Source organism: Astatotilapia calliptera, chromosome 4 (assembly GCF_964374335.1).
Source record: "Astatotilapia calliptera chromosome 4, fAstCal68.1, whole genome shotgun sequence".
Lineage (NCBI taxonomy): Eukaryota > Metazoa > Chordata > Actinopteri > Cichliformes > Cichlidae > Astatotilapia > Astatotilapia calliptera.
This window is the reverse complement of record NC_137425.1, coordinates 37046049-37107368: the sequence shown is the minus strand read 5'-3', so window position 1 is coordinate 37107368 and position 61320 is coordinate 37046049. Positions and strand designations below refer to the sequence as shown.

General features: G+C 44.7%; 1 protein-coding gene and 1 long non-coding RNA gene across 2 annotated transcripts; one reads left to right on the top strand and one right to left on the bottom strand.

Moving 5' to 3' along the window:
- Nucleotides 1–28907: 28907 nt before the first annotated feature.
- LOC145428482 (uncharacterized) lies at nucleotides 28908–29280 on the top strand. The gene is made up of 2 exons (XR_013908775.1): nucleotides 28908–29021; nucleotides 29100–29280. It is a non-coding gene; the product is annotated as an uncharacterized LOC145428482 (long non-coding RNA).
- Nucleotides 29281–32044: 2764 nt separating this feature from the next.
- On the bottom strand, nucleotides 32045–59423 carry LOC113019957 (NLR family CARD domain-containing protein 3-like). Its single transcript, XM_080300709.1, has 10 exons — nucleotides 59374–59423; nucleotides 59068–59184; nucleotides 43721–43773; nucleotides 41335–43135; nucleotides 40641–40814; nucleotides 40238–40411; nucleotides 39871–40044; nucleotides 36229–36402; nucleotides 33063–33109; nucleotides 32045–32908 (listed from the first exon to the last, which is right to left on the bottom strand). The coding sequence occupies exons 1-10, from the start codon at nucleotides 59421–59423 to the stop codon at nucleotides 32376–32378; spliced, it is 3297 nt and encodes a 1098-aa protein (XP_080156835.1). The 3' UTR covers nucleotides 32045–32375.
- Nucleotides 59424–61320: the final 1897 nt, after the last annotated feature.

Genomic DNA, 61320 nt, shown 5'->3' with positions numbered 1-61320 from the left:
TTCGGATTTCCGGAATGTTCGGAATTCCGGAATGTACCAAGGTTCCGGAATGTTCGGAATTTCGGAATGTACCAAGGTTCCGGAAGGTTCAGAGTTCCGGAATGCACCAAGGTTCCGGAATGTTCGGAATTCCGGAATGTTCAGAGTTCCGGAATGCACCAAGGTTCCGGAATGCACAAAGGTTCCGGAATGTTCAGAGTTCCGGAATGTTCAGAGTTCCGGAATGTTCAGAGTTCCGGAATGTTCAGAGTTCCGGAATGCACCAAGGTTCCGGAATGTTCGAATTCGGAATTTTCAGAGTTCCGGAATGTTCAGAGTTCCGGAATGCACAAAGGTTCCGGAATGTTCGGAATTCCGGAATGTTCAGAGTTCCGGAATGCACCAAGGTTCCGGAATGCACAAAGGTTCCGGAATGTTCGGAATTCCGGAATGTTCAGAGTTCCGGAATGCACCAAGGTTCCGGAATGTTCGGAATTCCGGAATGCACCAAGGTTCCGGAATGCACCAAGGTTCCGGAATGTTCGGAATTCCGGAATGCACCAAGGTTCCGGAATGTTCGGAATTCCGGAATGTTCAGAGTTCCGGAATGCACCAAAGTCCGGAATGCACAAAGGTTCCGGAATGTTCGGAATTCCGGAATGTTCAGAGTTCCGGAATGCACCAAGGTTCCGGAATGTTCGGAATTCCGGATTGTTCGGAATTCCGGAATGCACCAAGGTTCCGGAATGTTCGGAATTCCGGAATGTTCAGAGTTCCGGAATGTTCAGTTCCGGAATGCACCAAGGTTCCGGAATGTTCGGAATTCCGGAATGTTCAGAGTTCCGGAATGCACCAGGCTTCCGGAATGTTCGGAATTCCGGATTGTTCGGATTCCGGAATGTTCGGAATTCCGGAATGTACCAAGGTTCCGAAATGTTCGGAATTCCGGAATGTACCAAGGTTCCAGAATGTTCAGAGTTCCGGAATGCACCAAGGTTCCGGAATGTTCGGAATTCCGGAATGTTCAGAGTTCCGGAATGCACCAAGGTTCCGGAATGCACAAAGGTTCCGGAATGTTCACAGTTCCGGAATGTTCGGAATTCCGGAATGTTCAGAGTTCCGGAATGTTCAGAGTTCCGGAATGCACCAAGGTTCCGGAATGTTCGGAATTCCGGAATGTTCAGAGTTCCAGAATGCACCAAGGTTCCGGAATGCACAAAGGTTCCGGAATGTTTGGAATTCCGGAATGTTCAGAGTTCCGGAATGTTCAGAGTTCCGGAATGCACCAAGGTTCCGGAATGTTCGGAATTCCGGAATGTTCAGAGTTCCGGAATGTTCAGAGTTCCGGAATGCACCAAGGTTCCGGAATGTTCGGAATTCCGGAATGTCAAGGTTCCGGATTGCACAAAGGTTCCGGAATGTTTGGAATTCCGGAATGTTCAGAGTTCCGGAATGTTCAGAGTTCCGGAATGCACCAAGGTTCCGGAATGTTCGGAATTCCGGAATTTTCAGAGTTCCGGAATGTTCAGAGTTCCGGAATGTTCAGAGTTCCGGAATGCACGAAGGTTCCGGAATGTTCGGAATTCCGGAATGTTCAGAGTTCCGGAATGCACCAAGGTTCCGGAATGTTCGGAATTCCGGAATGTTCAGAGTTCCGGAATGCACCAAGGTTCCGGAATGTTCGGATTTCCGGAATGTTCGGAATTCCGGAATGTACCAAGGTTCCGGAATGTTCGGAATTCCGGAATGTACCAAGGTTCCGGAATGTTCAGAGTTCCGGATGCACCAAAGGTTCCGGAATGTTCGGAATTCCGGAATGTTCAGAGTTCCGGAATGCACCAAGGTTCCGGAATGCACAAAGGTTCCGGAATGTTCGGATTTTCGTAATGTTCAGAGTTCCGGAATGTTCAGAGTTCCGGAATGCACCAAGGTTCCGGAATGTTCGGATTCCGGAATTTTCAGAGTTCCGGAATGTTCAGAGTTCCAATGCACAAAGGTTCCGGAATGTTCAGAGTTCCGGAATGTTTCAGTTCCGGAATGTTCAGAGTTCCGGAATGCACCAAGGTTCCGGAATGTTCGGAATTCCGGAATGTTCAGAGTTCCGGAATGCACCAAGGTTCCGGAATGTTCGGAATTCCGGAAATGCACCAAGGTTCCGGAATGTTCGGAATTCCGGAATGTTCAGAGTTCCGGAATGCACCAAGGTTCCGGAATGTTCGGAATTCCGGAATGTTCAGAGTTCCGGAATGCACCAAGGTTCCGGAATGCACAAAGGTTCCGGAATGTTCGGAATTCCGGAATGTTCAGAGTTCCGGAATGCACCAAGGTTCCGGAATGTTCGGAATTCCGGAATGTTCAGAGTTCCGGAATGCACCAAGGTTCCGGAATGCACAAAGGTTCCGGAATGTTCGGAATTCCGGATTGTTCGGATTTCCGGATGTTTCGGAATTCCGGAATGTACCAAGGTTCCGGAATGTTCGGAATTCCGGAATGTACCAAGGTTCCGGAAGGTTCAGAGTTCCGGAATGCACCAAGGTTCCGGAATGTTCGGAATTCCGGAATGTTCAGAGTTCCGGAATGCACCAAGGTTCCGGAATGCACAAAGGTTCCGGAATGTTCAGAGTTCCGGAATGTTCAGAGTTCCGGAATGTTCAACTTCGGACCAATCAGAGTTCCGGAATGCACCAAGGTTCCGGAATGTTCGGAATTCCGGAATTTTCAGAGTTCCGGAATGTTCAGAGTTCCGGAATGCACAAAGGTTCCGGAATGTTCGGAATTCCGGAATGTTCCAGAGTTCCGGAATGCACCAAGGTTCCGGAATGCACAAAGGTTCCGGAATGTTCGGAATTCCGGAATGTTCAGAGTTCCGGAATGCACCAAGGTTCCGGAATGTTCGGAATTCCGGAATGCACCAAGGTTCCGGAATGCACCAAGGTTCCGGAATGTTCGGAATTCCGGAATGCACCAAGGTTCCGGAATGTTCGGAATTCCGGAATGTTCAGAGTTCCGGAATGCACCAAGGTTCCGGAATGCACAAAGGTTCCGGAATGTTCGGAATTCCGGAATGTTCAGAGTTCCGGAATGCACCAAGGTTCCGGAATGTTCGGATTCTGGATTGTTTGGAATTTCTTGGAATGCACCAAGGTTCCGGAATGTTCGGAATTCCGGAATGTTCAGAGTTCCGGAATGTTCAGTTCCGGAATGCACCAAGGTTCCGGAATGTTCGGAATTCCGGAATGTTCAGAGTTCCGGAATGCACCAAGGTTCCGGAATGTTCGGAATTCCGGATTGTTCGGAATTCCGGAATGTTCGGAATTCCGGAATGTACCAAGGTTCCGAAATGTTCGGAATTCCGGAATGTACCAAGGTTCCAGAATGTTCAGAGTTCCGGAATGCACCAAGGTTCCGGAATGTTCGGAATTCCGGAATGTTCAGAGTTCCGGAATGCACCAAGGTTCCGGAATGCACAAAGGTTCCGGAATGTTCAGAGTTCCGGAATGTTCGGAATTCCGGAATGTTCAGAGTTCCGGAATGTTCAGAGTTCCGGAATGCACCAAGGTTCCGGAATGTTCGGAATTCCGGAATGTTCAGAGTTCCAGAATGCACCAAGGTTCCGGAATGCACAAAGGTTCCGGAATGTTTGGAATTCCGGAATGTTCAGAGTTCCGGAATGTTCAGAGTTCCGGAATGCACCAAGGTTCCGGAATGTTCGGAATTCCGGAATGCACCAAGGTTCCGGAATGTTCGGATTTTGGACGCTGCAAGGTTCCGGATTGCACAAAGGTTCCGGAATGTTTGGAATTCCGGAATGTTCAGAGTTCCGGAATGTTCAGAGTTCCGGAATGCACCAAGGTTCCGGAATGTTCGGAATTCCGGAATTTTCAGAGTTCCGGAATGTTCAGAGTTCCGGAATGTTCAGAGTTCCGGAATGCACCAAGGTTCCGGAATGTTCGGAATTCCGGAATGTTCAGAGTTCCGGAATGCACCAAGGTTCCGGAATGTTCGGAATTCCGGAATGTTCAGAGTTCCGGAATGCACCAAGGTTCCGGAATGTTCGGATTTCCGGAATGTTCGGAATTCCGGAATGTACCAAGGTTCCGGAATGTTCGGAATTCCGGAATGTACCAAGGTTCCGGAATGTTCAGAGTTCCGGAATGCACCAAGGTTCCGGAATGCACAAAGGTTCCGGAATGTTCAGAGTTCCGGAATGCACCAAGGTTCCGGAATGTTCGGAATTCCGGAATTTTCAGAGTTCCGGAATGTTCAGAGTTCCGGAATGCACAAAGGTTCCGGAATGTTCGGAATTCCGGAATGTTCAGAGTTCCGGAATGCACCAAGGTTCCGGAATGCACAAAGGTTCCGGAATGTTCGGAATTCCGGAATGTTCAGAGTTCCGGAATGTTCAGAGTTCCGGAATGCACCAAGGTTCCGGAATGTTCGGATTTTCTCGGAATGTTCAGAGTTCCGGAATGCACCAAGGTTCCGGAATGCACAAAGGTTCCGGAATGTTTGGAATCGGAATGTTCAGAGTTCCGGAATGTTCAGAGTTCCGGAATGCACCAAGGTTCCGGAATGTTCGGAATTCCGGAATGTTCAGAGTTCCGGAATGCACCAAGGTTCCGGAATGCACAAAGGTTCCGGAATGTTTGGAATTCCGGAATGTTCAGAGTTCCGGAATGCACAAAGGTTCCGGAATGTTCAGAGTTCCGGAATGTTCAGAGTTCCGGAAATGTTCAGAGTTCCGGAATGCACCAAGGTTCCGGAATGTTCGGAATTCCGGAATGTTCAGAGTTCCGGAATGCACCAAGGTTCCGGAATGTTCGGAATTCCGGAATGTTCAGAGTTCCGGAATGCACCAAGGTTCCGGAATGCACCAAGGTTCCGGAATGTTCGGAATTCCGGAATGTTCAGAGTTCCGGAATGCACCAAGGTTCCGGAATGTTCGGAATTCCGGAATGTTCAGAGTTCCGGAATGCACCAAGGTTCCGGAATGTTCGGAATTCCGGAATGTTCAGAGTTCCGGAATGCACCAAGGTTCCGGAATGTTCGGAATTCCGGAAATGTTCAGAGTTCCGGAATGCACCAAGGTTCCGGAATGCACAAAGGTTCCGGAATGTTCGGAATTCCGGATTGTTCGGATTTCCGGAATGTTCGGAATTCCGGAATGTACCAAGGTTCCGGAATGTTCAGAGTTCCGGAATGCACCAAGGTTCCGGAATGTTCGGAATTCCGGAATGTTCAGAGTTCCGGAATGCACCAAGGTTCCGGAATGCACAAAGGTTCCGGAATGTTCAGAGTTCCGGAATGTTCAGAGTTCCGGAATGTTCAGAGTTCCGGAATGCACCAAGGTTCCGGAATGTTCGGAATTCCGGAATTTTCAGAGTTCCGGAATGTTCAGAGTTCCGGAATGCACAAAGGTTCCGGAATGTTCGGAATTCCGGAATGTTCAGAGTTCCGGAATGCACCAAGGTTCCGGAATGCACAAAGGTTCCGGAATGTTCGGAATTCCGGAATGTTCAGAGTTCCGGAATGTTCAGAGTTCCGGAATGCACCAAGGTTCCGGAATGTTCGGAATTCCGGAATGTTCAGAGTTCCGGAATGCACCAAGGTTCCGGAATGTTCGGAATTCCGGAATGTTCAGAGTTCCGGAATGCACCAAGGTTCCGGAATGCACAAAGGTTCCGGAATGTTCGGAATTCCGGAATGTTCAGAGTTCCGGAATGTTCGGAATTCCGGAATGTTCAGAGTTCCGGAATGTTCAGAGTTCCGGAATGCACCAAGGTTACGGAATGTTCGGAATTCCGGAATGTTCAGAGTTCCAGAATGCACCAAGGTTCCGGAATGCACAAAGGTTCCGGAATGTTTGGAATTCCGGAATGTTCAGAGTTCCGGAATGTTCAGAGTTCCGGAATGCACCAAGGTTCCGGAATGTTCGGAATTCCGGAATGTTCAGAGTTCCGGAATGTTCAGAGTTCCGGAATGCACCAAGGTTCCGGAATGTTCGGAATTCCGGAATGCCCCAAGGTTCCGGATTGCACAAAGGTTCCGGAATGTTCGGATTCCGGAATTTTCAGAGTTCCGGAATGCACCAAGGTTCCGGAATGCACAAAGGTTCCGGAATGTTTGGAATTCCGGAATGTTCAGAGTTCCGGAATGTTCAGAGTTCCGGAATGCACCAAGGTTCCGGAATGTTCGGAATTCCGGAATTTTCAGAGTTCCGGAATGTTCAGAGTTCCGGAATGCACAAAGGTTCCGGAATGTTCAGAGTTCCGGAATGTTCAGAGTTCCGGAATGTTCAGAGTTCCGGAATGCACCAAGGTTCCGGAATGTTCGGAATTCCGGAATGTTCAGAGTTCCGGAATGCACCAAGGTTCCGGAATGTTCGGAATTCCGGAATGCACCAAGGTTCCGGAATGTTCGGAATTCCGGAATGTTCAGAGTTCCGGAATGCACCAAGGTTCCGGAATGCACAAAGGTTCCGGAATGTTCAGAGTTCCGGAATGTTCAGTTCCGGAATGCACCAAGGTTCCGGAATGTTCGGAATTCCGGAATGTTCAGAGTTCCGGAATGCACCAAGGTTCCGGAATGTTCGGAATTCCGGAATGTTCAGAGTTCCGGAATGCACCAAGGTTCCGGAATGCACAAAGGTTCCGGAATGTTCAGAGTTCCGGAATGTTCAGAGTTCCGGAATGCACCAAGGTTCCGGAATGTTCGGAATTCCGGAATGTTCAGAGTTCCGGAATGCACCAAGGTTCCGGAATGTTCGGAATTCCGGAATGTTCAGAGTTCCGGAATGTTCAGAGTTCCGGAATGCACCAAGGTTCCGGAATGTTCGGAATTCCGGAATTTTCAGAGTTCCGGAATGTTCAGAGTTCCGGAATGCACAAAGGTTCCGGAATGTTCAGAGTTCCGGAATGTTCAGAGTTCCGGAATGTTCAGAGTTCCGGAATGCACCAAGGTTCCGGAATGTTCGGAATTCCGGAATGTTCAGAGTTCCGGAATGCACCAAGGTTCCGGAATGTTCGGAATTCCGGAATGCACCAAGGTTCCGGAATGTTCGGAATTCCGGAATGTTCAGAGTTCCGGAATGCACCAAGGTTCCGGAATGTTCGGAATTCCGGAATGTTCAGAGTTCCGGAATGCACCAAGGTTCCGGAATGCACAAAGGTTCCGGAATGTTCGGAATTCCGGAATGTTCAGAGTTCCGGAATGCACCAAGGTTCCGGAATGTTCGGAATTCCGGAATGTTCAGAGTTCCGGAATGCACCAAGGTTCCGGAATGCACAAAGGTTCCGGAATGTTCGGAATTCCGGATTGTTCGGATTTCCGGAATGTTCGGAATTCCGGAATGTACCAAGGTTCCGGAATGTTCGGAATTCCGGAATGTACCAAGGTTCCGGAAGGTTCAGAGTTCCGGAATGCACCAAGGTTCCGGAATGTTCGGAATTCCGGAATGTTCAGAGTTCCGGAATGCACCAAGGTTCCGGAATGCACAAAGGTTCCGGAATGTTCAGAGTTCCGGAATGTTCAGAGTTCCGGAATGCACCAAGGTTCCGGAATGTTCGGAATTCCGGAATTTTCAGAGTTCCGGAATGTTCAGAGTTCCGGAATGCACAAAGGTTCCGGAATGTTCGGAATTCCGGAATGTTCAGAGTTCCGGAATGCACCAAGGTTCCGGAATGCACAAAGGTTCCGGAATGTTCGGAATTCCGGAATGTTCAGAGTTCCGGAATGCACCAAGGTTCCGGAATGTTCGGAATTCCGGAATGCACCAAGGTTCCGGAATGCACCAAGGTTCCGGAATGTTCGGAATTCCGGAATGCACCAAGGTTCCGGAATGTTCGGAATTCCGGAATGTTCAGAGTTCCGGAATGCACCAAGGTTCCGGAATGTTCGGAATTCCGGAATGTTCAGAGTTCCGGAATGCACCAAGGTTCCGGAATGCACAAAGGTTCCGGAATGTTCGGAATTCCGGAATGTTCAGAGTTCCGGAATGCACCAAGGTTCCGGAATGTTCGGAATTCCGGAATGTTCAGAGTTCCGGAATGCACCAAGGTTCCGGAATGCACAAAGGTTCCGGAATGTTCGGAATTCCGGATTGTTCGGATTTCCGGAATGTTCGGAATTCCGGAATGTACCAAGGTTCCGGAATGTTCGGAATTCCGGAATGTACCAAGGTTCCGGAAGGTTCAGAGTTCCGGAATGCACCAAGGTTCCGGAATGTTCGGAATTCCGGAATGTTCAGAGTTCCGGAATGCACCAAGGTTCCGGAATGCACAAAGGTTCCGGAATGTTCAGAGTTCCGGAATGTTCAGAGTTCCGGAATGTTCAGAGTTCCGGAATGCACCAAGGTTCCGGAATGTTCGGAATTCCGGAATTTTCAGAGTTCCGGAATGTTCAGAGTTCCGGAATGCACAAAGGTTCCGGAATGTTCGGAATTCCGGAATGTTCAGAGTTCCGGAATGCACCAAGGTTCCGGAATGCACAAAGGTTCCGGAATGTTCGGAATTCCGGAATGTTCAGAGTTCCGGAATGCACCAAGGTTCCGGAATGTTCGGAATTCCGGAATGCACCAAGGTTCCGGAATGCACCAAGGTTCCGGAATGTTCGGAATTCCGGAATGCACCAAGGTTCCGGAATGTTCGGAATTCCGGAATGTTCAGAGTTCCGGAATGCACCAAGGTTCCGGAATGCACAAAGGTTCCGGAATGTTCGGAATTCCGGAATGTTCAGAGTTCCGGAATGCACCAAGGTTCCGGAATGTTCGGAATTCCGGATTGTTCGGAATTCCGGAATGCACCAAGGTTCCGGAATGTTCGGAATTCCGGAATGTTCAGAGTTCCGGAATGTTCAGTTCCGGAATGCACCAAGGTTCCGGAATGTTCGGAATTCCGGAATGTTCAGAGTTCCGGAATGCACCAAGGTTCCGGAATGTTCGGAATTCCGGATTGTTCGGAATTCCGGAATGTTCGGAATTCCGGAATGTACCAAGGTTCCGAAATGTTCGGAATTCCGGAATGTACCAAGGTTCCAGAATGTTCAGAGTTCCGGAATGCACCAAGGTTCCGGAATGTTCGGAATTCCGGAATGTTCAGAGTTCCGGAATGCACCAAGGTTCCGGAATGCACAAAGGTTCCGGAATGTTCAGAGTTCCGGAATGTTCGGAATTCCGGAATGTTCAGAGTTCCGGAATGTTCAGAGTTCCGGAATGCACCAAGGTTCCGGAATGTTCGGAATTCCGGAATGTTCAGAGTTCCAGAATGCACCAAGGTTCCGGAATGCACAAAGGTTCCGGAATGTTTGGAATTCCGGAATGTTCAGAGTTCCGGAATGTTCAGAGTTCCGGAATGCACCAAGGTTCCGGAATGTTCGGAATTCCGGAATGTTCAGAGTTCCGGAATGTTCAGAGTTCCGGAATGCACCAAGGTTCCGGAATGTTCGGAATTCCGGAATGCCCCAAGGTTCCGGATTGCACAAAGGTTCCGGAATGTTTGGAATTCCGGAATGTTCAGAGTTCCGGAATGTTCAGAGTTCCGGAATGCACCAAGGTTCCGGAATGTTCGGAATTCCGGAATTTTCAGAGTTCCGGAATGTTCAGAGTTCCGGAATGTTCAGAGTTCCGGAATGCACCAAGGTTCCGGAATGTTCGGAATTCCGGAATGTTCAGAGTTCCGGAATGCACCAAGGTTCCGGAATGTTCGGAATTCCGGAATGTTCAGAGTTCCGGAATGCACCAAGGTTCCGGAATGTTCGGATTTCCGGAATGTTCGGAATTCCGGAATGTACCAAGGTTCCGGAATGTTCGGAATTCCGGAATGTACCAAGGTTCCGGAATGTTCAGAGTTCCGGAATGCACCAAGGTTCCGGAATGTTCGGAATTCCGGAATGTTCAGAGTTCCGGAATGCACCAAGGTTCCGGAATGCACAAAGGTTCCGGAATGTTCGGAATTCCGGAATGTTCAGAGTTCCGGAATGTTCAGAGTTCCGGAATGCACCAAGGTTCCGGAATGTTCGGAATTCCGGAATTTTCAGAGTTCCGGAATGTTCAGAGTTCCGGAATGCACAAAGGTTCCGGAATGTTCAGAGTTCCGGAATGTTCAGAGTTCCGGAATGTTCAGAGTTCCGGAATGCACCAAGGTTCCGGAATGTTCGGAATTCCGGAATGTTCAGAGTTCCGGAATGCACCAAGGTTCCGGAATGTTCGGAATTCCGGAATGCACCAAGGTTCCGGAATGTTCGGAATTCCGGAATGTTCAGAGTTCCGGAATGCACCAAGGTTCCGGAATGTTCGGAATTCCGGAATGTTCAGAGTTCCGGAATGCACCAAGGTTCCGGAATGCACAAAGGTTCCGGAATGTTCGGAATTCCGGAATGTTCAGAGTTCCGGAATGCACCAAGGTTCCGGAATGTTCGGAATTCCGGAATGTTCAGAGTTCCGGAATGCACCAAGGTTCCGGAATGCACAAAGGTTCCGGAATGTTCGGAATTCCGGATTGTTCGGATTTCCGGAATGTTCGGAATTCCGGAATGTACCAAGGTTCCGGAATGTTCGGAATTCCGGAATGTACCAAGGTTCCGGAAGGTTCAGAGTTCCGGAATGCACCAAGGTTCCGGAATGTTCGGAATTCCGGAATGTTCAGAGTTCCGGAATGCACCAAGGTTCCGGAATGCACAAAGGTTCCGGAATGTTCAGAGTTCCGGAATGTTCAGAGTTCCGGAATGTTCAGAGTTCCGGAATGTTCAGAGTTCCGGAATGCACCAAGGTTCCGGAATGTTCGGAATTCCGGAATTTTCAGAGTTCCGGAATGTTCAGAGTTCCGGAATGCACAAAGGTTCCGGAATGTTCGGAATTCCGGAATGTTCAGAGTTCCGGAATGCACCAAGGTTCCGGAATGCACAAAGGTTCCGGAATGTTCGGAATTCCGGAATGTTCAGAGTTCCGGAATGCACCAAGGTTCCGGAATGTTCGGAATTCCGGAATGCACCAAGGTTCCGGAATGCACCAAGGTTCCGGAATGTTCGGAATTCCGGAATGCACCAAGGTTCCGGAATGTTCGGAATTCCGGAATGTTCAGAGTTCCGGAATGCACCAAGGTTCCGGAATGCACAAAGGTTCCGGAATGTTCGGAATTCCGGAATGTTCAGAGTTCCGGAATGCACCAAGGTTCCGGAATGTTCGGAATTCCGGATTGTTCGGAATTCCGGAATGCACCAAGGTTCCGGAATGTTCGGAATTCCGGAATGTTCAGAGTTCCGGAATGCACCAAGGTTCCGGAATGTTCGGAATTCCGGATTGTTCGGAATTCCGGAATGTTCGGAATTCCGGAATGTACCAAGGTTCCGAAATGTTCGGAATTCCGGAATGTACCAAGGTTCCAGAATGTTCAGAGTTCCGGAATGCACCAAGGTTCCGGAATGTTCGGAATTCCGGAATGTTCAGAGTTCCGGAATGCACCAAGGTTCCGGAATGCACAAAGGTTCCGGAATGTTCAGAGTTCCGGAATGTTCGGAATTCCGGAATGTTCAGAGTTCCGGAATGTTCAGAGTTCCGGAATGCACCAAGGTTCCGGAATGTTCGGAATTCCGGAATGTTCAGAGTTCCAGAATGCACCAAGGTTCCGGAATGCACAAAGGTTCCGGAATGTTTGGAATTCCGGAATGTTCAGAGTTCCGGAATGTTCAGAGTTCCGGAATGCACCAAGGTTCCGGAATGTTCGGAATTCCGGAATGTTCAGAGTTCCGGATTGTTCAGAGTTCCGGAATGCACCAAGGTTCCGGAATGTTCGGAATTCCGGAATGCCCCAAGGTTCCGGATTGCACAAAGGTTCCGGAATGTTTGGAATTCCGGAATGTTCAGAGTTCCGGAATGTTCAGAGTTCCGGAATGCACCAAGGTTCCGGAATGTTCGGAATTCCGGAATTTTCAGAGTTCCGGAATGTTCAGAGTTCCGGAATGTTCAGAGTTCCGGAATGCACCAAGGTTCCGGAATGTTCGGAATTCCGGAATGTTCAGAGTTCCGGAATGCACCAAGGTTCCGGAATGTTCGGAATTCCGGAATGTTCAGAGTTCCGGAATGCACCAAGGTTCCGGAATGTTCGGATTTCCGGAATGTTCGGAATTCCGGAATGTACCAAGGTTCCGGAATGTTCGGAATTCCGGAATGTACCAAGGTTCCGGAATGTTCAGAGTTCCGGAATGCACCAAGGTTCCGGAATGCACAAAGGTTCCGGAATGTTCAGAGTTCCGGAATGCACCAAGGTTCCGGAATGTTCGGAATTCCGGAATTTTCAGAGTTCCGGAATGTTCAGAGTTCCGGAATGCACAAAGGTTCCGGAATGTTCGGAATTCCGGAATGTTCAGAGTTCCGGAATGCACCAAGGTTCCGGAATGCACAAAGGTTCCGGAATGTTCGGAATTCCGGAATGTTCAGAGTTCCGGAATGTTCAGAGTTCCGGAATGCACCAAGGTTCCGGAATGTTCGGAATTCCGGAATGTTCAGAGTTCCGGAATGCACCAAGGTTCCGGAATGCACAAAGGTTCCGGAATGTTTGGAATTCCGGAATGTTCAGAGTTCCGGAATGTTCAGAGTTCCGGAATGCACCAAGGTTCCGGAATGTTCGGAATTCCGGAATGTTCAGAGTTCCGGAATGCACCAAGGTTCCGGAATGCACAAAGGTTCCGGAATGTTTGGAATTCCGGAATGTTCAGAGTTCCGGAATGCACAAAGGTTCCGGAATGTTCAGAGTTCCGGAATGTTCAGAGTTCCGGAATGTTCAGAGTTCCGGAATGCACCAAGGTTCCGGAATGTTCGGAATTCCGGAATGTTCAGAGTTCCGGAATGCACCAAGGTTCCGGAATGTTCGGAATTCCGGAATGTTCAGAGTTCCGGAATGCACCAAGGTTCCGGAATGCACCAAGGTTCCGGAATGTTCGGAATTCCGGAATGTTCAGAGTTCCGGAATGCACCAAGGTTCCGGAATGTTCGGAATTCCGGAATGTTCAGAGTTCCGGAATGCACCAAGGTTCCGGAATGTTCGGAATTCCGGAATGTTCAGAGTTCCGGAATGCACCAAGGTTCCGGAATGTTCGGAATTCCGGAATGTTCAGAGTTCCGGAATGCACCAAGGTTCCGGAATGCACAAAGGTTCCGGAATGTTCGGAATTCCGGATTGTTCGGATTTCCGGAATGTTCGGAATTCCGGAATGTACCAAGGTTCCGGAATGTTCAGAGTTCCGGAATGCACCAAGGTTCCGGAATGTTCGGAATTCCGGAATGTTCAGAGTTCCGGAATGCACCAAGGTTCCGGAATGCACAAAGGTTCCGGAATGTTCAGAGTTCCGGAATGTTCAGAGTTCCGGAATGTTCAGAGTTCCGGAATGCACCAAGGTTCCGGAATGTTCGGAATTCCGGAATTTTCAGAGTTCCGGAATGTTCAGAGTTCCGGAATGCACAAAGGTTCCGGAATGTTCGGAATTCCGGAATGTTCAGAGTTCCGGAATGCACCAAGGTTCCGGAATGCACAAAGGTTCCGGAATGTTCGGAATTCCGGAATGTTCAGAGTTCCGGAATGTTCAGAGTTCCGGAATGCACCAAGGTTCCGGAATGTTCGGAATTCCGGAATGTTCAGAGTTCCGGAATGCACCAAGGTTCCGGAATGCACAAAGGTTCCGGAATGTTTGGAATTCCGGAATGCACCAAGGTTCCGGAATGTTCGGAATTCCGGAATTTTCAGAGTTCCGGAATGTTCAGAGTTCCGGAATGCACCAAGGTTCCGGAATGTTCGGAATTCCGGAATGTTCAGAGTTCCGGAATGCACCAAGGTTCCGGAATGCACAAAGGTTCCGGAATGTTCGGAATTCCGGATTGTTCGGATTTCCGGAATGTTCGGAATTCCGGAATGTACCAAGGTTCCGGAATGTTCGGAATTCCGGAATGTACCAAGGTTCCGGAATGTTCAGAGTTCCGGAATGCACCAAGGTTCCGGAATGTTCGGAATTCCGGAATGTTCAGAGTTCCGGAATGCACCAAGGTTCCGGAATGCACAAAGGTTCCGGAATGTTCAGAGTTCCGGAATGTTCAGAGTTCCGGAATGTTCAGAGTTCCGGAATGCACCAAGGTTCCGGAATGTTCGGAATTCCGGAATTTTCAGAGTTCCGGAATGTTCAGAGTTCCGGAATGCACAAAGGTTCCGGAATGTTCGGAATTCCGGAATGTTCAGAGTTCCGGAATGCACCAAGGTTCCGGAATGCACAAAGGTTCCGGAATGTTCGGAATTCCGGAATGTTCAGAGTTCCGGAATGTTCAGAGTTCCGGAATGCACCAAGGTTCCGGAATGTTCGGAATTCCGGAATGTTCAGAGTTCCGGAATGCACCAAGGTTCCGGAATGCACAAAGGTTCCGGAATGTTTGGAATTCCGGAATGTTCAGAGTTCCGGAATGTTCAGAGTTCCGGAATGCACCAAGGTTCCGGAATGTTCGGAATTCCGGAATTTTCAGAGTTCCGGAATGTTCAGAGTTCCGGAATGCACAAAGGTTCCGGAATGTTCAGAGTTCCGGAATGTTCAGAGTTCCGGAATGTTCAGAGTTCCGGAATGCACCAAGGTTCCGGAATGTTCGGAATTCCGGAATGTTCAGAGTTCCGGAATGCACCAAGGTTCCGGAATGTTCGGAATTCCGGAATGCACCAAGGTTCCGGAATGTTCGGAATTCCGGAATGTTCAGAGTTCCGGAATGCACCAAGGTTCCGGAATGCACAAAGGTTCCGGAATGTTCAGAGTTCCGGAATGTTCAGTTCCGGAATGCACCAAGGTTCCGGAATGTTCGGAATTCCGGAATGTTCAGAGTTCCGGAATGCACCAAGGTTCCGGAATGTTCGGAATTCCGGAATGTTCAGAGTTCCGGAATGCACCAAGGTTCCGGAATGCACAAAGGTTCCGGAATGTTCGGAATTCCGGAATGTTCAGAGTTCCGGAATGCACCAAGGTTCCGGAATGTTCGGAATTCCGGAATGTTCAGAGTTCCGGAATGCACCAAGGTTCCGGAATGCACAAAGGTTCCGGAATGTTCGGAATTCCGGATTGTTCGGATTTCCGGAATGTTCGGAATTCCGGAATGTACCAAGGTTCCGGAATGTTCGGAATTCCGGAATGTACCAAGGTTCCGGAAGGTTCAGAGTTCCGGAATGCACCAAGGTTCCGGAATGTTCGGAATTCCGGAATGTTCAGAGTTCCGGAATGCACCAAGGTTCCGGAATGCACAAAGGTTCCGGAATGTTCAGAGTTCCGGAATGTTCAGAGTTCCGGAATGTTCAGAGTTCCGGAATGTTCAGAGTTCCGGAATGCACCAAGGTTCCGGAATGTTCGGAATTCCGGAATTTTCAGAGTTCCGGAATGTTCAGAGTTCCGGAATGCACAAAGGTTCCGGAATGTTCGGAATTCCGGAATGTTCAGAGTTCCGGAATGCACCAAGGTTCCGGAATGCACAAAGGTTCCGGAATGTTCGGAATTCCGGAATGTTCAGAGTTCCGGAATGCACCAAGGTTCCGGAATGTTCGGAATTCCGGAATGTTCAGAGTTCCGGAATGCACCAAGGTTCCGGAATGTTCGGAATTCCGGAATGCACCAAGGTTCCGGAATGTTCGGAATTCCGGAATGTTCAGAGTTCCGGAATGCACCAAGGTTCCCGAATGCACAAAGGTTCCGGAATGTTCAGAGTTCCGGAATGTTCAGTTCCGGAATGCACCAAGGTTCCGGAATGTTCGGAATTCCGGAATGTTCAGAGTTCCGGAATGCACCAAGGTTCCGGAATGTTCGGAATTCCGGATTGTTCGGAATTCCGGAATGTTCGGAATTCCGGAATGTACCAAGGTTCCGAAATGTTCGGAATTCCGGAATGTACCAAGGTTCCAGAATGTTCAGAGTTCCGGAATGCACCAAGGTTCCGGAATGTTCGGAATTCCGGAATGTTCAGAGTTCCGGAATGCACCAAGGTTCCGGAATGCACAAAGGTTCCGGAATGTTCAGAGTTCCGGAATGTTCAGAGTTCCGGAATGTTCGGAATTCCGGAATGTTCAGAGTTCCGGAATGTTCAGAGTTCCGGAATGCACCAAGGTTCCGGAATGTTCGGAATTCCGGAATGTTCAGAGTTCCAGAATGCACCAAGGTTCCGGAATGCACAAAGGTTCCGGAATGTTTGGAATTCCGGAATGTTCAGAGTTCCGGAATGTTCAGAGTTCCGGAATGCACCAAGGTTCCGGAATGTTCGGAATTCCGGAATGTTCAGAGTTCCGGAATGTTCAGAGTTCCGGAATGCACCAAGGTTCCGGAATGTTCGGAATTCCGGAATGCCCCAAGGTTCCGGATTGCACAAAGGTTCCGGAATGTTTGGAATTCCGGAATGTTCAGAGTTCCGGAATGTTCAGAGTTCCGGAATGCACCAAGGTTCCGGAATGTTCGGAATTCCGGAATTTTCAGAGTTCCGGAATGTTCAGAGTTCCGGAATGTTCAGAGTTCCGGAATGTTCAGAGTTCCGGAATGCACCAAGGTTCCGGAATGTTCGGAATTCCGGAATGTTCAGAGTTCCGGAATGCACCAAGGTTCCGGAATGTTCGGAATTCCGGAATGTTCAGAGTTCCGGAATGCACCAAGGTTCCGGAAAGTTCGGAATTCCGGAATGTTCAGAGTTCCGGAATGCACCAAGGTTCCGGAATGCACAAAGGTTCCGGAATGTTCGGAATTCCGGATTGTTCGGATTTCCGGAATGTTCGGAATTCCGGAATGTACCAAGGTTCCGGAATGTTCGGAATTCCGGAATGTACCAAGGTTCCGGAATGTTCAGAGTTCCGGAATGCACCAAGGTTCCGGAATGTTCGGAATTCCGGAATGTTCAGAGTTCCGGAATGCACCAAGGTTCCGGAATGCACAAAGGTTCCGGAATGTTCAGAGTTCCGGAATGTTCAGAGTTCCGGAATGTTCAGAGTTCCGGAATGCACCAAGGTTCCGGAATGTTCGGAATTCCGGAATTTTCAGAGTTCCGGAATGTTCAGAGTTCCGGAATGCACAAAGGTTCCGGAATGTTCGGAATTCCAGAATGTTCAGAGTTCCGGAATGCACCAAGGTTCCGGAATGCACAAAGGTTCCGGAATGTTCGGAATTCCGGAATGTTCAGAGTTCCGGAATGTTCAGAGTTCCGGAATGCACCAAGGTTCCGGAATGTTCGGAATTCCGGAATGTTCAGAGTTCCGGAATGCACCAAGGTTCCGGAATGCACAAAGGTTCCGGAATGTTTGGAATTCCGGAATGTTCAGAGTTCCGGAATGTTCAGAGTTCCGGAATGCACCAAGGTTCCGGAATGTTCGGAATTCCGGAATTTTCAGAGTTCCGGAATGTTCAGAGTTCCGGAATGTTCAGAGTTCCGGAATGCACCAAGGTTCCGGAATGTTCGGAATTCCGGAATGTTCAGAGTTCCGGAATGTTCAGAGTTCCGGAATGCACCAAGGTTCCGGAATGTTCGGAATTCCGGAATTTTCAGAGTTCCGGAATGTTCAGAGTTCCGGAATGTTCAGAGTTCCGGAATGCACCAAGGTTCCGGAATGTTCGGAATTCCGGAATGTTCAGAGTTCCGGAATGCACCAAGGTTCCGGAATGCACAAAGGTTCCGGAATGTTTGGAATTCCGGAATGTTCAGAGTTCCGGAATGCACCAAGGTTCCGGAATGCACAAAGGTTCCGGAATGTTCAGAGTTCCGGAATGTTCAGTTCTGGAATGCACCAAGGTTCCGGAATGTTCGGAATTCCGGAATGTTCAGAGTTCCGGAATGCACCAAGGTTCCGGAATGTTCGGAATTCCGGAATGTTCAGAGTTCCGGAATGCACCAAGGTTCCGGAATGTTTGGAATTCCGGAATGTTCAGAGTTCCGGAATGCACCAAGGTTCCGGAATGTTCGGAATTCCGGAATGTTCAGAGTTCCGGAATGCACCAAGGTTCCGGAATGTTCGGAATTCCGGAATGCACCAAGGTTCCGGAATGTTCAGAGTTCCGGAATGTTCAGAGTTCCGGAATGTTCAGAGTTCCGGAATGCACCAAGGTTCCGGAATGTTCGGAATTCCGGAATGTTCAGAGTTCCGGAATGCACCAAGGTTCCGGAATGTTCGGAATTCCGGAATGCACCAAGGTTCCGGAATGTTCGGAATTCCGGAATGTTCAGAGTTCTGGAATGCACCAAGGTTCCGGAATGCACAAAGGTTCCGGAATGTTCAGAGTTCCGGAATGTTCAGTTCCGGAATGCACCAAGGTTCCGGAATGTTCGGAATTCCGGAATGTTCAGAGTTCCGGAATGCACCAAGGTTCCGGAATGTTCGGAATTCCGGAATGTTCAGAGTTCCGGAATGCACCAAGGTTCCGGAATGCACAAAGGTTCCGGAATGTTCGGAATTCCGGATTGTTCGGAATTCCGGAATGTTCGGAATTCCGGAATGTACCAAGGTTCCGGAATGTTCGGAATTCCGGAATGTACCAAGGTTCCGGAATGTTCAGAGTTCCGGAATGCACCAAGGTTCCGGAATGCACAAAGGTTCCGGAATGTTTGGAATTCCGGAATGTTCAGAGTTCCGGAATGTTCAGAGTTCCGGAATGCACCAAGGTTCCGGAATGTTCGGAATTCCGGAATTTTCAGAGTTCCGGAATGTTCAGAGTTCCGGAATGTTCAGAGTTCCGGAATGCACCAAGGTTCCGGAATGTTCGGAATTCCGGAATGTTCAGAGTTCCGGAATGCAGCAAGGTTCCGGAATGTTCGGAATTCCGGTATGCACCAAGGTTCCGGAATGCACAAAGGTTCCGGAATGTTCGGAATTCCGGATTGTTCGGAATTCCGGAATGTTCGGAATTCCGGAATGTACCAAGGTTCCGGAATGTTCGGAATTCCGGAATGTACCAAGGTTCCGGAATGTTCAGAGTTCCGGAATGCACCAAGGTTCCGGAATGTTCGGAATTCCGGAATGTTCAGAGTTCTGGAATGTTCAGATTTGACAGAGAAACACTCATTTTTAACACTCGATTTTAACTACTATCATTTTACACCTCAGAGTTACATTAAAAGAATGTGACTCTGCTTAGAGTAAAATTAACTCTACTTTTGCAAGGAGACTATTAACACCAAAAGATTTAACACTTTTGAATTTGCTGTGTAGGATAAGATAAGATGACCTTTATTAGTCCCACAACTGGGAAATTTGTTTTGTCACAGCAGGAAGTGGACAGTGCAAAAGTTCTGATGCAAAAATTAGAATACAATAAGAATAAATATAGTACACAACTGTACAGAATAGAATAACATAAAATACTATATACAGTAGAATAAAATGGAATAAAATATACAATAGGATAAAAATAGAATACAAATGCTGTATACAACTGAGTTAAAATACAACTATGCCAGAAAGGACTATTGTTGTTATTGCACATGTGTGGGTGTGTGTTTTTGATCAGTTAAAGTCTTTGTTGTGGAGTCTGACAGCAGTGGGGAGGAAAGACCTGCGAAATCTCTCCGTCCCACACCGTGGGTGCTGCAGCCACTGAAGGAGCTGCTCAGTGCTGTAACAGTCTCCTGCATGGGGTGGGAGATGTTGTCCATCAGTGATGACAGCTTAGCCACCCTTCTCCTGTCACTCACCACCTCCACTGGGTCCAGAGGGCATCCTAGAACAGAGCTGGCCTTGCGGATCAGCCTGTTCAGTCTCTTCCTGTCCCCGGCAGAGATGTTGCCGCCCAGCAGACCACACCATAAAAGATGGCTGAGGCCACCACAGAGTCATAGAAGGTCTTCAGGAGTGGGCCCTCCACTCCAAACGACCTGAGTCTCCGCAGCAGGCACAGCCTGCTCTGCCCTTTCCTGTAGAGGGCGTCTGAGTTATGAGTCCAGTCCAGTTTATTGTTCAGATGAACACCAAGGTACCTGTAGCTGCCCACAGCCTCAATGTCCATGAATTGGATGTTCAGTGGTTGCAGTGGAGGATGTTTGTGCCTGCGGAAGTCTACCACCAGCTCCTTGGTTTTACTGGTGTTGATCTGGAGGTAATTCAGTGTCACGATCTGAGGAGACAGACCGTGTGGTGGTGTGTGTGGTGGACCCAGGTGTGAACACAAGAGAGTAGACCGGAGTAAACTTAACTGAAAGCGAGCCTTTATTATGGCTGATGACAGGTCTCAAACAAAGCAGAAACACCGTGACTAAACTGAACTTAAACTAAACTGGGAAACAGATACTGATAAACTAAGAAGACTCAGAGGACAATGACGATGACTGTAAAGACTGGCCGTGAGGACATGGAGCGTGGGAACACAGACGACGCGACACAGACTGGATGAAACACAGAGACTAAATACACATAAGGGATGATCAAGGGAAGTGGAAACACATGAGGGGGAACAGCTGATACACATGAACCTAATGACAGGACAGGGAGAGTGAAACTACATATACTGACATTAGACACAGACTTTCAAAGTAAAACAGGAAACATGGAGACTAGACATGACATGAACTAAACATAACCACACAGACATGACGCATGACAGGTAGACGCACGAACCAGGGAGACTGCGTACAGGAGGAGATAACATAAACACTAAGAAACAAAGGACTAAACAGTGATCTCAAAATAAAATAGATGAACTAAATTAGGGCACAAATGAATACAAAAGAGACATAAAACTCCCACACTGGGTCACTCGACGCAGGACCATGACAACCAGTCCACAAAGTCTTGGGTCAGTCCTCTGTACTCCCTGTCATCCCCATCAGTGATGAGGCCGACTATTGCAGAGTCATTAGAGAACTTCTTCTTTTTTCTTTTTTTTCTTCTTCTTTTGCCTGTCCCGTTTGGTTCTTTTGCCATCAGAATTATTGTCTAAAGGCGAAGAAAGATGCCCAACGGATTTACTTTACCAAACGGACCATCCCAGCCTTGCCGTTATGGTCTATTTGATTCACCTTTTATTGTTTATTTTATTTTAATTTTTTAAATTTTCACTTGCTAGATACGGGACAGACTTGAATGAGGAGAAGAAAGGGGAGAAAGAAGGGGGCGGGGGGGACAGCCGAGAAGAGGGACGGGGATAAAGGGCAAAAAACAAAAACCAACAAAATAAGCAGAAAAAAAATACATATATCAATCACCTGGATCACCTGTTGAGAAAGAAAAAAGAAAACAAGCAGAAGAAAAAGAGAGCAATAGAATAAACAACATCACGATGATCTATGTGAATATAACAGTAAATACTAAATATTAAACATTATTGTGCAGCACGTAAGATCGACAGCGCACAGTGAGCTTTGAGGTAGGAGCCAAAAAGGGTGTAGTTTGTGTGTGTGAGCACCCGTGTGTACATCTGTGAGCATGGACGCGCTTGTTTTTTTAAAAGGTTCCTTCATGTAATGATCTGCTAGAGGGTGTGGGGGGGCCACAGCCCCGTCCTCCAGGGGATGAAGCTGGTATGGAGGAGATCAAAACTTCAGACATCCAGAGGCCCCCAGAACACAAGAGACCAAGGAAGACCAATAGAGGGGCAGAGAACTTCTGCAGGAAGCACTGGGTGGAGTTGTGGGAGAAGTCTGCAGTGTAGATGGTGAAGAGGAACGGAGCCAGAACGTTCCCTTTGGGGCCCCCGTACTGCAGATGACCCTGTCCGACACACAGCCCTGAGTTCTCACATACTGTGGTTGGTCGGTGAGGTAGTCCAGAATCCAGGTAGTGAGGTAATGGTCCACTCCTGAGTTCTCCAGCTTGTCCTTCAGGGCCGTGGGAAGAATGGTGTTGAAGGCACTGGAGAAATCAAAGAACATGATTCTCACAGTGCTTCCAGTGGTCTCCAGGTGAGCGAGGGAACGATGTAGGAGGTGAATGACGGCATCATCCGCTCCAATGCCAGGCTGGTAGCCAAACCGAAGTGGGTCCAATGATGAGCTCACCAGCTGCCGAAGCTGAGTCAGGACCAGCCGCTCCAGGGTCTTCATCAGGTGGGATGTCAGAGCCACCGGCCTGTAGCTGTTGAGGTCCTTGGGGCGTGAAGTCTTTGGCACTGGTACGACACAGGAGGTTTTCCAGAGCTGTGGGACTCTCCCCAGCCTCAGGCTCAGGTTGAAGAGGTGCTACATCACCCCACACAGTTGGTCTGCGCAGGACCTGAAGACCCTCGAGCTGATGCCATCTGGGCCCGCTGCCTTCTTGCCATTAATCCTCCTCCGTTCCCTCCTAACCTGGGTGGTTGAGAGAGACAGGCTGGAGCCTTGCCAGACTTCACCAACGTTGTTTTGCTGAAGCTGGTTCTCCATCTTCTGCCTGTAGCTCTCCTTCCCATTCCTTATCAGTCCCCTCAGCTCTCTCTGCACCCTTTTCTTTTCACCTCTTTGTCTTTGGATTTGAAGGCCCTCCTCTTCTTCTTGAGAACAGCTTTAATTTCTAGGGTAATCCAAGGTTTGTTGTTGGAGAAACACCGTACAGTTCTGGTAGGTACGGTGTTATCCACACAGAAATTAATATAGTCAGTAATGCATGTAGTAAGGCTGTCGATGTCCTCACCGTGGTCATCACAAATCACCTCCCACACAGTCGACTCAAAACAATCCTTAAGAGCCTCCTCGCTCTCCTCTGACCATCTCTGTACTGTGCGGGTGGCTGGTGGCTCCCTGCGCACTAAGGGCTCATACACAGGGACAAGGTGCACCAGGTTGTGGTCAGATCTGCCCAGGGGAGGGAGAGGTGATGAACTGTATGCCTCTTCTGCATTGGCATACAGTAAGTCCAGTGTTTTATTGTCTCTGGTTGGGCAGGTCACATACTGGGTGAAGCTGGGCAGTGTGGAGTCCAATGAGGCATGATTAAAGTCCCCTGATATTACGAGAAGGGCTCTCGGAGATTGTGTTTGCAGTCTGCTGACCACAGAGTGGAGAGTGTCACAGGCTGCATCTGCGTTGGCTGAGGGGGGGGGGGACATACGCTGTTATCGCGATAACATGCAAGGATTCCCAGGGCAGGTAGTACGGACGCATGCTAACGGCTAACAGCTCAATGTCTCTGCAGAGTTGTTCTTTCACAGTGATGTGCCCGGGGTTACACCATCTGTCATTCACAAACACTGCCAGTCCCCCTCCTTTCGTCTTACCGCTGTCTCTCGTCCTGTCCGCTCGCAACATCTGGAATCCCGGTAGTGTCACGCTTGTGTCCGGAGTTAGGGGTGTTAGCCACGACTCCATTAGCATTAGCAACATGATGCTACATTGCCAGTACTCCCTCTGTGACCAGGTTAGCGACGTGAGCTCATCCATCTTATTGGGCAAAGATCTTACGTTTCCAATAATTACAGAAGGAAGAGATGGTCGATAACGTCTCCTTCTCGGGCGACAGCGCTCCTTCCCAGCACGACACCCCCGTCTTTTCTTCCTCAGCTCGCTGGGAATGTCGAGTCTGTCTGCCGGCAGCACCGCTGCGGGACGCAGCGCTGGCAGCTGATCCCTACTGTAAACAAAGGATCCCTGCTCTGGTTCACCAGACACGGGTGAATAAAGTAGAAAAAAACTAAGAAAAATGACCAGAACTAGCACAAAACGGTAGAACATGGTTGCAGAGTCTAATTACTAATACGTTAGTTATGAAAATTACGGGAAGGAAAAAGATGAGAAAGAAAGAAACTCAGAATGAGCAGAGCTGCTGTAACAGGCTGCTGCACACGGGGGCGCCGGAAGTAGTTCAATCAGCCTCCGCTCAGCGTAGTTTAAATCTCATCTGTCGTTTTTCCCTTCCAGACGTCTTCATGCAATCCACAGAGTCTAAACTCGGAGGAGGTCCTGCCCTAACTCTAACTTAGACACTGCTGTGTGCAGGTGGAGCTAAAAGCTAACTAAGCTAACCTAGCTCAGGCTCACCGCTGTATTTCCCTCTATAGAAGGTCACTGGGAATCCAGAAGCAAAGTCGGTCATCATCACGTCCGTATTTTATGGTAGGTGCCTCCGTTTGGTCTGGTGCAGTCCACAGTGTTGAGGATCATGTGATCTGCAATCAAAACAACATTTTATATTATAATCAGACTTATTTTCACAGCATCAGTAATGATATGATTCAAAATGACATCTTTGTAATCAACAATGATGCAGTGAGACAGTAAGACTTTGACTTCATTATGGTAATCATATGTTTTTAATATGTTTGAATATGTTTGTTGTAATTCCTCTTAAACAAATGACAGAGGCGCTGACTTACATTTTGCCAAACACCAAAGGGAAGGACTTTAATGTTTGCTTTCCTTCAGATACCCGTCACAGCAGAGATAACCAGATGTGAATGACATTGGATCTCATTTATTTCCTCTGTAATTTAAGGGGAACATTCAGCTCCACTTCATTACTAACCAAAACACTGGTGTCAGCCACATATATGGAGACTTTGAGTGTGGGATAGCTATAAAGGAAACAGAACAAGGCAGTGCCCTGCACCAGGGACGTGCAGAGAGGTTTAAAGGGGCGGGTGCTCAAAGTTAAAAAGGGGCACATTGAACCATGCTGAATAACAACAACACACATTCATCAAGAATCTAATATGGGAAGGGCAGGGCTGTGTTGATCTGAGACTGTAGACATTAAAAAGTCCACAGGAGAGATGGTAGCTGATTAAACAAGTGTCATGAGATAATAACAAAATGCAAAGATTGGTGACAGCGCTTGGAACCATAAGGCAACGAAAAACTGTGAGAAATAATTTAGGCTCTGCCTGTGAATCACTCTTTGCTTCTCTTCTTCCTTCCTTCCCATCATTTCATATAGCACTCTCCACTTGCTGTCTATCTGAGAACAAGGCACAACTTGCTATTGCAATAAACTATATAATTATCCACACCTAACAACTCTTGCACTTAATCTATAATAAAATGATGACAGCAAAATGTTATAGCACTGCCTTTAGTAGCCTCATACAGCTCCTACTGTTTCCTCCTCATGTCCTTACCAGCCATGTCTGCACAATGTTATATCATGAGTAATATTTTTTTAAATCCAGCTAAATAAAACACACACATGCACACACAGTGACATTTTAGACCTTCTTCAGAATACTGTATATACTATGGGCATCCTTACATTATTATTTATTACTAGAGCTACAATAATAAAGCAATGAGGAGGGGGAAGTAATAAATATGAAATAATGTATTTATGATGATTCCATTTGTTTCACTATCCACTCTGTGCAGGGGCAAAGCTTATTACATTTTTAAACTGTAGAGATACAATCATTTTACTGCTGTAAAATCCAAATTTTGTCTTATTTAAAATATAAATCTAATATAATCTGCTTCTTAATGTATGTTCTTTAAAATACAGCGTGTTTTTTAATATATTATAATTATAATTATTATTATGTGGACATGCATATTAGATCGTTTTTTAGTGAAATATAATCCCTCCAGAAAGGCAGGAAATGCCCAGAAACTTACTTTAAAACTAAATATGTTCCCTAAAACGGTGACAGAGCTACAGACCCATGACAGCCTTACACAGGTAGCCAGCAGCTATGACCAGCACTACTTGTGCAGTTAATAAAAGGACAGGTAATGTGTGTCACGCTGTTGCACACACAGCACGCTCGTTTGTTTCAGTTCGTCAGTTGCAACAAGACAGCTTACCAACGTGTACGTAATAAGCTAATACTCCTGTGTGCTACACACTACAGTGTGCGCTGTACACCTACTTACTGGGTTTGTCGCATCAGTCTGTGTCTCTGAGTTAATGTGTGTTTCTCCTACAGCTCCGGACTGCAAAAAATGTGCGTGCTCTTTGTGAGCTCGTTCCCGGCTTGTAACCAGCACGTTCTGCCGTCAAGGGCGATCATTGGTTAAATGTGATCATGTGACTGATGCAAGCCAGATCCTTTTATTTAGCAAAACTATGATTAATAGTTAAATATTATTGTTGAGGGGCACAGACAGGACTCCGCACGCACACACACATAAAAAATAAATAAATAAATAAATAAATAAAAAAAATTTAAAAGTTGCCTCAACAAAAGGGCACTTTGGGCACTCATCAGGAAAGGGGCGGGTGCTCAAGCCCCTCTAGCCCCCCCCCCCCCCCCTCTGCACGTCCCTGCCCTGCACTGTAAATAGAAACAGCCTTCATTACTGGAAACTGTTCTTTTCGTAGATTTTGGATTTGTAGTTTCAAACCAGTGAGAATAAAACGATTTAAAGTTCCAAAACATGTTTTTGTTTCTCCCAAGAGCCAATTAGCTAATAATATTCTTTGACATGTACAGTCATCAAGCCAAAGTATACACTATGAATTCTAAGATTTTACATATGAGGACATCATATAGAAAGTAACCTGGACTTATGACATCTTGAACTCAAACATATGGCACTGTGTTATTATTTATTTAACAACAAAGAAACAAAAATACAGTGTAGAAAAAAACTAAATACACACCATTAGTCAATAGCTTCTAGAAACACTTTATAATATGGTTTGTGGTTAAATTTGGCTCCAATAGAATAAGGGAATACCAAGTTAAATATTTATATGAAACTAAAAATAATTATTCTTTAAGTCAATTTCACTCGTGTGTAAATAGTTTGAAGTACAGTGTCAGTAATTTTTGGTGGAAAAACTTTTTGTCCATCTTATATGGTAAGTAGACTGTAAGTATTGACTGGGGCACAAATGCAGAGTGCTCTACATGACTTTGTAGTGATTTATAATTAATTACAATCGATTCATAATGAAAGGATGTAAAAGTTGTTTTCCAGCCTTTAATTTAAGAATGTTATAGCTTGTCTTTACTGTGACTGTGTGCAGCATGGGCTATTTTCCTTTGTTGATGTTGATTGCAGCTGGTCATGGTTTAAATATTGGAATGTATGTGAGCCATAAGAAATCAATCAAATGCTGTGTGATCCAGATGAACAGCTGAAGCAAGAACAGTCTGTAGATACTGTGCTGTGTTTGCTCTCAGTCACTGAGCTGCTTCAAATAAAATCAGCAGTAATATGTAATGTATATTTTTATGTATACAGTGGTCCCTCACTTTAACGCACTTACCTTTCGTGGATTTCTTTTCTCCTGTCCAGTACAGAATGTGTTCAGCTTGTCAAATGTACATAAATCTTCGATCCCCAGCAGGGTGACTCTGAGGTTGGTTTTATTCTATAATATTGGACTTATTTTTCTACCAAGGTTTGAACTTTGTGTTTAAACAAGAGAGAAAAGTGTGAAAACGTTCATGTCTGTCTGAGAAAAGTGTATAAAGTGTGTAGTGAGGGATTTTACAGCCTTCAAACATCTATAATAATTGTAAAAAATAAAGCTGGCTACTTCGCAGATTTCACCTATCGCGGGTTATTTTTAGAACGTAACTCCTGCGATTAACGAGGAACTGCTGTATTTAACAACATCAGCAGAGCTTGCCTGAGGTGGTTTGAGTGCATATGGCTGATGTAGATGAGATCTGCAGCACAAAGTGTGTCTGCTGGAGGCTCATGGAGAAGCCACCAGCCCCTGGCAAACGCGGGACCCTTCAACCAGGGGTCGAACATGAACCTTCTCTCACCAAGTTGTAGCTCCATGCAGGCGTGGCTGAAGCATGTCACCTGACAGGAAGCTCAAAGAACATTTACATTTGGGGGACCACTGATGGACTCTTAGTTCATTCAGTATGGAGAAAATGTGAGATTATTATTATTATTAGTTAGATAATTGAAGTTTGAGATCATTGTGATAAACAGTTCTTTAAGAGTAACACAATCCACAGTATTGTCTGAAAACTGTGCTTAAATATTTGTTATTTAAAGTGTAAAATCAAAACAGGTCCTTTCACTTCTCCTTCCTGGAGCTCCAGAGGCTCTCGAGGATCAGCCATCCAGGGGTCAACAGGGCTCAGCTCCACCAACTGAAGCCCCCATCATCCAACATTTCTACCTCTGCAAGTGCCATAAGAAGCTTGGGTGTAGGATTTAAGTGGCATTAATATTATTCTCATGATCGTATCCTCCACACATTAAATATGCTCATTCACACTGCTTGACATAGTTTTATACTGTAGTGGGTTTTTGGCACAGGGAGAACACACAACATAGACTGGACTACAGCACCTTGTCATGTTCCATGTTTCTTATAACCTTGTTATATCCATCCATCCAGTCACTTCTGCTTATCCTTATCAGGGTCGTGGGGGGTGGAGCCTATCCAGGCTGTGTTAGGGCGAGAGGCGGGGTCCACCCTGGACAGGTGGCCAGTCTGTGGCAGGGCTGACACGTAGACACAGACAACCATTCACACTCACTCCCACATTCACAGCTGTGTGCAAGTTTCCAATGAAGCTAACAACACTAAAGTATTATATTATTGATCTAAATCACTGTTTAATATGACTTATTCAATCAAACAACACATTTAAAGGGATTCAAATAATGACTGCTGCTGATGTGCTTGTGACCCATACAAATGTAGGATTTTTAGATTGAACAGTTCCAGTCATGGAAATTGTCTGTTGGAAGGATCTGTTTGACATTGCTTTCTTGTTTTGGTTTGCTCTCTTGGTTAGAGTTCTTCACACATGTCCAAATTATTCTTCTAATTGTGTGGACATAAACGGATGTGACATCACTTTCTCTTTGTTTTTGATGCAGTGTTTTATCAAATTAGAGCTGCATGAAAAACAATGAATCTGTCACGGACCTGGTTCCGGGGACTCGGGGTCCGTGAACAGTGTGGACCATTATTATTATTGTTATTGTTATTATTATTGTTATTATTGTATTGGATGTATGTTTGCTGCACTGTGCTCTTGTGTTCCATGCTGGTGTGTGTGTAGGTGTGGGTGTCTGCGGGTGTGGCTGAAGGACGAAGGACAGCCACCTGCAGGCCTGATGGGCGTGGCCCTGCCGGCTGCCGGTCACACCTAGGTTCTCACACACCTGCTTCTGATCAGGCTCGTCGAGGGAGCTACTTAACAGAGCGATGGAGCTTCCTCCGGCGCAGGATCGTTGAGTTAGACTCCATGTCAGTGTTTAAAGTGTGGTTCAGTGTATGCCTGCTGGAGTTGGTGCCATAACGGCTGTGTCTGTTGTTTTTCCTCAGGAGGACAGCGGAACACAGGACTGCAAGACACACGGGGTGTGCGAAGGCACAGGGGCAGAGAGCACGAAATACCAGCACTTAGGAGAAGACACGTCACGGGAGTCGAGGGAGCACTTTGGAGATTTATTGTGTGGTGTACATTTACCTCACTGTAAATAAACCCACTGCTCATTCCACTAAGTCCAGCGTTTGGGTCCTTTTCTCCAACATCCCCCACGGTCTGCCACCCAGACCGTGACAGAATCAGCTTGGTCTAAGGAGCTTGTGTAGCGCTGGAACCCAGTCACGGTGTGTTTCATCCATTCCATAGGCTGGTTTGCTGCAATAATGCCAAATAATTAGCAACTCTATAAATAGAAGGTAGTTCTGCAAAATCACTCATTAGGATGTTTGTTCTAATTTGCTATGACCTCAGAGCGCATCGAAAATAAAACTATAGGCTATAAAGAGTGATATGAACATATTTAGAACTTACCGGAATGAAAATGTCTGGAGCACCAACAGATATCTGGAGATGGAAGAGAACTGGATATCAGCTCATTTCACAGCTGATATCCAGGCTAGACGCCTTCGTTTGGTAACATTGATACACGAGCTGCCTCATGTTGCTTCCAGGTTAGGAAAGAATGAAAAGATAAACCATTTTCAACCTTGTCTAAGGAGCTTGGAAAGAAAAGCGTCTGGACCTCTCTAAGTTGCTTGAAGACGTTTCACCTCTTCTTCAGTTCTAAGGTCAAATGGTGGAGTATACCCCCAAAGAGGGACAAAACGACCCCCTGATGACCCCCTACCTAATCATGTTACACCCTGAAAAGGGGATAAGTCAATGATGACACTCAGACATGATACTTCTCTTTCAGCAGCTTCATTGCGAATGACTCAGAAATATAAACATACATACAAAAGTATTAAAATCTTAACAACGATGTACAGTCTCTGTTAGTTGTAAGACAATATATCTCAAGACCGTCTTCTTTCCTTTCCTTTAAGTTACAGAATAAATTGAATGTAAGAATTTACAAAAACAGCTTATGAATCAATAAGCAAACTTAGATCATTAAACTTAAATGTATAGAAAATAAACCAAGTATTCATATAAAAATACTAATATGCATTTTATACTACCCCTGTGTATTAGTGGCAATGACCTCTGAGTATATTTGATACTTTGCTGAGGCCTTATAATACTCATATTACTTTTCTGTCTTTTATGTTAAGCACTTTGGTATACCGCTGGTTTTTAAATGTGCTCTATAAATAAAGTTTGATGTTGTGTTGAGTTTGATGTTGATTTGTCCCTTCACACAAAATAAACATGTTCTTTGTCCAGATCAAATGCAAAATGCACACAATGCTGTATGTTTCATACACAGTCTGGCACAATAGTGCTCCATACTAGCCACCAACAGAGGGCTTAGCTTAGCTTGCTGCTTATAGCTTATCCTGACAACACAGTTAACACAAATCATCTAAATATTCCTAGTACCCTCTTGGTACATTTGGAAACACGGTCAGTACAGCTCAACATACATATTTGTAAAGTTCAAAAGCAGAATTGCTCAATTCTGACCTGAAAAGGGGATAAGTCAATGATGACGCTCAGACATGATGCTTCTCTTTCAGCAGCTTCATTGCAAATGAGGCATCGTGGCCAGAGCTCCCCCTCCCGCAACGTCAGGCATAACGAATCAATCATGATCACTGAATCACAAGGATTATTCCCCAGGCTCGACAAGTAGATCACAGATTGAATTTTACACAGGTTGTAGTCACATTAAGGATTGTTATCCGGTTGAATATAGTCATGAACTCTTTTAACTGTTTTAGCCTGTGTTACATTACATCTCTTAATGCAGGGGTGTCAAACTCAAATACACAGTGGGCCAAAATTCACAACTGGAACAAAGTCGCGGTCTAACATTAATATTTATTGGAAAAAAAATCTTCCTCCAAATATAAGAATGAATCTTTTCTTATGGACTCAAACAAGTTTTGCTAAAAAACTGAATATGGAACAAGCAAAGCTTAATACTAAACGATATATATATTTGCTGTATAATACCAGTAGGCCAGCTCTAATAGTAATTTGGTATGGCTTCGCGGGCCAAATGTAATTAAGCTGCGGGCCAAATTTGGCCCGTGGGCCAGAGTTTGACACCTGTGTCTTAATGGGACTTCTTTTACCCTTGTTTATACATTTACATATTTGAAAGAAATTAAATAATACATTGAGTAACTTTTAACTGCAACTTTTTACTCCATTATGAACTTCAACTAATAATCAATCAATCACAATCACACGAGCCAAGGCGTGAAAATGGGTGTGGGTCACAATCAGCCAAGGTTTCGGGTGAGCTCATTGTGAAACCTGGCCCCACCCTATCATGTGATTTGCTGAGGTCAGATCGCCCAGGGTGTGAGTGGGCGTTAAGGCATCTAGGAAGGGATCACAGAACTGGATTATAGATGGCAGACAGTTGTTGTCGTAACCCACCACCTCTGTTCAAAGATGGTGGCTCACAGTGGACATATCCACTGTGAGCAACCTGTTTTCACACCTTGGCTCATGTGATTAGTGTGATTAATGTCTATTGTCCCTCTTGGGGGGGACACTCCCACAGGGTTTAAATCTGGGACTCTCCACCATTTAACCTCGAACTGAAGAAGCTTCTCGGATGAGAGGTGAAACGCCTTCAAGCAACTTAAATAGTCCAGACTCTTTTCTTTCCACGCATCCTAGACTACGATGACCTGGATGACTGAGAACCTTCACAGAGACAATGAATCAGCTTCTAATAGTTTCATACAAACTAAAGTGATACCCAACATATGCAGTGCTATACACACATATTTACATGTTTCTAAGAGATTGAGAACCAAGCTCTTACCAACATCCTGCACCATGTTCTTGATCAACATGGGAAAAACACAAGACTACTTTCAAATGAGGATTGAAGCCTTTGCTGTTTATTAGATAAGCTACATGCATTCCCTCAATACAATCAGATTCTGCTTAGAACTGCATTCAAAACTATTGAGCCAATATTTTCAGAAAAACAACATGTGGATCCTGGAATAATGGGAGCTTCCATCTTTAAAGGACTGAAGAGGAAGAAGTTTACAAGGAATCATTTAGAACAGTTTCAAACATCAACTGATTGAATCCATGAATCTGAAAACGTGTTTGTGAGTGAAAGAGACAGACATGTACAGACTGAACTATCTGTTCAACAGTCAGAGTGTTTCTCTAACAGGAGGACACTCTTTACACTCCACTCAGCACAGAGTCACTGAGGAACCAGGATAGAACCAAAACCCAGGATAAAGAGTTTGAGTGAATGTGGTGTTGAAGGTGTGGAGGTGGATCAGAGTGTCAGAGGAGACTCTGTAGAAGGACAGAGTGCCAGCAGGACAGTCCACATACACTGCTGCTCTGTTAGAGACAGAGGAGGAGGAGATGGAGGAGATGCGTCCTTTCATACTATTATGCCTGGCAAATTGTGGACCATCCCCAGAGCAGTTTAGACACCAGGACTGATTATTGTATCCAAACACACAGTCATAACTGCCTCCTTTCCTTCTGATTGTTCTGTAACTCACTGATATATCAACCCTTCCTCTCCACTCGACCTCCCAGTAACAGCGACCAGTCAGACCATTTCTACACAGTAGCTGTTCCCAACTATCAAATCTGTCTGGATGATCAGGATATGACTGAACCTCCTCCACACATGTCACATTCCTGTTGTTGTCAGACAGTTGGAGCTTTGTGTTCACTGTGTTTGTGTCGATTGTGAGTTGACAGGAATCTGATGGAGAGAGCAAACACAATCCAGCTGCAGTTATTGATCCATCATCTGTTCATTGATTGACACTTTGATGATGGCTCCTGACATCAGAATGATGAAGATGGTTGAATGTGTGCTGCTTTGTTTTCATGAATCACGTTAAAAGCACACTTACACTTCCTCAGACCTGGTCTCAACCATCGGACTCCAGCAGGCTCCACCCTGAAAGGAGGAGCAGTTTAGACACCAGGACTGATCATTGTATCCAAGCCAACAGTCATAACTGCCTCCTTTCTTTCTGATTCTTCTGTAACTCAGTGATATATAACATATCAGGATTTTTTTATCTGAGTTTTTTTTTTTTTTTTTGGACTTTCTTGCTGACTGTGCATCACGGTATGACCATCTCCTTTTACTTTGTGATTTTAATATTCACGTCGTTTGCCCAGAGAAGCCCCTGGTAAGGACTTCATGGACTTAGTGAACTCTTTTAATCTTGTTCAGTCTGTTAAGGGCACCACTCAAGAACAAGGTCACACATTGGACTTGGTGATATCATATGGATTCTCTTTCTGTAACTTGCATGTCGAGGATGCTGTTTACTGTCATTTTATTCGATTGGACTCCTGCTTGATTGTCTGATGTTAAATCATGGATTTATTCAGTCCCAATTTACACTGCTCTATGATTTGATGGCCACGGGGTGGTGATATCTTCATTCTATCACCTCAGACATCTGTCGAAGGTTGAGTCTTTTCTTTACAGGCGTGACTTCGAAACTGTCAACAATGCTTTGATAACCTTACGCTTGGATTACTGCAACTCCTTTTAATGGGGGTTGGCCAGGGCACTCGGTCACACCTGCAACTGTTGCGGCACGGTTTTTAAAAGAAAATTGGTAAAAGTGGTAAACTGGTAAAGAAAATTTGAGCTTAATACTCCACTTCTGGCCTCCTTACACTGGCTTCCAATTGAATTTAGGATCTATTTTAAAATTCTTTTCCTGTTTTTTAAATCCGTAAATTGTCTGGCACCTGTATATTTGTGCGATCTGCTGACGCCCTATATCCCACCTCGCTCACTCCGGTCAGCTTAGAACAGGGGTGTCAAACTCAAATACACAGTGGGCCAAAATTCAAAACTGGAACAAAGTCGCGGGCTAACGTTAATATTTATTGAAATATATTCCTCTAGATATAAGAATGAATCTCTTCTTATGGACTCTGATGCTGAAAAACTGAATATGGAACAAGCAAAGCTTAATACTAAACAATATATATATTAGCTGTAAAATACCAGTAGGCCAGCTCTAATAGTAATTAGGTATGGCTTCGCGGGCCAAATGTAATTAGGCTGCGGGCCAAACTTGGCCCGCGGGCCAGAGTTTGACACCTATGGCTTAGAAGCTGTTGCTCTCATGGCTAAACCTTAGAGGAGACCAAGCTTTCTCTATTGTGGACCCCGAATCTTTGGAACGATCCTCCTCTTCACATTAGGCAGTCTACATCAGTGGTGGTTTTTAAATCCAGATTAAAAACTCAACTTTATTGCCTGGCCTTTGATTTAGTGGGTCACTGACACTGTTATTTTATTGTTATTTATTTATTGTATTTATTATTCTTATTGTATTTATTATATTTCTGCTGTACCCCTGCCTGGTGGCTTGGATCTCCGACTACCTCACCGACAGACCACAGTACGTCAGGCTGAAGGACATCACGTCTGACACAGTGGTCAGCAGCACAGGAGCACCACAGGGAACTGTGCTGTCCCCTCTTCTCTTCACCCTGTACACCTCTGACTTCTGCTACAACTCTGAATTATGCCATATTCAGAAGTTTGCAGACGACACAGCCATCATGGGGTGTATCTGGGATGATCAGGAAGAGGAGTACAGAAGTCTGGTGAGGAACTTTGTCGCATGGAGTCACACAAACCACCTGCAACTCAACACCTCAAAGACTAAGGAACTGGTTGTGGACTTCGGGAGGTCCAGAGAAGGTCCACTGCCAGTTCAGATAGAGGGGGAGGAGGTGGAGGTGGTCAACAAGTACAAGTACCTCGGGCTGTGGGTGGACAATAAACTGGACTGGTCATGCAACACAGAGCACCTGTATAAAAAAGCCCAAAGCCGACTGTACTTCCTCAGGAGGCTGAGGTCTTTTAACATCTGCAGGAAGCTCCTGAGGATGTTTTACCAGTCAGTGGTTGCTGGAGTACTTTTCTATGCTGTGGTGTGCTGGGGGAGCAGCACAGCAAAGAGGGACTCATCCAGGCTGGAGAAACTGATCAGGAGGGCTAGCTCTGTGGTCGGCATGAAGCTGGACACTCTGGTGACAGTGGCAGAGAAAAGGACATTAAAGAAACTGATGGACATTATGGACAATGCTGGGCATCCTCTGCACACGGCCATAAACAACCAGAAGAGTCTGTTCAGTGACAGGTTGCTTCTCCCCAAGACAAGAACTAACAGACTTAAAAACTCCTTTGTCCCACACGCCATCAGACTGTTTAACTCCTCTCTGGAGGGGAGAGGGAGGGGAAACAGGAGGACAAAGGAGGGGGGAACAACTAAGCTGTAGTGCCTCTGCACCTCACTGTACAATACCTTGTGCAATACTTTTTGTAAATAGTCAACAGTGCAATAGACTCAATACTTGAAATGTGCAATTCACTTGTATTTTTATTTTTTATTCCTATTTATTCTACTTATCCCCTTTGTATATTTTATTTATATTTGTCTCTGTATTTATATATGTGTGTATGTGTGTGTGTGTGTGTATATATATATATATATATATATATATATATATATATATATATATATATATAACAGTTCTGTAACTGTAACTTCGGTCGTTGCTGTGCTTTTTTTGGAAGTCGAATTTCCCAGAGGAACCCACCCGAGGGATTAATAAAGTTCTATCTTATCTTATCTTATCTTATCTTACAGCACTTTGGTCAGCCATGTGCTATATAAATAAATTATGGTATGGTATGGTTTAAGTGCAGAGAAGCATCTCCCTCTATTTGTCAGCTTCTTCCACAGCTCTGATTGTAAAATAATGATTTTTTCTTTATTTTTATTTTGATTAAGCTAAGCTGACAGTTTTCACTGTTTATTTTTATTCAGTGCTTATTTTAATACCCTTTCTATAGAAAGATGAATACTAAATGTACTGAGATATCTACAAGTTGTTCCCGGAGAAGTGCTCCCTGGACATCTCCTACAGGAATATCTCTTATTGATCAGTTCATGTGTTATGAACAAACAAGAAGTGAGTGAAGGACACAGGAAATGTTTCCAGCTTTTCCTCCTCTATCAGACACTCTCTCCATACCTGAGAGTGTCCAGTCTCCAGCCTGGTTCCTTCAGTCCAGCCGACAGCAGCTTCAATCCTGAGTCTCCTGGATGATTGTAGCTTAGGTCCAGCTCTCTCAGATGGGAGGGGTTGGAGCTCAGAGCTGAGGCCAGAGAAGTACAGCCTTCCTCTGTGATCAGACAGCCTGACAGACTGCAGACACACAAAACAACAATCCATCTGTCAACAATCATTTTCTCTTTGTCATATACAATAACACCTATCCATTTACATCAATTCAGTTTAATCTAACTTTACAACTGACAATACTGTACACACAACTAAAGTCATCTCATGTTGTTTAACAATGTATGGTAACAGCCAACAATATTAGAGAGAAAGCCCCAAGCCTGGGTTAACAGATCATTTATCTGTTAACTCAGGCTTTCTGCTTCATGATCTGTGCACGCTCACATAACAAGGAGACCTTTCAATTCAATTCAATTCAATTTTATTTATATAGCGCCAAATCACAACAAAAGTCACCTCAAGGCGCTTCATAGATACAGAGAAAAACCCAACAATTATATGACCCCCTATGAGCAAGCACTTTGGTGACAGTGGGAAGGAAAAACTCCCTTTTAACAGGAAGAAACCTCCAGCAGAACCAGGCTCAGGGAGGGGCGGCCATCTGCTGCGACCGGTTGGGGTGAGAGAAGGAAGACAGGATAAAAGACATGCTGTGGAAGAGAGACAGAGGTTAATAACAGATATGATTCAATGCAGAGAGGTCTATTAATAGATATTGAGTGAGAAAGGTGACTGGAAAGGAAAAACTCAATGCATCATGGGAATCCCCCGGCAGCCTACGTCTATTGCAGCATAAGCAAGGGAGGATTCAGGATCACCTGGTCCAGCCCTAACTATATGCTTTAGCAAAAAGGAAAGTTTTAAGCCTAATCTTGAAAGTAGAGATAGTGTCTGTCTCCCGAATCCAAACTGGAAGCTGGTTCCACAGAAGAGGGGCCTGAAAACTGAAGGCTCTGCCTCCCATTCTACTTTTAAATACTCTAGGAACAACAAGAAGGCCTGCAGAGCGAGAGCGAAGTGCTCTAATAGGGTGATATGGTACTACAAGGTCATTAAGATAAGATGGGGCCTGATTATTTAAGACCTTGTATGTGAGGAGCAGGATTTTGAATTCAATTCTGGATTTAACAGGAAGCCAATGAAGGGAATACAAAACAGGAGAAATATGCTCTCTTTCTAGTCCCTGTCAGGACTCTTGCTGCAGCATTTTGGATTAGCTGAAGGCTTTTCAGGGAGTTTTTTGGACATCCTGATAATAATGAATTACAGTCGTCCAGCCTGGAAGTAATAAATGCATGAACTAGTTTTTTAGCGTCACTCTGAGACAGGATATTTCTAATTTTAGAGATGTTGCGCAAATGGAAGAAAGCAGTCTTACATATTTGTTTAATATGTGCATTGAAGGACATGTCCTGGTCAAAAATGACTCCAAGGTTCCTCACAGCGTTACTGGAGGCCAAGGTAATGCCATCCAGAGTAAGAATCTGCTTAGATACCATATTTCTAAGATTTTCAGGGCCGAGTACAATAACCTCAGTTTTATCTGAATTAAGAAGCAGAAAGTTAGCGGCCATCCAGGTCTTTATGTCTTTAAGACATTCCTGCACTTTAACTCATTGGTGTGTGTTATCTGGCTTCATGGACAGATAGAGCTGGGTGTCATCGGCATAGCAGTGAAAATTTATGCTATGTCTTCTAATGATGCTGCCTAAGGGAAGCATGTATAATGTAAACAGAATTGGTCCTAGCACTGAACCCTGTGGAACTCCATAATTAACCTCAGTGTGTGAAGAGGACTCTCCATTTACATGCACAAATTGGAGTCTATTAGATAGATATGACACAAACCACTGCAGTGCAGTACCTGTAATACCTACAGCATGTTCTAATCGCTCTAATAGGATATTATGGTCAACAGTATCGAATGCTGCACTAAGGTCTAGCAGGACAAGCACAGAGATGAGTCCACTGTCAGAGGCCATAAGAAGATCATTTGTAACCTTCACTAAAGCTGTTTCTGTGCTGTGATGAGCTCTGAAACCTGAAACCTTTAAACATCATTCACTCATTTCACTAAATGGATGGACTGAGCATGGCCTACAGATGAACTGGTGCTAGAGATCATAAAGAACATCAAATAAAACAGTCAAATTCAACACATTAGATGGAAATATGAGATTAATGCTGCAGACAGTCATTAACCTGCTGAATTCATGAATATCAAGAATGCAGCGAGTGGTAAAAAATAAAGATTTGAACTGCGTGCTCAGTGTTACTGTCAATTCCTAACATGTTCCTAACATGATAGCTGCACTTTAGAGCTCTAAAACTTGAACCTACACATATGTTAAGATTCAGGATTTAAGAATTTTGTTATATACACCGCAAAACACAAGTGGTTATGCAGAGCAATAAAATTCTTACTAATCAAGTTCCCTTCACGACTAGATATTCAACTAACTAATATACAGAATAAACTTAACTCTGAGCATAGAAAATAATAAACAAACTTATGTAGCATTTGCAGTGCAAGTAGTTAGGCAACACTGTCCCATTAGTAGATATTCAGGATATGTGATATTAAATTTTTTTTTTATTGTATGAAGTTGTATTATATTGTATATAAATGTTCAAAATCGCAAATTTAAAGGTCTAAGATCTTCACAGTTCAGCAATGAGTCAGTGATTCACTACCCTGATGGCCTTTGGATGGAAATTGTTTTTTCATCTGGTTGTCCTTGCTTTCACATTCCTCTAGGAGTGTGAACAGTATGTGCTGTGAGTGGGTGCGGTCTTTGATGATGTTGTGTCCACATTTTCTGACTGAGGTGCTGTAATCGTCTTGACTTCTTTAAGTTGCTCGAAGACGTTTCACCTCTCATCCGAGAAGCTTCTTCAGTTCTAGGGTCCAATGGAGGAGAGTCCCAGATTTAAACCCTGTGGGAGTGTCCCCCCAAGAGGGACAATAGACCCCCTAATGATCCTCTACCTAATCACGAGAGCCAATGTGTGAAAACGGGTTGCTCACAGTGGATATGTCCACTGTGAGCAACCATCTTTGAACAGAGGTGGTGGGTTACGACAACAACTGTCTGCCATCTATAATCCAGTTCTGTGATCCCTTCCCAGACGCCTTAACGCCCAATCACACCCTGGGCGATCTGACCTCAGCAAATCAGATAGGGTGGGGCTAGGTTTCACAATGAGCTCATCCGAAACCTTGGCTGATTGTGACCCACACCCATTTTCACACCTTTGCTCATGTGATTAGGTAGAGGATCATCAGGGGGTCCTTTGTCCCTCCTTGTGGGGATACTTCCACGAGGTTTAAATCTGGGACTCTCCACTATTTTACCCTGGAACTGAAGAAGCTTCTCGGATGAGAGGTGAAACGTCTTTAAGCAACCTAAAGAAGTCCAGACACTTTTCTTTTCAAGCTCCTTGGACTACGATGACCTGGATGACTGAGAACCTTCACAGACATAATCCACTCAGATGTAAATTAAAGTTCACTTCAAAAAGATAACCTGTTAATGCAGTAATATAATTAATATTTTAAATGATAATCTGTGGAAAAGTTTGAATCCTAACCTGAGAGTTTCCACTATACACTGTGAACGCTTTAGTCCAGTAGACAGAAGCTTCACTCCTGAATCCAGCAGGTCAGAGTTACTCAGGTCCAACTCTCTCAGACTAGAGGACTGGGAGCTGAGAACTGAGGACAGAACTTCAAAGCTTCTATCTGAGAGGTTACAGCCACTCAGTCTGAGAAATAAAAGACAATCAATGAAACAATACTGTAAGGTGTGTTAATAGATTGTGTAATATTAAATCCCGTCTTGATAATTTTTCTTAAGGGAAAACTTAAGATACTAATCAACAACATTTTATGGATGAACTTGGATAAAATGCATTTAATTGGTTAATTCTGAAAAAACAAATTATCTTTTGATCTGACCTCAAAGTATTGAGTTCACAGTTTAAACTTTGTAGTCCAGTAAACAGAATCTTCAATCCTGAAACCTGTAGGTTTTTTATACTCAGGTCCAGCTCTCTCATACTAGAGGACTGAGAGCTGAGAACTAAGGACAGAGCTTCACAGTTTTCCTCTGAGAGTTGACAGACATTGAGTCTGAAAATAAAAACATGAACAAAGACTGTTGTTAAAGTGTAATCAGCGTGCAATAACTAATCCTGTATTTTAAAGAATCCTTATTGTCTTCTTCTGATCAGGTTAGTAAAACTCCACTTTAACACAGAAATGACTAAAAATGCTAAGAAAGAACAATGAATAAAAGTTGTTTAATTTTGTCAGTTGATAAAAACAAACAAACCAAATACAGAATACAAATTGATCTGACCTCAGAACATTCAGTTTGGCGTGTGGACTCTTCACTGAAGCAGACAGAAACTTTACTGCTGAATCATTCAGGCTGTTTGTACTCAGGTCCAGCTCTCTCAGATTACAGGACTGGGAGCTGACGACTGACAACAAATCTTTACAGCCGCTCTCTGACAGGTTACAGCTGCTCAGCCTAAAAAAAACAAAACAAAAAACAAACAAAGTGTGCTACAGTTAGTAAAGTGCTGTTGGTCTCTTTCTTAAATCTAACTTACTGTAAATTCTTTAACCAGTCTCTTCCCCTTAGTTCACAGAGACACAGACAACCATTCAAACTCACACCTGCATAAAGTTTAGATCACCAGGAAACCTAATGCAATATATACACAGGCTGGTGATGGCAGCCTTACAGTTAGATATGGTTACTGACAAGAAACAGGACCTTAGAGGCAATTTCATTTATGAAGTCCACGTTTTTCCATCCATACTGGATACAATCAGGACAGTTGTATCAGAGATTTGTGTTAAAAAGAAAAACAATAGAGAGAGAGAGAGGGATTGCACTGAAGGTGAGACACAAACCAAAACTTTAATGAAATCTCTTTCTATAACCAGATTTTAAAAATTTTAAAATATTTTTAAATCTGTGGTAGCCTATTCTTCTATTCAAAACAATATTTAAAAACTAAAGGGATCACCACATATTTCCTTACAGAGCTTTGTTGGAGGCTTTGACCACTGGCAGCAGCCTCAGAAGGGCCTCCTCTGAAGAAGAGTATTTCTTCAGGTCAAACTCATCCAGATCTTCTTCTGATGACAGTAAGATGAAGACCAGAGCTGACCACTGAGCAGGAGACAGTTTATCTGTGGAGAGACTTCCTGATCTCAAGGACTGTTGGATCTCCTCCACTAGAGAACGATCATTCAGTTCATTTAGACAGTGGAACAGATTGATGCTTTTCTCTGCAGACAGATTCACACTGAGCCTCTCCTTGATATAGTGAACAGTTTTCTGATAGGTCTGTGAGCTAATTCCTGTCTGTGTCAGCAGACCTCGTAGGAGAGTCTGATTGGTCTCCAGTGAAAGACCCAGGAGGAAGCGGAGGAACAAGTCCAGGTGTCCATTTGGACTCTGTAAGGCCATTTTCACAGCACTTTGGTGGAGAGATTGTAGTTTTGGTGTGTTAAATAATTTCAACAACCAGACGGTTGGTTGTTTCACTTCCAGCAGATTGAGTCCAGAGTTGATGAAGGTCAGATGGACATGAAGAGCAGCCAGAAACTCCTGAACACTCAGATGGATGAAGCAGAACACCTTGTCCTGGTACAGTCCTCTCTCCTCTTTAAAGATCTGTGTGAACACTCCTGAGTACACTGAGGCTGCTCTGATATCGATGCCACATTCTGTCAGGTCTGATTCATAGAAGATCAGGTTTCCTTTGTGCAGCTGATCAAAAGCCAGTTTTCCCAGAGACTCAATCATCTTCCTGCTCTCTGGACTCCAATGTTGAGCTGTCTCAGCTCCTCCATCATACTTGACCTTCTTCACTTTGGCCTGAACCACCAGGAAGTGGATGTACATCTCAGTCAGGGTCTTGGGCAGCTCTCCTCCCTCTCTGGTTTTCAGCACATCCTCCAGAACTGTAGCAGTGATCCAGCAGAAGACTGGGATGTGGCACATGATGTGGAGGCTTCGTGATGTCTTGATGTGGGAGATGATCCTGCTGGCCTGCTCCTCATCTCTGAATCTCTTCCTGAAGTACTTCTCCTTCTGTGGGTCAGTGAATCCTCTGACCTCTGTCACCATGGAAACACAGTCAGGAGGGATCTGATTGGCTGCTGCAGGTCGTGTGGTTATCCAGAGGCGAGCAGAGGGAAGCAGTTTCCCCCTGATGAGGTTTATCAGCAGCACATCCACTGAGGTGGACTTTCTAGGGTCAGTTAGGATTGTAGTTTTGTGGAAGTCCAGAGGAAGTCGACATTCATCCAGACCATCAAAGATGAACACAACCTGGAAGTCTTCAAAGCTGCAGATTCCTGCTTCTTTGGTTTCAGTAAAGAAGTGATGAACAAGTTCCACCAAGCTGAACTTTTCCTCTTTCAGCACATTCAGCTCTCTGAAAGTGAATGGAAATATGAACTGGATGTCCTGGTTGGCTTTGTCTTCAGCCCAGTCCAGGGTATATTTCTGTGTTAAGACAGTTTTCCCAATGCCAGCCACTCCCTTTGTCAGCACTGTTCTGATTGGTTCATCTCTTCCAGGTGAGACTTTAAAGATCTCTTCTTGTCTGATTGTTGTTTCTCGTCTGTCTGGTTTTCTGGATGCTGTTTCAATCTGTCTGACCTCATGTTCATCAGTGACCTCTGAAGTCCCTCTCTCTGTGATGTAGAGCTCTGTGTACATTTGATTCAGAAGGGTTGGGTTTCCTGCTTTAGTGATCCCCTCAAAAACACACTGGAACTTCTTTTTCAAGACAGATTTATGTTTGCAGTAACAATCTCCAGCTGGATGTTCTAAAGAACAATCGCAAAAACACAACATTAACAATCACTTCATGTTTTCATGACAGTTTCTGCCCCACTGAGAAATGACTATAACCATGTTGTCCCATCTCTTGAAAGCAACATTTATTTCTTATATAAACATTTTATTCAGCCAGCAGCTCATCTTTAGCAAAATCTTCTTACTGCTCTGCAGACAGTCAGCCAGCTCCTCCTGCTTCATTCTCCTCATGAAGTCAAGTGTGATCTTCACAAATGCCTCTCTGCTGCTCCTCTGCTCATCATCCTCCCTCTGACTCTCTAAGCATTCTGGGTAATCTGGACTCAGAGTCTTCTGGATCTTCTTCAGCTCGTTCTTCACAAAAGTGATGATGTTGTCCTCCAGCAGCTGGAACGGAATACTTTATGAATGAGCCAATCAGACTGAAATCAAGGAGCCAAACATCAGATCCATGTTGGACACACTGACGATCCACTGGTCTACAAAGAGCAGCATGGAGATGTCTTTGAACAGAATAGATGTAAAAGTAGCTGTTGTACATGTACAGACCATAAATACGGAGTCGAGGTGTGTTTGATGCTGCTGGGCAGACTGACCACTGGGAACCTCTGAGCTCTCCTGGTCATCCAATCTGATCCCGCTGACTTTTCTGTAAAAAAAAATGAGCATATTTAGTGAACGTCTGAAAATATATTTTGTGACAAATTAGCATTTTTTTCCAGCAACATAAATTCATAAGTTCAGTAAATTATTTTTTCCCCAAACATCACAGCACAAAGGCTCTATTGAGCAAACCATCCCTTTAACGTTAACTAGTAATGACTTCGTGAACTTCTCCACAAATAAAATTTTTATCATTATATAAAAAATTGCCAATAATCATCCCACAGATGTAATATTATCTACAGCTACTTTTAGTACCATTGACGTTAAGTTAGACTCTTTTTCTCCAATTGATCTTTCTGAGTTAACTTCCATAATTACTTCCTCCAAACCATCAACATGTCTTTTAGACAGTGTTGGGGAGTAACGGAATACATCTACCGCCGTTACGTATTTAAAATACAAAATATGAGTAACTGTATTCCGTTACAGTTACCGTTTAAAAAGGTGGAATTTAGAATACTGTTACTTTGCTGAAATAAATGGATTACACGGTGGTCTTTTCCTGTTTCATATTGTGGCAGGTCAGGTCTGGTTTTGTTTGACTGCTATGTTCTGTTGTTCCAGGCGGCAGTGTTACGGTTGCCATGGTTACAAGGCGACGCGCTCTGTCTGCGACTGTGTATTTCCTGGGTGAGAGAGCGCCTTTTTGTTGTTGTTGTTGTTGTGCTAAGCTATGCCGAGCAGTTGGGTTAGCGGCGGTGTGTTTCTGTTGGAAAATAAATGGCTGTGCTCCCTGGAAACTCGGGGAAGCAAGACCAAACGACACCTCTGTCTCATCCTTGTCTGAGCTCACCACAATATGTTTGGCTATACCCTCTATTTTTGGTAATTCCACGCCGGTGGAAACCCAAAGAAAACACGCATTAAGAAACCCTAATACCCGTGTCTCAATCTCACGTCTCATAATGACATGAAGAAATATTTTTTAAAATGATTTAATATGAAGGCAATAGGCAGAGTGTTACAGGCACAGCCCTAAAGAATGTAGCCTTATGGGCAGTGTAGTCCGTGCTGCAGGGAGAATGGACTGTCATACCCTTTATGTGTCTGCACGAGGAGAGAGAAAAAGGAGAGTGGAAAAGTACGAGTTGTCATCGAGCAGAAACGGGAGATGGAAGCATGTAAATATAATAATAACCACTGCAGCCAAGAAGAGTGCCTGACGAGCCCAGCTGTAAGTAAGCTATTAAGACTCGACTGTACCCTGTGTTCGTGTTTTCCTCCGAAACAATAAGTTCCGTTGGAGCAGCCTTTCAACGCCTCTCTCTGTCTCTTGAAAGCAAAGTTGACCCAGACAACAAAGTAAAGCTAGTTTTCGGCTATGAGCCCGACACGAACCCGACGTATTAGCCAGAGGTCCCTTTACTACGGTTCGGAGCCGCGGACCTTCAGTAATAGTAATAAATATCAAAGCAATAGTACATTCATGTGGTTGTAAAAAGCATGATAATATATTAAGTAATTCAAAGTATTCAGAATACTTTACTCTCATTGAGTAACGTAATGAAATACATTACAAAATACATTTTGGGGCATGTATTCTGTAATCTGTAGTGGAATACATTTTAAAAGTAACCCTAACCCTAACCCTAACCTTCCCAACACTGCTTTTAGACCCCATTCCTACAAAACTGCTCAAAGAAGTCCTGCCATTAATTAATTCTTCAATCTTCAATCCTTTCAACATGTAAATTAAATTAATCAGAACGGGTTTTTTTGTATGTAATTTGTATAGTATGTAAATGTACTTGTATATTGTATATTTTTAACATGTTGAAATAAATTACCAATCAATCAATCAATCTTAAATATGATCAACCTATCTCTAATAATCAGCTATGTACCACAGGCCTTCAAGCTGGCTGTACTTAAGCCTTTACTCAAAAAGCATCTCTAGACCCAGCAGTCTTAGCTAATTATAGGCCAATCTCCAACCTTCCTTTCATATCAAACATCCTTGAAAGAGTAGTTGTCAAACAGCTAACAGATCATCTGCAGAGGAATGGCTTATTTGAAGAGCTTCAGTCAGGTTTCAGAGCTCATCACAGCACAGAAACAGCTTTAGTGAAGGTTACAAATGATCTTCTTATGGCCTCTGACAGTGGACTCATCTCTGTGCTTGTCCTGCTAGACCTCAGTGCAGCGTTCGATACTGTTGACCATAATATCCTATTAGAGCGATTAGAACATGCTGTAGGTATTACAGGTACTGCACTGCAGTGGTTTGTATCATATCTATCTAATAGACTCCAGTTTGTTCATGTAAATGGAGAGTCCTCTTCACACACTGAGGTTAATTATGGAGTTCCACAGGGTTCAGTGCTAGGACCAATTCTGTTTACATTATACATGCTTCCCTTAGGCAGCATCATTAGAAGACATAGCATAAATTTTCACTGCTATGCCGATGACACCCAGCTCTATCTGTCCATGAAGCCAGATAACACACACCAATGAGTTAAACTGCAGGAATGTCTTAAAGACATAAAGACCTGGATGGCCGCTAACTTTCTGCTTCTTAATTCAGATAAAACTGAGGTTATTGTACTCGGCCCTGAAAATCTTAGAAATATGGTATCTAACCAGATTCTTACTTTGGATGGCATTACCTTGGCCTCCAGTAACACTGTGAGGAACCTTGGAGTCATTTTTGACCAGGACATGTCCTTCAACGCACATATTAAACAAATATGTAAGACTGCTTTCTTCCATTTGCGCAACATCTCTAAAGTTAGAAATATCCTGTCTCAGAGTGACGCTGAAAAACTAGTTCATGCATTTATTACTTCCAGGCTGGACGACTGTAATTCATTATTATCAGGAAGTCCAAAAAACTCGCAGATGACCGCCCATCCCTGAGCCTGGTTTTGCCAGAGGTTTCTTCCTGTTAAAAGGGAGTTTTTCCTTCCCACTGTTGCCAAAGTGCTTGCTCATAGGAGGTCATATGACTGTTGGGGTTTTCTCTGTATCTACTGTACAATATAAAGCACCTTGAGGCAACTTTTGTTGTGATTTGGCGCTATATAAATAAAATTGAATCGAATTGAAAGGCAATATCTCTTTCTTTTCAGTTTTCTCTGTGATCAAATCTTAGCATCACTATCATGAAACATACATTCATTCAAAATGTATGTTTCAAAATGCATGAATATTGTATGACCAGAAAAACTAATCATTGTAATGAATGGCACTCTTGTTGAGCTTACATGATAATCATTTATTCTAGGGTATGAATTGTATGGGCTCAAAATGTGGTCATAAATATTTTGTAAATCAGATTGCGTAGTTTTGAGTTTTTTGACCATGTAAACCAAAATATCTGAAAGTGTTATGTTTTTGCATAGATGAGAAATTGTGCGTGTAAAAAAAATTATACAAGTTACACATTTTTTTTGTTAAGGTCTAGTTACGGATACAAAGCAAAAAACTACGTAAACTCTCAGCTCAACTTCCCTGGCTGTGTGTGAGTTTCAACTTATCAACTTTATAATGCCGATTGCCAGTCTTGGTAGCCGGGGATCAGTCTGCCAGGGCCTCCGCTCCTGGCCGCTGCCCGGCACACAATGCACCCGACCCCTATGGTACCTCCTGCGGGTGGTGGGCCTGCGGGAGGATGGGCCCATGTCCCCTTATCAGGCTGTGCCCGGCAGGGCCCCATGGACTAAGGCCTGGCCACCACACGCTCGCCCTTGGGCACCCTCCCTGGGCCTGGCTCCAGGGTGGGGTCCCAGTAACCCTACCCCGGGCAGGGTAAACTGTTCCCTCGATGTTTTCTTCATAAGGGTCTTCTGAATCGCTCTTTATCTGGTTCCTCACCCAGGACCAATTTGCCATGGGAGACCCTACCAGGGGGCAAAAGCCCCTGGACAACATAGCCTCTGGGATCCCAGGGACACACAAACCCCTCCACCACGATAAGGTAGCGATTCGCGGACGTTTCAACTTTCCAGTACGAATTTTGACCAAATTTTTCTTCCTTTCATCCGATTGGTCAATGTCATGTCAATCACATATTTAACAATCCAATCAGAGAACATATGGGTTTGGCTGTCAGAGTGGCGCTGTACTGAGCTTCAGGTCCTAAAAGGGTAATACAGTTTGAAGCTGGAGGATCTCTATGTGAATATCCCATAAGACTCTTACAAGCTAGGTCCCCTAACTTTCAGTAGCTGTTGAAAGGATAAAGTTGTGGTGTATCAGTGTAAGTAAGTAAGTAAGTAAGTAAAATTTATTTATTAAGCACTTTTCACAGACAGTCACAAAGCGCTGTGCACAAATATTAAAATAAACAATACAATCAATAGACATTATACACAATGTAAAAGATCAAATGTAAATAATGTAAAAAATATAAAATATGTAGATCAACAAAAGGCTTGTTTGAACAGAAAAGTTTTTAACTGCTTTGAAAAAGAATCCACAGAGTCAAGCAAACGTAATTGTAGTGGTAAACTGTTCCACAGCCTTGGTGCCACAGACTACAAGGCTCTGTCCCCTTTTGTCTTCAGTCGTGTACAGGGCTTTATTTTTATGTTACGTACGTACAACAGTATTACAACAGACTCTGAGTCTGTGAGCGGAGATGACGAGCAGCAGTGTATTTTATAAGAAGCTTGGATAAATAATCTGGAGCCTGGCCATTTAGTGCTCTGTATGTTAAAACAAGAATTTTAAAGCGAATTCTAAACTCTATTGGGAGCCAATGTAAAGAATATAAGATGGGAGTAATGTGAACACATTTGGTAGAACAAGTTAGTAGTCTGGCTGCTGCGTTTTGTATTGCCAAGATTTCAAATATTTGACTTGACAGATGGACAGAAAGAGGCAAGAACCTGACTAATTTTAGAATGTAGCTCAGGAGGAGCTATGATCATGGTGAGATGATGAGATGAGATAGCCTTTATTTGTCACTTGCAGGTCTTTTGCCCACAACCGAGATGACAGACCTTGCCGACCATACATACAATACACAAACATCACATTGTGGAGACAGGTCAGGCTAGGTAGCGAGGAAAAAAACATCGAAATGTGTAACACAGAAGTAATTAAGGAAAGTATTACAATCTTCATCAGAAAGCAACAGAGCATGCTGGGTTGGAGGAGAAACAATACTGTTGATGGTATCAAATAGAACTCTGGAATTATTTTTATGACGATTTATAATATTATTGAAGTAAGAGGATCTGGCCTCTTTGACTGACTCATTATATAGGTAAAGTAGTTCTTTAAAGTCCTCACGATGGACAATCAGACCAGTGGACTTCCACAGACGCTCTGCTTATCGATAGGAGCGTCGAAGACCACGAGTCTGATTATTTAACCGTGGTTTGCGGGAACTAACAGAGCAATAACTGGTTTTAAAAGGAGTAACCTGATTTAGAATGGCAAGACAGTGTTCATTAAAAGAATTAGTTAAAAGCTCAACCTCGTTAGAAGAACTTTTAAAATTAAAAAGAGGAAAACTCAGAAATTATAGAGTCGTCAATAAAGCACCTGCGCCTAATAGAACCTTGAGGATGGTACTCTGAATTAACAGATACAGTAAAAGAGACAACTTCATTTAAATTCAAGTGGTCAAGGAAAACACCATAGGTGAAGACCAGAGTGTGCCCAGCCGTATGAGTAGCCCCTGCTACATGCTGAACAAAGTTGAAAGAGTCCATAATGCTCAGGAACTCCTTAGTGTTACTGTTTGTTGAGTCATCCACATGAATGTTGAAATCTCCAACAATGATAACCATGCCCATTTTAATAGTGGAAGTTAAAAATTCTTGTAGGTCTGACAAAAAAGACGCAGCAGACCCAGGTGGACGATAAATTAAAGTGCCGTATATGGGCTTTTCTCTTCCAATTTTTATTTTTATTTTATTTATTTTATTTTTATTATTTAAGCATCTCAAAAGAGTTGTAGCAGCTTGAAGAAACCATCTGGCATAAAAATGTCTTTTTAAAAATTACAGCTGTTCCACCTCCTCGTCCAGATAGCCGAGGTGCACAGATAAATGAACAGTCAGCAGGACAAAGCTCACAGATGTGAGACTTCATTCTTAAAATATAAGACTTATTGGCGATTGAGCAGGCATTAATTAACATCCATTTAAGGCTGCGACTCACTGGGACAAGGGTAGACAGAGTCCGCGCTATGCGGTAAGCCGCGCAGCAAAACAGGGTTCCTGCCGCGATCAGGCTTGGCTTTCCATGCTTTCAGATGGCAGCCTGGGTGGTAAACATAGTGGGTTGTGGGGATTAATCAAGTTCCGACAAGTCTCAGGCGAATCTCACCGGTAGCAACCCAGGAATAGAGTCCCCGAAGGTCCATCTCTTTCCGAAGACGACGGAGTAGGACATGAAGGCCAGCTCGCTTACTCTGCTTTCTCCAACAAGGCCTCTAAAGCAAAAATGAGCTAACCGGCAAGAGTGGAGGTAAACCGGGTGCTGCGTTGCACTCTAACGGCGGTAGGAAAACAGCCTCATTTCGTTGACTCTGAAAGCTATCCATTGCAGATTTGATCGCTAGCAACGCATGACGATCATAAATCCGAAGGGAGGTGACACCAGAAAAAACTGCAACAAAAACACTTGCATAGCATATAAAATAAACAAACACACGGACGAAGGCAGCAGCACAGCCAAACACAGGCGCCATCTTGACCCTGTGGTCAGAAATACCATTACTTTAGTATTACCTTCACACAAAGTCAGGGCTGACCCAGGACCATTACTGTGAGTCACACTTTGCAGTATATAGGTCTTTTCACAATGGAGGTGGCATCCACTGTGCTGACCGCTAACTAAGAGCAAAGGATCCAAAAATTTGTGGTGTTAGTCGCTGAGCTCTCTCGTTTTTTGCACCAGCTCTACGTTTACTAGATGCACCTGCTCCTTGTCATTATAAAGCATGTATCTCTCTGACTTTATATCCTCTACAAAAGTTTGTGTTGTATTATATTCAAATCTTCAATAAAAACATGTATCACTCATTCACAACGAAGAAAGCTTTATAACTATCCCGACTAGTAAAGCGCTTGTCATTTCCACAACACTGCTTTCCCCCCGAGATCCACAGAGTTGTTGAAAAGGCTCTGGAGGTCCATGTATAAGCACGTAAACCTGTGACAAAAAAAATTCACCAAACTTGGACACAAACAGGTTTTCCTTTGTGGTGATGAAGAAAAACAGTGGCACGTGAAATGGCATTTACCCAACCAGGATCTGAAGCTCAGTAAAGCACCCCTCCGACAGCCAAACCCATCTGTTCTCTGGTTGGATTGTTAAATTTGTGTTTTCATAACATAATCAGGTTACGACCCGGCTCGAAATGACCATAACAAGAGCAGGGTGTCCCGTGACTTCCCACGCCCAAACAGACACAGCCACAGCATCGGACTTTTAACAATGGTTTATTCACAACAATGGCACTTAAGGTAGTGGGAGTGTATAATTTCGGGGTGAGCTAAGTTCAAGGTTCAAGGTTCAAGGTTCTTTATTTGTCACATGCATAGTTATACAAGTATAACACACAGTGAAATGTAGCCTGACACGCTACATTATATATATATATATAGTATATGCATTGGGTGAATGTGCAGTAGTAGCAGCAAGCAGGTGAATTCTGTACATTAATATGAATAGACATCTGACTATTTTACAGGATAGACAATATAAACATATTTAAAATTAAAGGAATTTGGAATGTACATTGTGCCTTGGTTTAGAGTGTCTGGAAGAGTCCTGTCTCAGTCAATTATAGATGATGTGAGAGGGCGGGTGTGTGTGTTTAGGGCACGGATGGCTTGGGGATAGAAGCTCCTCTTGAGTCTCTCTGTCCTTGCCCGGATGATGCGGAACCTTCTACCAGATTGCAGAAGTTGGAACAGTTTGTTGCCAGGATGGGACGGGTCCTTCAGTATCTGCGCTGCTCTAGTCCGGCATCTCCTGGTGTAGGTGTCCTGAAGCGGGGGGAGAGCAATCCTGCAGCAGCGTTCTGCTGTACGGATCACTCTCTGGAGAGCTTTTTGGTCCTTCACACAGCTGTTCCCAAACCACGATGTCATGTTCTGTGTGAGGATGCTCTCCACAGCGCCTGTATAGAAAATCCTGAGGATCTTTGGAGAGACCCTGAACTTCCTCAGTTGTCGTAGGTGATACAGGCGCTGCCTAGCCTTTTTGGTCTGGACCTGAATGTGGGCAGCCCATGTCAGGTCTGAGATGTGAACACCAAGATACTTGAAGGACTGCACCCTCTCCACTGGAGCTCCATTGATGATGATGGGCTTGTAGTCTCTGTGCTGACTCCTTCTGAAGTCCACCACCAGCTCCTTGGTCTTGCTGACGTTCAGCTGGAGGTGGTTGTCCTGGCACCACGATGCCAGATTCTTCACTTCATCCATGTAGGCCGCCTCATCGTTGTTGGAGATGGCACCCAACACCACTGTGTCGTCAGCAAACTTCACAATGGTGTTGGAGCCATGGGTGGCCACACAGTCTGAAGTGTAGAGGGAGTAGAGCAGTGGCGAGAGGACACATCCCTGAGGTGCTCCTGTGTTGATGGTGATGCTGTTGGAGAAGCACCTGCCCACCCTCACCACCTGAGTTCTGCCAGTGAGGAAGTCCAACACCCATGCACACAGACGGCTGTTAAGTCCCAGGTCCCTCAGCTTTGTGAACAGTCTGCAGGGCACTATTGTGTTAAACGGTGAACTGTAATCAACAAACAGTATTCGCACATAGTTACCCTGTTTCTTGTCCACGTGGCTGAGAGTGGTGTGTAGGACGTGGGCGATGGCATCCTCTGTGGATCTGTTGGATCTGTAGGCGAACTGCAGCGGATCTGTGGTGTCTGGGATGGAGGAGGAGATGATGTTCTTCAGCAGCCTCTCAAACACCTTCATTACTACCGAGGTCAGTGCAACTGGCCGGTAATCGTTCAGGGATGAGGGTTTGCTGTTCTTGGGCACAGGGATGATGGTGGATCTTTTGAAGCATGTGGGGACCACAGACTTCGCCAGGGACTCGTTGAAAATGTAAGTGAACACACCTGCTAGCTGGTCAGCACAGCAGCGCAGCAGACGGCCGGTGATGCCGTCTGGCCCCGCCGCTTTCCTTGTGTTCACTCTCCTCAATGCCGCACGGACGTCATGCTCCGCGATGCTGGTCACCGGTCTCTCGCTGATGACGTCACTGTCCTCGGTAGTCAGGGGGTAGATAGCATTAGCCGCCCGGCTAACCTCGAAACGGGCGTAGAACTGCTTCAGCTCATTGGTGAATGCAGAGTCGGCGTTGATCGGCGCAGTGTCCCTGGCTTTGTAGTCCGTAATGGTGCGTAGTCCGTGCCACATACTCCGTGTGTCGCCCTGGTGGAAGCGGGACTCCACACATTCCCGGTACCGGCGTACCGGCCAACACAACAAACAAAACTCAACCTAGGCTTCGGTTCCCCTCTGACCTGTTCAAGGAAAAGAAAAGAAAAGAAAGACCTCCCTGGTCTAAAAACACAGGAGAAAAGAAGGCTTCCCAAAATAATTGGCAGCTCACCCCTACTTGCTCCGCACTTCACACACATGCCCGACCTTTTAACTAAATACTATGGCTACGGCCGCTCCGTCTGGACCTGAGGCAAGTGCACGGGAAGTCTGCCACACCCCCTGCACCGCAGCTCTTCAGTCGCCCTTTTATAGTTCACGTCCACAGCAGGAACCAGTTACATCAGGCCGTTCTTTAGGGCCACCAATCACAGCGACTGCACAGGTGAATTTGCATACACGCATTAAGAAACAAATAACCCACCAACACACGCACATAACACATGACATTGACAAAGGAAGAAAAATTGGATCAAAATTCATACTTGCAATTTGAAACGCACACACAGCCAGGAAACTTGAGCGCAGAGTTTTACGCAGTTTTTTTTCTTTGTATCTGTAACCAGACCTTAACAAAAAAATGTGTAACTTGTATAAATATTTTTTTACAAAAACACACACACACAAATTCTCAATTATAGATGCACTTGTTAATGTTTGTACAGTAATCTTTATGTTAGTTTACCTGCTGGAAACTTCTCAGAATGATGCTTGCTAAACAAACACCATTTCAGTTTGTTAGCTAATGATATAATGCAATAGGAAATCATTACAACCATTCTTGTTTCCTTGACAACATTTATATTTTAAATACTATTAGCACTTATATGAACTAATATTTTTGATTGATTTCAGTTTTATTCTGACAGTTCTACTGAGTAATATTAAAAATAGATTTGGTTTTGACTTGAGCAGGTGAGGTACTGGAGCCTGAAGAGGAGATTTGCCCACAGGAAGCACAGATAAGAGTTGTTGAAATAATTGTTAACTAATCAGAGAAAAGTTGGTAAATCAGTTAACAACCAAAGTAACCCTTAGTTGCAGCCCTAATGACATAAAGTGTAGACAGCCATCACATGCAGACTGCTTCTTCAAACAGCTGTGAATGAGTGGCTTGCTCTCAAGGCGCTCATTCAGTGAACTCCAGTGTGGTGCCGTGACAGGATGTTACCTGCGCATTGAGTTCAGGTGTGACATGTCCACATTGCTAACTATTGCACAGTCAGGGTTAGTGGGATTATAATAGAGTGCGCATGCGCCAACCAGCGTGCAGCCTGTTATAGTCGCTCCTGCTTTTTCTCTTAGTTTAGCTCTTTTTTCCTAGGTATTCTTTTTTTTCTGACTTGTATTTTCATCCGTTTATTATCTTTTACTCAATCATGTGGATTGAGAGAGTTTTTGTTCTTCTGGTGGCCGTGGAACTGTTACTTTTATCAAGGAACGGGACCGCGGCACATCTCCTACACTCACGGACTGTTTACTCCAGAGATCAGCTGATCGCCCTGATGCCGGCCGGCTCGCTGGCCAGGCCCGCAGAAGTACCAGCTGAAATTTGGAGGAAAACACATCGGGGATGCAGAGGTCAAGGACAGAAGAGAAGAAAGAAGGAGACAGTGAGACAGCGGAGGCTCGAAGCGAGGAGGAGGAGGAGGTATAAACCGTGTCTGCCGTCTATCGTGATGGGAAATGTGCGATCGTTATCGAATAAAATCGACGAGCTCTCAGCACTGGTACGGAGTCAGAGGGAATACCGAGAGTGTAGCCTGATGTGTTTCACCGAATCATGGATGCACCAGGACATTCCCGATGAGAATGCTTCTGTGGAAGGCTTCCACACTTTTCGGGCAACAGGGACAGCATCGCTAGCGGTAAGCGGAAAGGAGGTGGGCTTGCTGTTTTAGTTAACAACCGGTGGTGTAACCCTGCCAACATAACAATAAAAGAAAGGATTTGTTGCCCGGACACTGAACTGTGTGCTGTTGGACTCAGGCCATATTATTTACCCAGGGAATTCTCTCACGTCATCTTGGTGGCTGTTTATGTTCCTCCCTCTGCTAACCCCACAGCTGCATGTGACACTATCCACTCTGCCATAGCTCGGCTACAGACTCAGCACCCGAGTGCCTTTATTGTGATCTCGGGTGACTTCAACCATGTATCACTGGACAATACACTAACAACATTCAGACAATATGTGGACTGTCCCACCAGGGGAGAGAAAATTTTAGACTTATGGGGCGATCGTGGCTCAAGAGTTGGGAGGTCGCCTTGTAATCGGAAGGTTGCCGGTTCGAGCCCCGGCTTGGACAGTCTCGGTCGTTGTGTCCTTGGGCAAGACACTTCACCCGTTGCCTACTGGTGGTGGTCAGAGGGCCCGGTGGCGCCAGTGTCCGGCAGCCTCGCCTCTGTCAGTGCGCCCCAGGGTGGCTGTGGCTACAATGTAGCTTGCCATCACCAGTGCGTGAATGGGTGGATGACTGGATATGTAAAGCGCTTTGGGGTCCTTAGGGACTAGTAAAGCGCTATATAAATACAGGCCATTTACCATTTACCATTTACTTACTGTATGCTAACGTCAAGGATGCATACAGCTCCTCCTCCCTCCCCCCACTTGGTAGGTCAGATCATAACCTGATTCACCTCATCACCCGCTATGTGCCCATTGTGAGGAGGGAACCTGTGACCACCAGGACTGTTAGGAGGTGGTCAGAGGAGGCAATAGCGGAACTACAGGGCTGTTTCGAGGTGACCAACTGGGAAACACTCTGTGAGCCTCACGCCGAGGACATCAATGGGCTTACTGAGTGTATCACAGACTACATAACTTTCTGCACCGACTCCATTGTTCCAGCTCAGACTTTTCATTGTTACCCCAATAACAAGCCGTGGGTGACTAAGGACATCAAAGCCCTCCTCAACAACAAGAAGAGGGCTTTCAGAGGGGGCAACAAAGAGGAGGTGAGGAAGATCCAGGTGTTACTAAAGGACAAGATCAGAGAGGCTAAGGACAATTACAGGAGGAAGCTGGAGTGGAAACTCCAGCAGAACAGCGTGAGAGAGGTGTGGAGGGGCATGAAGACCATCACTGGATTCAGGCCAACCAACAGCAAGGGAGCTGAGGGAGGTGAGAATAGAGCCAACGAGTTGAATCTGTTTTTCAATAGATTCGACACCACAGTGTCTGCTCCCACCCCCACAACCTCACCTGTAGTCAGCCTGGAATCCAGAGCCACACCACTGTGCCAGCCTCTCTCTTCACATGGCGCTGTTGCCTCCTGTGAGATTCCTGACACCCCTCCCCCACCCATCACCTTCACTCAATACCAGGTTGAGATGCAAATGAGGAGACTTCACTCAGGCAAGTCTGCTGGACCAGACAGAGTGAGTCCCCTCGTCCTCAAGACCTGTGCCCCCCAGCTGTGTGGAGTCTTTCATAAACTGTTTATGCTGAGTCTGAGTCTGCAGAGGGTCCCGGTGATGTGGAAGACATCATGCCTCGTCCCTGTACCAAAGACGCCACGTCCCAGTGGCCCCCAGGATTACAGGCCCGTGGCACTGACCTCCCACATCATGAAGACCCTGGAAAGGCTCATCCTGGACCAGCTGCGACCCATAGTAAGACCACATCTGGATCCCCTTCAGTTCGCTTATCAGCCTCGTCTCGGAACTGAGAACGCCATCATCTACCTGCTCAATCGTGTCTACACCCATCTGGACCAGCCGGCGAGCACTGTGAGAGTCATGTTTTTTGACTTTTCCAGTGCTTTCAACACCATCAGGCCGACGCTCCTGGGTGATAAGTTAGCAGCGATGCAGGTGGATGCTTCTCTGGTGTCCTGGATTGTTGATTACCTGACAGGAAGACCACAATATGTACGTCTCCCACAGTGTGTGTCTGACAAGGTAATCAGCAACATAGGGGCACCACAGGGGACTGTCCTCTCCCCCTTCCTCTTCACCCTCTACACCACAGACTTCAGCCACTGCACAGAGACCTCCATCTTCAGAAGTTTTCTGATGACTCTGCGGTGGTTGGATGTATCAGCAGGGATGATGAGACAGAGTACCGGGCTGTGGTCGACTCCTTTGTCACGTGGTGTGAGCAGAATCATCTGCAGCTCAACGTGGCAAAGACCAAGGAACTGATCGTGGACTTCAGGAAGACCAGGAAACACTTGACCCCTTTTTCAATCCAGGGGGTCAGTGTTGACATTGTGGAGGACTATAAATACCTTGGAGTACACATTGACAATAAACTGGACTGGGCTAAAAACACCACAGCACTTTACAGGAAGGGCCAGAGTGGTCTCTATTTTTTGAGGCGACTGAGGTCCTTCAACATCTGCCAGAAAATGCTGAGGATTTTCTACGAGTCTGTTGTGGCCAGTGCGATCCTCTATGCTGTTGCATGCTGGGGGAGCAGGCTGAGGGTCGCAGATGCCAACAGACTTAATAAACGAATCGGTAAGGCCAGTAATGTTGTGGGGATGGAGCTGGACTCCCTCAAGGTGGTGTCGGAGAGGCAGATGCTGTCCAAGATAAAGACAATGTTGGATAACACCTCCCACCCACTCCATGACATGCTGGTCAGTCACAGGAGCACGTTCAGTGAAAGACTGAGATTACCGAAAAGCACCACTGAACGACACAGGAAATCTTTCCTGCCTGTGGCTCCCTGTACAACGCATCCACTTAACACACTGTTTGCTGCTACAGCTACACATGTTTCTTTTCCAGCTATTTATTTATGAGTGACTTATGTATGTATGTATGTATGTATGTATGTATGTATGTATGTATGTATGTATGTATGTATATATATGTATATATTGTACTATTCTTAGTTAGTGTATTGTCTGTCTTGTTAATGTTGGTTTATGTTGGTTTATAATGGAGCACTGTAACAAAAAAATTATTTCCCCCAGGGATCAATAAAGTATTCTTATTCTGATTCTGAAGTGATTGTGAAAGACAACAGCTTAGCCGTGAAGTGGTCTGTGGATGCTGATGTGCAACTTTCTGTAGAGCCAATCACTACAGACCTCTGAATGTCAAGTGGCCTTCAGATTAACTCAAGAACAGAGCGTGGAGAGTTTGATGGAATGTGTTTCCATGGCAACTAGCTGACTCCAAGACTTGCATCCTGACAGGTGGTGCTTACCTTTAAATTCTATTAGACTGGTCCTCTGTTTGCCTTATTTCATGATTCCACCTTGGGCCAAATTTGTCCTCTCAGCCATAAAAGAATCCGGGTTCACGGCACCAAGTATTAAATTCTGTTCTTTTATCTTTTATTCTTTTACTTGACAGAGAAAACACGACTCAGTGTGGTCAATTATTTATAATTATTTTATTCAATCATTACTTTCTGGAAAGGGATGTGCACAAGGCTAAACCCTCTGCAGATCTGAAGCCTTACAGGCCGGATATATATAATATAGTCTGCTGTTTTTGGTACTGAAACGTCACACATAGTTTGTGAACAAAACAACTTCTTCTGGCCTGACTTGATTTGTGTGTGTGTTACTTAGTTATGTTTTTCTCTCTGCACAGTTTCCTATTTTTGCCCAGTATTTCAGTCTTGCTCACCACTTGTGACCTTTCACACACTTTTTAACTGAAAAGTAGCATCTTTAATCTGCTGGCCTACCTAAAACAATATAAAGACAAAATAAGCACTAAGAATATTTATTTATTCCGTAACAGCACAATGCAAAAGGAGGGCTGACATCATATTAAACACTGTAAATTAAGAATGGGAACAACCACCAGTTCATATTGTTTAGAAGCCAAAGGCTTGTTTTTAAGAGACATGGGATTGAGGGAATGACGTGTTTGCACTGCAGTTTAAATCCAACAACATCGAGCAGTTAAATCAGCTCTGAAAGAGTTCATGAAGGAGTTTAACAGCTCACCTCTCTGCAGCAGACGCCTGTTTGACTTTAAAATGAAGGTCTGCATCTTTAGACTCATCACTCTTTAAGGACACACAGCTGGGTTCAGGTCCAGGTTCAGCACGTCTCCCAAAGATCCTGTTAGACAGAGAAGAGAAGAATAAAGGTCTTCCTCTGATACTGAGGCTCTGTCAGGGTAGGTTAAGCGTACTGCCTCAATGATCAAGAGCTGGGCCAGAACTGCAAATATTCATTTTCCTGCTCTCAGAGATACTGTATGAGTTACTCTGAGGAATCATCTGTACTGTAGACATGTCAGTGAGTTACCTCTCCCTTCCAGCTGCAGGTGAAAACAGATGGGATTTTGGAGGACTCATCTTCAGATGCAATAGTTACTTTTCAAGTAATTAATTACTTTTAGAATGTTGTAACTCAGTTACTAACTCAGATACTTTTTAAAGAAGTAACTAGTAACTATAATTAATTACTTTTTCAAAGTTACTTGCCCAACACTGCTTATTAATAACTGAAAACTGGTATTTAACTCAGTACCAGGATCAGCACCAACACAAAGCTGGATGATGTTGTCCCAAATTATAAATAAAAGATGTTTTTTTTTACACTCTGATGATGACGAATTCATACAAAATAAACAGAGCTGTAGTAAGGCTTTCCTCTAACGGCGGTTGTGTTCAAATGTTTGAACAGATACTTCTGTGTCCATTAAACTCTGATTAAGTCCCTCAAAATGTTTCCTTAGCAGTACAACAGGGCTGAAACCAAGAAAGTGTCCTTCATATTAAAATTGTAAATTTAAAATGTTAATTTCATGAATTTTAATCTTAAATTGTTCCGTTTTTTTTTTTGTTTTTTTTGACCTCGCACAGAAACAAAGCTATAGACCACTCTGACAGAGACTCTCTGTCTTTAAGATCCCCGTCACTATGGCAGGAAACAGCTGAACCTGAGACGTGCTTTTCTCCTCTGAAGAGGATTCAGATTTTCCTCAGCAACACCGCTCATCTTAAAGCTCTGGTTTTGTTCTCCATGGAGAAGAAAGGAAGGAGAGAACTGTACCAACTTCTCATTACAGCATGAAGCTTAAACTTATTCAATCCTTCCCAATTTAATGATATTTATTAACTTACAAATCAGTGTTCATCGATGTAACACATAAGCAGACAGGATACATTGAAGGACACCATCGTACAATACACCCTGTGATCTAAACTCCTCTAAATCCTGTAAAAATGTTATATTTGTTTGTAAACTGAGTTTCATTTGGAACTTGTTTTAATTCAACAATTCCACATTTTACTAAAAACATGGATACAGAATAAATTCAGCTGCTGTAAAGTCCGATCTTTACAGTTAATATAACTAATATAACTTTCTATTACAGAAAATACATTTTTTTTTAAACTGGTTAGTTTCTGGCTGCACATTTTTCCTTTCATTTTACTAGTGCTGATGTGAGTTACATTTTGCATCACTGATATGCTTGTTAATAATACAAGACAGTTCAGCTTCATGCTCATCCTTCTTCACTAACTGTTGTCTATTAGAACAACGAATTTCTTATTGTTCATGAAATTTGTAGTTTCTTCTACTCCCTCTCTGTTAATCAGTTTTTTCTAAGTCCATACATGTCAGAGAGAAGTTTCTATTTGTCTATGAATGTTTCTGGTCTGATGATAAAAAGTATTTTGGGTTTTTTTTCTGGCAGAATGGAAAAAGGTCTGTCATTTGTGAAGTGGTGTTATTGCTACTTTTCCACACAGTGCCTGGTAGGTTTGGACCTGAATAAATGACATAATCATTTAGGTGTGATGAATAAGCAAAAAAAAGAAGAAGAAAAAAGAATTTGCAGACCAGGAAACAACATCAAACAGTTAATTTAAATCAGACGCCAAACTGACATCAAAGAGTTAATGTTACTAACAGCTCACCTCTCTGCAGCAGACAGTGGCTGGACTTTAAAATCAATGAACTCATCTTTAGACGCATCACTCTGTAAGGACACAGAGCTGGGTGGAGGTCCAGGTGGGTTTCTGATAATTAAGATGGAGCAGTGATGTGAGTGCTGAGCTGTGACATGGAGAAGAGTCATGGACAGTTAGAGATGACAGTTAGAGATGGTCATCTCACCTCTGAGCTTTGGTCTGGCTCTCATGTTCCCCACACAGAGTGGTTTTAGAGGGAGGGGCTCCCTCCTCTCTGTCCTCACACTGATCCATGCTGCTGAATTCACATCAGCTCACACACACTTTCTAC

Coding starts and splice junctions, on each gene's coding strand:
- LOC113019957 (XM_080300709.1), bottom strand. CDS start 59,423: ATGAGTCCTCCAAAATCCCATCTGTTTTCACCTGCAGCTGGAAGGGAG. Junction 40,815..41,334: donor AAAGCCTCCAACAAAGCTCT/GTAAGGAAATAT, acceptor TGTTTTTTTTAG/GCTGAGCAGCTGTAACCTGT. Junction 40,412..40,640: donor GCCAAACTGAATGTTCTGAG/GTCAGATCAATT, acceptor TTTTATTTTCAG/ACTCAATGTCTGTCAACTCT.